General features: G+C 43.3%; 1 long non-coding RNA gene across 1 annotated transcript; it reads left to right on the top strand.

The window, feature by feature from the left end:
* The first annotated feature begins 26690 nt into the window (after positions 1-26690).
* LOC126461434 (uncharacterized) lies at positions 26691-60830 on the top strand. Its single transcript, XR_007585947.1, has 2 exons — positions 26691-26929; positions 60507-60830. It is a non-coding gene; the product is annotated as an uncharacterized LOC126461434 (long non-coding RNA).
* The last annotated feature ends 11259 nt before the right edge of the window (positions 60831-72089 follow it).

The raw sequence follows: 72089 nt of genomic DNA, 5'->3' as shown, positions 1-72089 counted from the left end.
TAAACCTTCGGTAAGTGAAGCTAGTGTTCAGCTATTTATACCTTCTTCTACGTGACAATATATCTATTTTTGATGGTCCAGTAGAATCATCTAAAACGTAAGTATAGAATAACCTTTGTTTCAAAGCAAAATAACGCATTTTAACTCAACTCCTAGTGTGAGAATCGTATTAGATAAATTTTAGCAACTGCAACTGAGATGGTTAGTCTACTGAAAAGACGTCGAAATTTTTGTTTACTCCGTCTTATTTACAAAAAATTAATAAAATAAGCAATATTAAGAAAGCAATATTTAAATAATGTATCAGAAAAAAATTATTTCTCTTATTCGAAATCCACGAATGAAGTACGTGTATTTTACCCTAGATAACGATTTGTAGCTATTTAGCTGTAGGCCGTTGGGAGTCAGTTACTTGCACGACTCAACGGTACGTCCTAGGACGGACGAAGGGAACGTTTCAAGGCGTCCTCGCGAGAATTTTGTGCTCGAATCTTTTTTCTGTCTGGTAATTTTTACATGATATTGTGTTATTCCTCCTTGTTTCAGATCTTCTGTTACTGAATCAACCCATTTTCTTGTTTCAGTAGGGGCTCTAATACGACTTTGGTATGGTTCTGCAATTTGTCTTGTTGTTGTGTAGAATTCTAGATGGAATTTCTTTGATATTCGTGTAGTTGTTTGTATGCTTTCCAATTTTTAATTTGTTTGCAGTCTGTTCGTTCTCTCTTCAGCGGAAATTGTATCTAAAATGTTACTGATTACTTTTCGTGCTCTGTTTTCGAGCTCTTCCAGGCCACTTTTCCTAGTTGCAATAAGTGCCTGAGCTTCACACTGATGTGATGACTGCATTGTAGTGATTCAGTTTTATGTACTTTCAGACGCTATTTTTGTTGCCTATATCATTTGCAAGTGTGACAAAAATGGTTCAAATGGCTCTGAGCACTATAGCACTTAACTTCTGAGGTCATCAGTCCCCTAGAACTTAGAACTACTTAAACCTAACTAACCTAAGGACATCACACACATCCATGACCGAGGCAGGATTCGAACCTGCGACCGTAGTGGTCGCGCGGTTCCAGACCGTAACGCCTAGAACCGCTCGGCCAGCAAGCGTGACAGCCGTTCCTATTTTGCGGCAACGAATTACGTAAGTAGTGTCCTGAACTGTTTCGTGTAGCTACATAAACTGAGAAACTCCTTCGATTTTTCTATAATTAGATTTTAGAATATTGAGTAAGAAATTTTTGCTAGAGTTTCTCCCGAACGATTTTAGGAGCCTTAATCTTTCTGTTGTTTCTTTAAGAATTATTAGTTTTCTGTGTCCTTGCATGGGTGTCATTCTCATTATTATTGCTTATTTTTGTCCTTATTGCACAGAATCGGCTGAAATATCTCCGAGCGTAAGTCAACAGAGGAAAGTGCTGGCTACTGGCGTTGTTGATTGACACAGTCGTGAACACACGAAAAGGAATGTCAGTCGAGTATGAGACCTGGTGAACGGTAGGTGAGGAGGTAGACAGCTTTGGAGAAGCACGACTGCTCAGGACTGGGGATGCTGTGATTGGGGCTGGGAGTGGTGGGCGGGGGTGGAAATACTGGGGGGGGGGGGGGGGGGCACGTGGCCTACCGGAGGCAGCGCAGAGACGGCCTACGGCTGTCCGCAGAGCACACTACAGACAGACGATACGCTATACGCCGAGGCACTTCCAGGTATAGGCTGTCGCTCAACTGATGTGTCCCCGTGGTGGGGGAAGAGGCCTCTCCGGGGTGACCGCTGTACTGCTTTACAGAGCGACTGATGATTAATTTCCCGTCCAACATTGCAGTGCAGCTTGCGAGGAATCGTTAGAGCTAGGATTTCACCCGGAACAAGTCCCGCCCACTCACCCCCGGTTTCCCCGGTCTTCTTTAGGCGCCCTGGCATCGTTTCAGTTGACCCACGTGGTTTGCCGCTTTCGGCTGCACTTGGAGTGAATGTTAAATTAATATCTTGCTAGGTCTTAAATTTTGCCAGATAGTTAAAAGACACTTTACAAAAAACGTGCAGAATTAGCCTCAGCTGTGCCAGGTACTTCCACAGCAAACATAAGAGAAAACAATTTAGCACTGAATTCTTTAAATACGAGAACTCATCTACATCTACATACATACTCCACAATCCACCATACGATACATGGCGGAGGGTACCTCGTACCACAACTAGCATCTTCTCTCCCTGTTCCACTCCAAAACAGAACGAGGGAAAAATGACTGCCTATATGCCTCTGAACGAGCCCTAATCTCTCTTACCTTGTGGTCTTTCCGCGAAATGTAAGTTGGCGGCAATAAAATTGTACTGCAGTCAGCCTCAAATGCTAGTTCTCTAAATTTCCTCAGTAGCGATTCACGAAAAGAACGCCTCCTTTCCCCCAGAGACTCCCATCCGACTTCCTGAAGCATTTCCGTAACAGTCGCGTGATGATCAAACCTACCAGTAACAAATCTAGCAGCCCGCATCTGAATTGCTTCTATGTCCTCCCTCAATCCGACCTGATAGGGATCCCAAACGCTCGAGCAGTACTCAAAAATAGGTAGTATCAGTGTTTTATAAGCGGTCTTCTTTACCACATCTTCCCAAAATTCTACCAATGAACCGAAGACGACTATCCGCATTCCCCACAACTGCCATTACATGCCTGTCCCACTTCATATCGCTCTACAGTGTTACTCCCAAATATTTAATCGACGTGACTGTGTCAAGCGCTAGACTACTAATGGAGTATTCAAACATTACGGGATTCTTTTTCCTATTCATCTGCATTAATTTACATTTATCTGTATTTAGAGTTAGCTGCCATTCTTTGCACCAATCATTCAGTATTCAGATGAATAGCCTATGAAGAAACATACTTCTATCTGAGAAGAAGCACCGAAAGCTACAACGGGAAAACCTGACCTCAAAGAATAATTTGTTTGGAGAAGAGGAACCACAGTATACTTGACACTTCAGTTTCAGAACTCAGACAGTATATGTGAAACAAGCACCAATGTTCACTATACTTTCAGATGGCATCAAAATTACCTTGTCCTTGCTAGATCGATCGAAGCTGTTCTTGCGTGTTATTCACTGAATAGTTTTGCTGAAAAGTTTTAGGGGTGGAAGAAGAACTAGCACAGCATGAAGGACGTTTTACAGCCGTGAAACACTGCAGCATTTATTTCCTCTATAACTGCTCTGTGACAAACATACACATCACATTATTATTTTTTAAAAATGGTTTGAACGACATTTACGAAATTAATAAATCTTTTGGTTAAAAACAGACAGGACAAAGAATAACGACAGATAATTTTCCTGAGACGTTTGCAACAGCATGTAGGACACTAATCACACAGAAACAGCCACAATTCTTTATTACCTCGTTTATAATTAACAGGTATGGCATTCGAAGAATTTACAAGTTAAAATTCACCCATTACCCAAGAAATACTAACGAAATATGGCATATAAGCAAATATCTTACTGCTTTCATTAGCCATTTCTACTTTATGGCATTCTTATATTCTTTAATTTTCGTGAGCTACTATGAGGGCCTACATGAACAAAACGATTTTCACTTATTTCTACATAACATCGATTTTAGATAACAGATTTAGTCGACTGCATCCGTGGCTTTACTACCGACATGACAGATCCAAGACCATTGTTCACGCACTGTATGTTTGCTCTGCTGTTTCCCTCAAATAAACGTATTATAATAAGTGAATTAGGTAATGAAAATTTGTCCTTATTGTCCTTAAATAACATCACGTTATTTTTTGCTTTCTATTGCTGGCGATGCCTTCAATTCTCTAAAAATATTTTTTTTTAATAATGCACATTCATATTATATTACTATCCAGGAAAACTGAAATTTCTTGTCACTACTTAATCTCGTCACAGTGTAACATGAGTTGGACTGTGACGATAACAACTCTGATGTAGCTTCCAGTTTGTGTAACTGGCGGCTGTTTAGGGAGGACCTTACACTATGGATAGGCGTGGACGGTGGTGAATGGGCGGGACTTGTTCCGGCTGAAATCCTAACGCTAAGGGCACGTCAGCTTGCGTAGATCTACACCGATTCTGTACCTGGTCGTTCCTTTCCTAATTACGTGAATGAGCAATTTCTTTCTTCCGGAAATACGTATTCCCAAAATTTCCTTACTCTGCGGTAATTATGTTTCGATGTTGCGGTTTCTCTTCGTCATTGTACAATGTGTCAAGTTACACTGCAGTGTGTGCAGGCATGTTATATTTTATATTTTTGACGCTGGATTTTCTTGACTGTTTTTTCTTACGTAACAATTGTTCCCAAGTATGTCCGTGACTAAATGACAGTGCACTACATGGAGTCACACAGTGGCCTATGTATGTAGATGGCATGTAATACATGTATTAGACGTTCTTCTTTATAACAAATAACGATTGTTGAACTGTAAAAAAATTCCAGAATTAGATTTTCACTCCGCAGCGGAGTGTGCGCTGATATGAAACTTCCTGGCTGATTAAAGCTGTGCGCTGGACCGAGACTCGAACTCGGGATCTTTGCCTTTCACGGGCAAGTGCTCTACCAACTGAGCTACCCAAGCACGACTCACGCCCCGTCTTCATAGGAGAGCTTCTGTAGAGTTTGGAGGGTAGGAGACGAGATACTGGTAGCAATAAAGCTGTGAGGGCGGGGCGTGAGTTGTGCTTGGGTAGCTCAGTTGGTGGAGCACTCGCCCGCGAAAGGCAAAGGCGAAAGGCAAAGGTCCCGAGTTCGAGTCTCGGTATGGCACACAGTTTTAATCTACCAGGAAGTTTTGTAAAAAAATTGTCTGCAATATGTTTTTAGATCTGAAGATGAAAGTTTAACTTGTCGAGATATATACAGGTATTTATTTTGCGATCTGGCCAAATAAACGTCTTTAGTAAGGAGTCTACAGTACTCAGATTCAGAGATCGCTCTCCCGCTGACAATTTCAGGTAATCTTAAGAAAAATTGCTGCAGAGTACATAGAATAGCTGTGCCAACTACATACGCGTGTTAAAGCAGAAGAAATAACCAAATTAATTAATAACTGAAGCTAGAAGCGCATGCTTTTAGCGAAGGCAACTGATAATAGTGCAGAAAATTATAATACCGGCTTTCAGGAGATGCACTATCGGGAAAACAGCGAAACACAGTAGTTACATTGAAACATACTTTTATTACGTGTACTTTTTTGACTATAAAACAACGTAATGACAGTTACTGCAAGTGAATCACACCGTAGTTAAAAGTTCCTCACGGGCGTCCGTTGGGTCACTGTCTATACACACGATTCACTTTTGTTCCGTGTTGACTGTGATCTCCTCCCTGAGGAGCCAGTCGATGAACTCCTCGAAGCCCTCGTACCTCTGGCACCAGAGCTGCAGCAGGTGGTCGATGTCTGGGCGGTCGATGACGTCCCTGAGCCAGCGCTGGTGCCTGTTGGTGGTGGCCTTCTTCAGCAGCCACAGCCTCCTATGTTGGCACTTGAAGCTCTGGGCCTCGGGCGTGGGGGACCGTCTCGGCATCGTCTCTGGAACACAGGAAAGGTTTCCTCCGGTTAAAGAAAGCAAGAGAAGTAAGTAATTCACCGGAAACATGGTACAGGTTTAAAAGTGGGTCAATAGCACAGCTAATATAGAAAACAGCTCTGAAAAGAGACCTTCATTATAGCCAAACCTGAATGGAGCCGCAGTTAGCGTTAGTAGAGACGTGCGTGAAGCGTTTAGCCAAATGTAGAGTACATTTACATCTACCGACCTGACGGAAAATCCTAAGAGGATTTGTTCTTATGTTAAATGAGTAAGCTGATCAAAGCATTCTATACAGACAGTGATCATCACAGCATCGAAACGGAAGATAACAGAGACAAGGTCGAATTACTAAACTTCTTCCCCGAAAACGGTTAAACAGAGGGAGGACTGGACAGTAATCCATCCATTAAATTGTAGCACAAACGTCAGGATGAGAAATACTGATGCAAGCGTCCGGAAAATGGATACTCAACAAAAATCCGTCAACATAGGAACAGCGATTGTGCCTGTATATAGACAGGGTGGTCCATTGATCGTGACCGGACCAAATATCTCACAAAATAAGCGTCAAACCAAAAAAATACATAGAACGAAACTTGTCTAGCTTGAATAGGGAAACCAGATGGCGCTATGATTGCCCGTCGAGATGGCGCTGCCATAGATCAAACGGATATCAACTGCGTTTTTTTTTAAATAGGAAACCCCCATTTTTATTATATATTCGTGTAGTACGTAAAGAAATATGAATGTTTTAGTTGGACCACTTTTTTCGCTTTGTGATAGATGGCGCTGTAATAGTCACAAACATATGGCTAACAATTTTAGACGTACAGTTGGTAACAGGTAAGTTTTTTAAGTTAAAATACAGAGCGAAGGTACGTTTGAACAATTTATTTCGGTTGTTCCAATGTGATACATGTACCTTATGTGAACCCATCATTTCTGAGAACGCATGCTGTTACAGCGTGATTATCTGTAAATACCACATTAGTGCAATAAATGCTCAAAATGATATTCGTCAACCTCAATGCATTTGGCAATACGTGTAACGACATTCCCCTCAACAGCGAGTAATTCGCTTTCCGTAATGTTCGCACATGCATTGACAATGCGCTGACGCATGTTGTGATGCGTTGTCGGTGGATCACGATAGCAAATATCCTTCAACTTTCACCACAGAAAGAAATCAGGGGCGTCAGATCCGGGGGAAATGCGGGCCATGGTATGGAGCTTCGACGACCAATCCATCTGTCATGAAATATGATATTCAATACCGCTTCAACCGCACGCAAGCTATGTGCCGGACATCCATCATGTTGGAAGTACATCGCCATTCTGTCACGCAGTGAAACATCTTTTAGTAACATCGGTAGAACATTACGTAGAAAATCAGCATACATTGCACCATTTCGAGTGCCATCGATAAAATGGGGACCAATTATCCTTCCTCCCACAATGCCGCACCATCCATTAACCCGCAAAGGTCGCTGATGTTCCACTTGTCGCAGCCATCGTGGATTTTCCGTTGCCCAATAGTGCATATTATGCCGGTTTACGTTACCGCTGTTGGTGAACGACCCTTCGTCGCTAAATAGAACGCGTCCAAAAAATCATCATCTTCCCGTAATTTCTCTTGTGCCCAGTAGCAGAACTGTACACGACGTTCAAAGTCGTCGCCATGCAATTCCTGGTGCATAGAAATATGGTACGCGTGTAGTCGATATTGATGTAGCATTCTCAACACCGACGTTTTTGAGATTCTCGATTCTCTCGCAATTTGTCTGCTATTGATGTGCGGATTAGCCGCGACAGCAGCTAAAACACGTACTTGGGCATCATCACTTGTTGCAGGTCGTGGTTGACGTTTCACACGTGGCTGAAGACTTACTGTTTCCTTTAATAACGTAACTGTCCGGCGAATGGTCCGGACTCTTGCATGATGTCGTCCAGGATACCGAGCAGCATACATAGCACACGCCTGTTGGGCATTCTGTTCACAATAGCCATACATCAACACGATATCGACCTTTTCCGCAATTGCAAACGGTCCATTTTAACATGGGTAATGTATCACGAAGCAAATACCGTCCATACTGGTGGAATGTTACGTGATACCACGTACATATACGTTTGTGACTATTACAGCGCCATCTATCACAACGCGAAAAAAGTGGTTCAACTAAAACATTTATTTTTCTCTACGTGCTACACGAATATGTAATGAAAATGGGGGTTCCTATTAAAAAAAAAACGCAGTTGATATCCGTTTGACCTATGGCAGCGCCATCTGGCGGGCTAACCATAGCGCCATCTGGTTTCCCCCTTCAAGCTAGACAAGTTTCGTTCTTTGTAGTTTTTTCGTTTGACGCTTATTTCGTGAGATATTTGGCCCGGTTACTATCAGTGGACCACGCTGTATATAATTTCCGTACACAGACTATCAGAAAGAACTAGCTCCTCGTCTAGTCGTCTAGCAGCCGTCTATCGCAGCTCACTAAAGGATGGAAGCGGTTCTCATAACTGGATAAATGCCCAGGTCACTGTACTTTTCTAGAAGAGTCCTCAAACAGGACCCATTCCGCTGACGGTAGTTTGTGGTAGAATTTTTGAACACATTTATGGTCCTGTATTACATTTGTGGCGAGGGCGGCGGAGTGGTCGGGTATTGTCCTCGCATTAGTGAGAACGGCCACCCAGGCTTAAATTTCTAATGGAACCCGCAAATCGTGTAAGGTTTTTGCCGCGGTATTCCCTTCGAAAAAGTTACCACCAACATCCTCCCATCTCAAGACTGTCTCAACCTCTTATCATCCACGAAAATGGTTTTACGTTTCCTCTTTTCCGTAATGGCAGGATTGCCGAAATTAATGATTTGAGATAATATTAGTTGAAAACAGTCTTGGTTGCAATTTTAGTTTTTTTATTTACCAACTACGCGTTTCACCTAATTTAAGTATCTTCAGACTGATAAATAAAAAAACTAAAATTGAAAATTAGACTGTTTTCATCTAATACTATCAAACACTGATTTGCTGATTCATTCACCAGATGGATTGGAAGGATTTGAGATAAGACAGCACGAAACAGGAATTCAAAAAATATTGCAAGGTGACTGGATCAGATGGGAAACCTGGACGATTATATAGTCTGTCCACTACATAATGACGGAGTTGAAGTGAGTGTGCGGTGAGCGGACGAAGCAGGGTCCGCCTGTCGGGACCAACATATTGTAGGTCGGTGAAGACAGACAGTGCGCTGCTTCCCTCATACATGTGCTCACTGGTTTGGCACGGCACGACACGACAATAACTTCGCAACGCCGACCGTACACACACTAACTATATTGTTAGATCTCCACTTTGACAGTAACCGGATACAAAAAACTCGAAGCCCGAAGTGGACTGACTTACACGAGCTTCAGCCGATCCAGCACCAGAGAGTACCTGAAAGACTTTATTACTCATCTAGCAACAGTTTATCGTAGATCGAGGCAGCAAAGAAGAGTTCCAGGCGATTGGAAAAGAGTGTAGATCATTCCCATTTTCAAGCTCATTGAACAGATGCGTCCAAGGACATTTGCATAACAGTAGACTACATCAATGACGTCAGTTTCAAGGCCGTTTACGTGATTTTGTTTTACGCTCTCCTATTTTGACTTTACTGGTGAAGGAAAAGAGCGTCTGAAACGCTGACTATTTATTGGACAAAAATTTAAGTTGTGCAATAATACTGACCGTCTCAAATCGATGCTGACGATTTGCTATTTATAACGAAGTAGGCTACAGAGCTTTAAAAATAAACACGCATGTTCACTCTGTTGTTTAACTTATTGTACTGTGAGCGTGACATTGCACAACACTTGTTAGTTCCTGTCGAGATTGAGAGAAATTCAATAAATTCCATACGAATTTCCGCGAAGAGCTAGAGAAAGTAAATGCCATATTATGATCAAGAAGTGGGCAAGAAGACGAAAACTTACTGGGACAAAAAAAATGGGTATCCCCGAAGAAATCATTATAAATATCCTTTAATACCGCGCAGTTCCGCCACTGTACTCGGCAGCCGCATTCTATCGGTCAGAGAGAGATTGCACAAGGTTGTGCACGTACGTCGCATCAAGGTTTAGCCACTTGCTGAGTATTTGATCAAGCAATTCCACCAAATTTCGGGAATGCTGATGAAATTTTACCCGTTGTTCCAACGTATACCACAGAGCTTCTGTGAGTTTAAAGTGTGGTGATTTTTCAGGCTAACAGAGACGTAATAAGGTGGGGAAGTGTTCAGAAAAATATTCGCATATTCTCCCAGTCACGTGAACTTTGCTGTTCTCGTCTTTATGTGCCTGTATGAGTAGTGGCCTTTTCTGAGGTGACCGACTACAAATGTTGATTGCATGCATTCCCCTCGCAATGTTCTCTGGCTAACAGGTTGGGATGGATCTTCATTTACTGCCTGCAGTAATTCCTGACGAGTTTGGAAGCGATTTTAATTCACAAGCAGTGTTGTCGACGACGATTCTGAAGTCGTGTATCGCGGCCACTTATGTTGGATCATGGGAGACACGTTGAACAGTTCGCAGCGATACACCATCAATCCCAGAAACATCATACATGATGTGGGCACTGACGTGGACAAACACGAGTGCTTGATGCTCTGTCACCTCCTTACATATATCCATGTTTACGTACAGTGTTCGATTGAAACGTAAATGTCTCACTGACAGCTACCGCCTTATGCTCACGTAAAGGCCGTGTGCTTGCTGTTTAATACGTGACGTTAACTTGTAGCAGTTACCAGATTTGACAAGAAAGAGCAGGTCAGACCTCTAGAGAGCATATATGTTTATTTTTCTTCCATCAGCTGTCGCAGTACACATATAAGATAACGTAAGCTTTGCATCAACATACTGTTTTAGTTCGTTTTCAACAGCAATTGCAGTAGACAAGTACAACAGAACATTACAAGATGAGGTATACAGTTCACTTGTTTAATTTGTATTCAGTTTGTGCGGTATACGAATTTGTGCTGCCATTAAAGAGACCCTGGTGTATTGAAATATTCACAAAAAACATAACGGCCATCTTTCACACGTTCAGAATAATTTCTGCTTTCGTTTCGGAAGGCAAGCAACAGTAAATACGAGTTTCTGGACGTCCTGTTACCTATGAAGACAGAGTGGGCATAAATATTACACTACTGTCAATAATACTGAGCGTATGAGCGCTACCTAACTTGCCTATGGCAAACAGTTAGAACCGCTAATGACCTACGAGTACGTGTCTGGTGCGATGAATAGTGGAACTGTCGCATTAAAATATTTGCTCGAAAAACGTATGTCAGAAACAGATCTTCGAAGGAATTCTCAGAAAACGTGAATCATCTACGAAGGAGGTGACTTACAAAGTTCGTCTGAGTCCTACAGAGCGAAGCGGTGACGTGATGACACATTGCACACGTATTCGTGAGGATGATGTTTCAGTCTCGCGGTTAAGGCGCACAGTCCGGAACCGCGCGACTGCTACGGTCGCATGTTCGAATCCTGCCTCGGGCATGGATGTGTGTGATGTCCTTAGGTTAGTTAGGTTTATGTAGTTCTAAGTCCTAGGGGACTGATGATCACAGATGTTAAGTCCCATAGTGCTCAGAGCCATTTGAACCATTTTTGATGATGTTTCAGATCCCCATCCTGTTATCCAGACTTCCGTGGTTTTCCCTTTTTTTCCAAAAGGTGAGAGTATCTCGTTGATGGAGAATCAATTCTACTGGCAGACGTTACAGAGCAGATGCTGAGGATCACAAGTAAATTTACTCTTAAATATAAGGGTGGCCTATGTACGTTATAGGAAGCAGCAAGAAACCCACTACTCCCCCCCCCCCCCCCAAAATATAGATCGCGGAATGACAATGACGGTAAAATCAGAGAAATTATAATCCATAGGGATGCATGCTACACCATCTATACATGGAACAAGACAGGAGATGAGAAGAGGTGAGTGGGGATGGAATTTAGGGGGGGGGGGGGAGGGGGAAGATTGTTCTATACGAATTAGCATCCACCATTCATAATAAAATGGCTACTAGGCCTATATATACGTGTAGTAGTTTCGCAAATTTGAATCCATTCCTTATTTAACTATTTTCTGCCTACTTTACTCAAAATAGTGTTTCACGAGACGTAGTTCAGCGAGCACCGTTTGATCTTGCATGACAGATTTGTACAAGTTTCTCACATTGTTGACCGTTTTGTCGTGTGCGGCACCAATATTCGCGTAGGCAGTTCCTACGTTGACATAAATGAAGTTGTCACCCAACCGCTGTGAGAAACTAAATATTCCTAATTTTTAAGCCTTTTAGCTTATATTCTAAGGCTTGACAAATAATAATTATGTTGGTATATTCAGAACCAACGAATCCTTCCTGAAGCTCCTCTGAAACGTTATCTCATAATAAAGGCTATTCTGCATTACAAATGACGACGTAGAGAATAAAACGGGACAATGAATAAATTTAAGGTGGTGCAGAGATAATGTAAACTGGAAAGGAAGCAGTAAAATTACATTACCTTACTGAGAAATAAGCGGAAACTCAGACGATGCAGATAAGAAGTAATAGGAAACGTTGTGGAAACTAGAGAAATTATATAACCACTTATACAACAACGTTAAGTGTGAGAAAGTAGATGAGTAATTCACGCAACACTTGACATCTCATGACACGGTTGTCACACGTCCGGGTTTCCCAGATTTGACTTACTTTTGAGGCTTCCCCGAGGCGTCCTGGTGTGATCGGGAAGTTTGAGGGAGAGGGGTGGGTGAAATGTTTATACAAGTGTCCAGAGTAATCCTTCACCTTTATTGTGCCTGGAGAAATTCGGTTGTCTGTAAATACGCTCTGTACACATTCGACAGTTCATGCGTGTTTGACGTAGGTTGTTGTGGGACCGAATAGTGTGACATTCCGAATTGTTAGGCCACATATCTGAAAAATATCATTTGCTTACCAGTAGTGAAATGGAGCGGGTTTAGAAACGGTAGACCATGTTCTGATTATCTTTTCTCTTTGGCACAAGTAAGGGAATTTAGATTGCCAGCTTACTATGTTTTAGTATGTTAGGCGTTTGACAAGGTAAAGCTGAAAATGTGATGGGAATCACTTTAGGAACTGGGAGTTCCAGCACATCTGATTACGGCTATTCAGTCATTATGCAAATATAATAAAATAAGGATACGTAATGACAGGGGCAGAATGTGGCGATATCAATCAAGGAGTCAGACGAAGTTGCCCTCTACCCCTCACCCTTCTTAATAGCCACACTGGTCATCTCATTCACAAAGGTTCAAACTTCAGCAGACAAATTGAGACAAATAGCGACTAAATAAGGCATGAGGATATCAACAGAAAAATCAAAAGAAATGATTTTTCAAAGTCTGGAACTCATAACTGCCAAAATTATTATAAATGGACAAATAATTGAACAAGTAAAAGAGGTTAAATATTGAAGGTGCGAATTTAAATTTCCTAAGTCAGATAATGTAGAGCTAAAATTGTCCAGACTAAGATATTCCTGTGAAAATATACAACGTACAGTAAAACAAAACGTACGGAAAGAAACATTAATTAAACTCTACAGACTAACAGCTTTACCTTTGCTGCTGTATGGTAGCGAATGTTGCACCCTAACATCTGATCAATTACGAAGAATCGAATCGTCAGAGATGAAGTCCCTTTGCTTTGTAGCGGGATATTCATTGTTGAAACATAAAAGAACTGCTGATATTAGACAAGAACTAAGTTCAAATGGCTCAAATGGCTCTAAGCACTATGGGACTTAACATCTGTGGTCATCTGTCCCCTAGACTTAGAACTATGCAAACCTAACTAACCTAAGGACATCACACACATCCATGCCCGAGGCAGGATTCGAACCTGCGACTGTAGCAGCCGCGTGGTTCCAAACTGAAGCGCCTAGAACCGCTCGTTCACAGCGGCCGGCAAGAACTAAGTGTTGAGCCTATAACAAACATAACTGAAAAATACCGACTGATATGGAAAGATCCTGGCCAATGTACTGTATCTCTAATGATAGTGTAACTAAAGTGGCAATGCAGCATAAACCAACTGGAAGGAGGTACACTGGACGTCCGCTAAGGAGATGCCGTGAATAATTCTGAGACGTAACAGACCAAAAGGCGCTATACTTGAAGACGATGTTGAAGATGATGACGACGACGACGACTATGATGATCATGGGCGAGCAGTGAGATGACTCGTAACCAGTCAAAGTGTCACTACTATGATTACAGTCGTGGGTATGCCCCAAAAGTGTCATCTCGCATTTTAAAAAGGCCGCTGAACGTGGAAATGCTGTGCGTAAGCATGCCGGAGTTCGTAGACGGACTTCCACACTGCAAGAGGATCGGTACGCAGCTCTAGTAGTAAAAAGGAACAGATATCTCACTCCTAGACAGATAGCTGCAGACCGTGGAACCGATACCGACACACGTATCCCTAACAGAACCATTTCGCGGCGATTAAATCAGGCTGGTGCGTATGCTCGGAATCCTGTTCAAAGCACCCACTTCCATCACGCCATCGTCAAGAAAGAATTCGTTGATGTAGGAAGCATGTTGGTTTGAGGTAGCACCAGTGGTTCAGAAAGATTCAGGCCATCAGTTACACAACGTTACACACCGCAGAATTTTCGTAGACGTCATCGGTAAGGCCTACGCGTTCAACAGCAACAATCGCTGAGGAGGAGGACACACAGGAAGTGAAGATATTGAATGTATGGAATGGCCTGCGTACTTCCCGAACCTAAACCCCTCAACACATGCCTGGGATGCTCTTGCTAGGTGTTTTCCCAAGGAAGAACCCTCGCCTTCAACTGAACAAGAACTGAAAACTGCCTTGAGAGAGGAATTGGATAATATCTCCCTTGGACTGCCCAACAGTTTGGTAGTCAGTATGTGTAACAGGTGCCAAACGTGCATTAGTGTGCATGAAGCTCGTATTCCTCACTGAGATTCCGATATCGACCTTTATGTTGGGAGCCCGATCTGTGTCAAACATGAACATTATTTATGTCTGTTACCTTGCTTTCTCGTGTGGTGAAATCTGTACTCTTTTTCGTTACAAATATATCACTCCACCTCTCTGTATTGTACTGTATTTCATGTTGTCCACCATTGTCTATGATTATTCCTGTCCAACAATGTGTCTGTTCCGTAACAATAGTCGAGTAGTGTAGTTAGTTGAAATTCACTAAATGAGAACAGGCGCGTAAGTAGTTTCGTACGTATCGTACTAAAAAAACTATCAGCAAATGCTCTCCTGTACATACACAGCTGCTGACAGATCCGGGGCTATCGCACGCTGGCGTTGTTGGCCAGCTTACCGCCAAGAGACCGCACATATGCTTCCAGCAAAATAATCCGATCTAATCCAGATGTTCTTGATTTTAAAAGTGATTCTTCGGGGTCGGCAGTTTAAGTGATGGTAGGTAGACCCAAACTCTCCGCTACTACGCGCCACGCAGGAGTTGCGATATGCGAACAGCCAACGATCGCAGTTAAGTACTAGCAAAGCACGAAGGACAGTATCGAAATCCCAATAACTGTAACCCACTTCTATAGTCATTTTACACTCTTCAGATCCTGAGAGTTCACAAATTTAGCTAAAGTGTTTCTTCACACCCAGAAAATATTTATTAGAATAGCCTTTCTTTTCTGACACATGAAGGAAAACAATATTCTCATCGTATTTACAATAGAATGTAGACTGGACGTCATAATATTAAGCTCCTGACCGAGCGAGGTGGCGCAGTGGTAGGCACTGGACTCGCATTCGGGAGGACGAAGGTTGAATCCCGCGTCCGGCCATCCTGGCTGTCGAACACAAAGAACATAGACTAGCGCCAAGAAATACGATTGCGTGGTCACAGTAAGGTCCCGAAGTTCGTGCTTATCTAGTTCATCATTAATATCAGCGTGTTACATTTTCTGTTATCGGAGACGAGGGAAGCTCCTCAATGTGCAGATACTGTATGCATTTACGCGGAGATCATTCAAGGATACCAGTGAGTAGCACACGGTTCGCGTTCAAAAATGGCTTATACGAAAAGTGTTTGTACATATACACAGCTATATCGTTTCTACGAACATAGAGGCTCCTCAGGTGCATAACCCAGTCATACTTGGTGCAGTTTCTTAGTTAGTATTGTTACTATTATAGGAACGGATTATCATACTTTGAAACAACGAGCACTAGCTAGCAATAATAAGTTATAGACCATGAATTACTAATTGTTAACTCGAGTAGCGTTGCACTTCGTAGAATCCCGGACACGATTCCCTACTCTCTAGTTAATATACGCAGCGAATGTTATTTGTCAATCTTTATGACTATACTTACAATATCCGTAACGTTCTTAGAGTTGCACGTGTCAAACGCGGTTTAATATGCCACTGGTATTCAATAAACGTAGTATTTTTACTTTTTGTAACACCATTGTTAGTAAATTTTATCTGTGAACTGATTCTAATCCCACGCCATGGTCAGAGCTACTGAAAGTAGCCCATCCAGCGATGATTCCGCAAAGAGCAGTTATTTTGCCTAGGCCTTGAATGGCGCGCCGGCCGTAGTGGCCGTGCGGTTCTAGGCGCTACAGTCTGGAGCCGAGCGACCGCTACGGTACCAGGTTCGAAACCTGCCTCGGGCATGGATGTGTGTGATGTCCTTAGGTTAGTTAGGTTTAATTAGTTCTAAGTTCTAGGCGACTGATGACCTCAGAAGTTAAGTCGCATAGTGCTCAGAGCCTTGAATGGCGTTGTCTAATCGTGCTAGATCCAGATTACTCCCCTGTGAGAACGGCAGCAAAATATCTAACAATCTCCATTACCTTAAAAGCAACCTGTTGTTCCAAAGAGAACATGTTGCTTCAGAAGTATAAAGCGGATGTGAACATACTCTGATCTAATACAGGAATTTGACGGCCCTTAATCGTCTACGCAGCTATACGGTTTCACAGTCATTGCTCACGGAAATGGCTACAGCTGATACACCCATCAAAAATTAACTAATATCAATATAAAGCGTGCCAACCCAAGTTAACACACTGGCTGGACCACATAACACTCCAGCTCATCTGCAACATCACCACTACACCATTTTCTGTTGAATGAGCTCGAATCGAATTAATCATTTTCGATTATTTTACATTTATCCGTTCATTGTGTAAATCATCAGCTCTATATAACCAGAACTCTCCCTTTTTATGTAGTCTATATACTACAAGCGTACTTCGAAATTCGAGGAGTTTGCAGAAGTAAACTTAGACTAAGCAGTTTTGAAGTACCATGATTATTGACATTATTCTTTGTGAATGTAATAGATTTCATTGCTTTTGAATATGATGCTAGCGTGAACGAAGTGTTGGTGCAGTTTCCAAGACAACGAACGAGTCTACTTTCATGTACAGTGATAGCTCCGAAACCATTGAAACTGTCAGAGCTGCAAGATGAATTTAATATTTCATGGAAGCCAGTTCATTGTAACTGCCGTTAGAAGCAAGCTGCGTGAGCGAAGGATGCACGGCCTTCCGGGAAGCACCGTTCTACAGCTTGCGACTGACAACCTCTCTTGACTCTACAATCAGTGTTGCTCTATTCTTAGATCCTTGATAAACTAAAACACCAACCTAATGGAGAATATTAACGGAAGCATACATTTTGAAATGCTGGATCTGATCCAAGAAGAATGAAACTGTTCTTTCCGCTTAGGTCAAATAACGTATCGGGATTGCTTTTTAATAAAGTTGTTGACTGTCAGCCAAAGACGCTGATGCGGCAGAGATGGACGTAATGTCAAGTTTGTAACAGCGTCCGACATTCAACAGTGATGCGAGGTATATTTAAAATCCCCACAAAAAGTAATGTAAGCTATAGGTAAAGATGGGAAATAATGTATTCGTTCGAAACCCATACAATTCAGAATCAGTATGCCAACCAGGCAAAATCGCCTTAGGCATTGAAGCAAGCATTCCACCGACGAACCAGGTTGATGACACCTGTTTGGTAAAGCACCGCGTCCTGCTGCCTGAAGTCCGTAACTGCCTGCTACACATCTTCATCCGACAGGAATCGTTAACCGTTGAAGGCCTTTCTAAGACCGATTGAGTGACAATCATATGGGGAGAGGTCAGACGCACAATAGGGCGGGTGCTGGAGTGTCTCCAACGTGAGTTGGTTTCACTTACGCGATGTGACGTTTGAAATGTGGGAGCGTGCGTTATCATGCTGCAGCAGCAGAAATTTTTCCCGGACTTTTTCGACAGACATGCTTCTCCATGCAGATTCTTTACTCCCCGATGGATGTCTGCAAGTGTATGTCCTTTGGCAGCCAAGCAAAAAATAACTGCACGGTGGTTTTGTTGGGACGCATTCCATAATAACTCCGCTACATTTCACGTTTCCGCATTTACCGCACACATCCCTTGCCTACATGTCGATGCTTATATACCTGAATCACAGTCGTTCTATGTTTCATATACATTACAGGAACGTCCTCAAACGGAGAAGTAATGTGTTTAAAAAGGTGTACGGCAGCGTAATCTTCCTCCTCTGAAGTTGAGCCTATATGTCGAATGAGAAATCAAGTAAATAACACTGAATTTCAGAAATGAAATTATGTGCCAGGGTGAAAGGATATCAATGATAAGACTAATGCAATGTTAACGCTTATGAAGATGAGGAGGATGAAGATCAGGATCTGTTGAACGGAATGAACAGTCTGCTGAGCCCAGCATATCGATTAAAAATAAACAAATGTGTTGAGAAGTAGCAGACATGTTGTAAGCGACAACTTATAGTGAAAATTTTGTGCCACGCAGTAGATAAAAGTGGAGTCCTCATGAAAAAAAAAAAAAATGGAATGAAGTCCCATGCTTCTCTACAGAGCGTAGGGGAACGATGCGGGAGACCCGCACCTCCTTACTAGGCAAGGTCCTAATGGAGGTGATTTACCATTGCCTTCCTCCGGCCGTAATGGGGATGAATGATGATGATGAAAACGACACAACAACACCCAGTCATCTCGAGGCAGGAAAAATCCATGACCCCGCCAGGAATCGAACCCGGGACCCCATGCTCGGGAAGCGAGAGCGCTACCGCGAGACCACGAGGGGCGGACAAATTTCCAAAACAAAATAACTCAGATAAAAAAGAAAGAACATAAAAAGGAGACTAGCCCAGGAAAAAACAGCTTTCCTTGTCAAAACATCTCTGCTAGTAACAGCCATACATCTTATTTTGAGAAAAAAATTTCTCTCACTGTACACTTGGATTACAATGTTGTAACTAAGTAAGATATTGAAGGACTGTGAGGAAAATGATAAAAGAAGAAAATGGGAGCGATTGAGTTATGGTGTCACAGAACAATTCTAATGTTACCACCCCATTTTCAAAACCAAAAACTTTCTTTGTAGAACAGGAACACAAACTGTAGAAACACCAATTGGAAGAAAAGGCAAGATCATAAGAAATGTCCTCAAACAACAGGGAATAACGTCCAGTGTACTAGATTGAGCAGCACCAGTAATAAATTACAAGTAAACGAAGGAAGTACAAATTACTGAGGGCGTCGAGTATAAGTGCTTCAGAAATGGCTCTGAGCACTGTGGGACTTAACATCTGTGGTCATCAGTCCCCTATAACTTAGAACTACTTAAACCTAACTAACCTAAGGACATCACACACATCCATGCCCGAGGCAGGATTCGAACCTGCGACCGTAGCGGTCACGCGGTTCCAGACTGAAGCGCCTAGAACCGCACGGCCACTCCGGCCGGCGAGTGCAAGTGCTACTGCAAGATCAAGAACATGTGGTACTTTATGAAACTGGGAAGAATATTGATTTTAAAAAATTGAAAAATGGGCGCCATGCATCTGCAACAAATCCATGTAGCTCATGTGCCATCCCTAAGACAAAAAAATTGGTTATCTAGCTCATGTAAAGGCCAATGCACGCAAACAAAAATAAAGATAATTTGTGGATAGACTGGCATGTGGTACAGGCGACGTTGGAGTCTTTACTAATTACTTGAAAGCAGCAAAAGAAAGAAACGAACAAATGCAAAGATGAGCAAACATTAGAAACTTGTAAACCCTCTCCGTCAAGATAGGTGATATGACCAACTCCAAAGATTCCTCACTTGTTTTTGAGTCGAGTGAGGGGCAAGTCTACAGCATGAACAGTTTCTAGTAAGAACACAAAATAATACGAGACAAAATCGAGGAAGTTTCCCAGAAAGGAGGGTGTGAAGATACCGAACAAGCCTTTATCATATAAGCGCACCCACGAAGACAAAACATTGTCATAAAGTCTTAAGTTAAAACACGTCATGGCTTGAGCAGAGCGGAAACATTGGATATCATCGAGAGAAGGGATCTAATGGATATTTTAAAAAGAGACAGAAAAATTCCCCGAAAAATCTTCAACCCCTACGCTAATTAAGATCAAATTGCTATAGAATCTTACCATTAGTTCTATGAGATAAAAATTAAACAATGCCATGGAACAGTTTCTACTGACAACTCGCTATGGGATGCTACAGAAGTCCTCTTCGGCACGTACACTCAGCCGCTTCTGCGAATGCCAATTTCTTAAGATTCCGTAAGTTGATGAATTTTCTGATTAGGTGATAGACACGATACTAACAGGAATTTTTTTATCGTGCTTAGTCATCTGCACAAAGAGCTTTTCTGGAAAGATACTGCTTACACAAAAAGAATAAGTAGCTCCTATAACCTTCTGATATAACTAGACTGTAGTTCATAGTTTCTTTCCAAACATTTTATGTTGCGATGTAGTCGGCTACATTTAAATCGGCGTTAAGTGCTCGATGTGCGATGCGTCCACTGCGAGGTGGTCTTCCCACTCATTTCGTTGATTGCCACACTGCCAAGAGATAGAGTTCACTGAAATTTCACGCGGCCAAAGGTCATCCACCTTCTTCCTTGCGCTTATAAGATGAACGCACTGCCCCCTCGAATTACCGGGTTTTAGGGAGCTGATGGTACTCTTAACGGGTCAAACGTGATGAAGCGATCGCTAAGTCTCAACTGTTTGACGAGCTGCAGACGTTCCTTGCATGCTGGTCGCTGCGTCGGACGTGAACAATGCGGTGGTCTGAGGAGGACAACAATGAACTTCCTGCTGGGATGTGGACAAAAAACAATCTAGCGTGCCATGCTTCAGTATTTATTGTTGACCCGTCAGTGAATAGAAAGTGTTTCAGAAAGATTCACTCTACTTCACAAGGCTGTATATGCTGCATGAATGACGATAGGAAACAGCCGACAGTTTGAAATGACGAATCGATGCTTAGTGCGTACGTTGCCACCCGTATGTAAAACCATTCCGTAAAAAAAAAAAAAAAAAAAAAAAAAAAAAAAAAAAAAAAAAAAAAAAAAGAGAGAGAGAGAGATGCCTCAAAGATGGATCGACATTAAAGACGCATGTATATCGCAATTCGCCTCTGACCTCCAATATCAAATGATCTCCAGCTCACAGCATGACAATTACTTTTCCATATTTGTGAGGCTTTTATGTGACTTGCGACACCACATACAAACAGCAGTGAATGCAGCAACCACATGCCTGCACGTAAAAGTATGGATCACGTTTGATTATTATCTGGAGGTCTTCATGCGTCTAGTGGAGGACATATTGAATATATGTGAAATGCAAATGAAAACACGGATCATAAAGGTAATACTAAAAAGACACAAGGTTCTACGTGCATCTAAGTAAACAATAATCACAAACTCAATGGATTCTTTTGGAAACAAATAGTCTATAATTCTATAAGTAAGTTAAGATGTACCCAAGTTTCTCTTTTCATTCATGTAGTCTTGTCAAATCAGAGTTGAAGCGCCTTATATTTTAATGACAGGAAACAACCAAAAAATTAAGTTCGCAAGTGTCATGTCGGAAACGAAATGTATATTATTAGTGACTTGGATTCACGCACAGTACAGCAGTGATAGTTAAACTCAGCCACAACAATGTGACTCCGGTAGTGTATAACTTGAGGCTGCGATTTGCTATGTTGTCCCATCTCTAAAGTGCTATTCCTACTCTGCCGCCCCTCCTCCCCCCCCGCCACCCCCCCCCCCCCCACCGCGCCTTTAGCGTTCCAATGTGCCAAACAGCACAATGAGTCGTAGGGCCCGGATACTCTGGTATGCGATCAACAACACTGATAAGCAAGTCTCTCGATTAGCGTCAAACTACGACAGGGTCTCAGCAGAGAACTACAAACAAATACATTTTAACAGAGGAAACATTCCAGCATTTTCATGAAGACATTTGACAAAGCAGCGGTGAAGAATCTACTTTGGATCCGAGTTCTTCGCGAATATGACTTCAGTACCATAACGACTATACGAAATATCTCATTGCATCGATTTCCTGACATTCACACGATTACGCTACATACATATATCCCAAGCCACCGTCCGGTGCATGGCGGAGGTACCTTGCACCAGTACTAGTCATTCTGCTTCCACTCGCAAATGGAGCAACTATCTATACGCCTCTGTACGAACGTTAATTTCTCTTATCTTTGTGGCCTTTACCCTAAATCGACGTTGGTGACAGTAGAACCTTCGGCAGTCAGTTTCAAATAGTAGCTCTCTAAATTTACTCAATAGTGTTTCGAGGAAAGAAGGTCGTCTTCCCTCTAGGGATTCACAGTTGAGTTCACGAAGCCTCTAGTAATACGTGTTGATCGAACCTGCCAGTTACAAATTTAACAGTACCTTTCTGAACTGCTTCAGTGTCTTCCTTTAATACCACCTGGAGAGATCTCGAACCCTCGAGGACTACTCAAGAATGGGTCGCACTAATGCTGTATAAGCGACCTACTTTCGGAAGAGCGTAACTTCCTATAGTTCTCCAAATAAACCGAAGTCGACCAAACGTTTTCCCTGCTACAGACCTCACGTGTCTCTTTCATTTCATACTGCTTTGCAACAATAGTCCTAGATATCTGGTAGACCTGACTGTCAAGCATCACACTACGAACATTAGAGAAATTTTTTCTGTTCCCCCGCAGTAACTTAGATTTTTCTACTTTGATATCAAGCTGCCACGCAGCACTGCTGATAGAAATGCTAAGTCATTATTTACCCTTCTACAGTCACGCGACGATGAAAATATCCCGTACACTACACCGTCATCAATAAATAGTCACAGATTGCTGTTTATCCTGTCCGTCAATAAATTCATTGAAGAGCCCCGCTCCGAAGACATACTGGTAATGTGGTGTCACCGCCAGACACCACACTTGCCAGGTGGTAGCTTAAATCGGCCGCGGTCCATTTAGTACATGTCGGACCCACGTGTCGCCACTGTGTGATCGCAGACCGAGCGCCACCACAAGGCAGGTCTCGAGATACGGAATAGCACTCGCCCCAGTCGTACGACGACTTTGCTAGCGACTACACTGACGAAGCCTTTCTCTCATTTGCCAAGAGACAGTTAGAATAGCCTTCAGCTAAGTCCATGGCTACGACCTAGCAAGGCGCCATTAGCCTTACATAGTTTGATAGTTATCGTATGAAATGTCTCATCAAGAACGTTGTAAACCAACAAGGAATAAAAGTTAAGTATTCGAGGAGCTGCATACTTTTCTTATTAGAATTCACTACTTATCCTGTTCCAGAATTCACGCCCGTCTGCGTTAGATAGCGTGCATTTCGGCCTCCTCTATCTACAAGGTGTTGGCACATTTGCCAACACATCATTGGCGACGAGGATGGGATTTGCAAGTACGCATCTGCTAGGGATTGTGCGTTTGAATGTGACTGTGGCCTTCCTTATTCAGATACTATGATGCGTGATGCAATTGCACAGAACGTTTCTGATGTTCGCATATGGGAACAGATATTGAAACTAGTCAATCCCTCCCTTCAACAAGTGATAGATATATTGGATAGACTGGACACACTTGACTTTGCACAGGCCTCATTTGCAACTTCGCCAGCCGTGTGTAACATTACCCGGCCTGCCGGGCGCGCTGCGCGGCCCAGTCAACTGCCCTCGCGCACGTCCGCACAGCTGCCGCCACGCTCTAAACCAGGTGTGCCGCGCCAGCACACAAATGCAGTGAAATCATGCCCGCGGTGTGCTACTAGACATTCGTGTGCAAATTGCCCGTCGCGCCAAGCTATTTGCTTTTTCTGTAATAAGAAAGGACATGTTCAAAGTGTTTGCCAGAAAAAGCTCAGATCAGACAATCACAATCATTCCCGGCCTTTTGCTTCGCGCCGGAATCGAACCAAGGACACTCAGGCATGTGACCCTTCACCCATGGACATTCATGTAGTTAATTCCACTTCGTCCAGTGCCACTGTCTCTAACAGTGACTGTGTTCGTCCCACTCAAAGTGTGCGTCAACGTCGCCGGAAATCACGTCAATTAGCAAGTGATGCTGTACCTGTATCAGTTCTAATTGCACGAGACAGTCGCTCTTGTTGCCAGCAGGACAATAAACTTTTTGTAGATTTGGACTTTAATGGCAAGGTCATACCATTCCAGCTTGATACCGGAGCTGCAGTTTCACTGCTCAATCACGACACGTACAAACAACTGGGCAAACCTCCGTTGCATGCCGCAAATGTTCAGTTAAAAAGTTATTCAGGACAGCAGATCCCTGTGTTAGGACAGTGCACTCTTCTTGCAACATACAAGGGACAAACAAAACTTGTGTCATTTTACGTTCTTCGTTCTTCTACTGCTGTGAACTTGTTTGGTTTAGATTTATTTCAGTTGTTTAACATGTCTATTGTAAATCAGGTCCTATCAGTGAATCAGACTGTGCCTTCAGACAGTGTTTCTCGTCTGTGTGCAGAATTTGCAGACATATTTGCACCGGGCCTAGGTTGCGCTCAGAATTATGCAGCACATTTGGAACTGAAAGTAAACGCGCAACCAAAATTTTTCAGAGCGCGCAATGTTCCCCACGCATTGCGTGATTAGATCGCAAGAACATTAAACGATTTCGAATCACAAGGTGTGAGTGAATGTGCGCAAAGCCTCTTCTCTTTCAGCTCCGCTTCATCGCTTACGCTGTACAAGTGTTCCGTTCGTCTGGACGACGGAATGCGGACGCGCCTTTCGCCAGTTGAAATCGGCGTTGCTTTCAAATACTTGCCTTACGCCATTCGATCCCCAGAAACCACTTTTGTTGATGGTAGATGCATCGGATTTCGGGATCGGTGCGGTGCTTGCGCACAAAGTTGGCTCGCATGATCGCCCTATTGCCATTGCGTCCAAATTGCTCTCATCTGCGCATAGAAATTTTTCACAGATAGAGAAAGAAGCTTTGGCTCTCGTGTTTGGTGTTACTAAGTTCCATGATTTCTTGTATGGTCGTCAGTTTACCATCATCACAGACCACAAACCTTTGACATCGCTTTTTCATCCGAACAAGCCTGTACCTCTGCGTACAGCGCAGAAATTCATTTGCTGGTCTATTTTCCTCTCGCAGTACCGCTACGATATCTTGTATCGGTCCACTGCTAAGCACGGAAACGCCGATGCGTTGTCCCGTTTGCCTGTTGCTGAGGATAATGCATTCGATTCTTCCGAACTTGCTTGCATGTTCATTGATGCGGAAACCGATGAAGTGGTCGAATCGTTTCCGATTGATTTTCGTCGTGTAGCTACAGCCACAGCTGCTGACCCTGTCCTTGCTAACGTTTTGCGTTTTGTTGCTACGCAATGGCCTTTGTCAAAGTCTCGGATCGAGGATCCGTTGGTTCGCCGATTTTTTGCTCACAGGGAGAGACTTTTTGTACGACGTGGTGTTTTGTTGTTGCGTTCTGATAATGATCAGTCCAGAGTCGTGGTACCACGTTCGTTACAGTCCTCTGTTTTACGGCTTCTTCACCAAGGACATTGGGGTATAGTGCGAACGAAACAACTTGCTCGTCAGCACTGTACTTGGTTCGGAATCGATGCTGCGATTATGAAAATGTGTTCTTCTTGCATGGCGTGTGCCGAACAACAATCCGCACCGCCGCGGAAAGTCTTTGCATGGCCAAAAGCCACTTCCCCTTGGCAACGCTTGCACATCGATTTTGCTGGTCCATTCTGGAATGCTCGATGGTTGGTTCTGGTAGATGCCTTCAGTAATTTTCCTTTTGTTGTCCGGATGTCTTCCACGACGTCCTCTGCCACCATCCAAGCGTTGTCTGCTATCTTTTGCATTGAAAGTCTTCCGCAGACTATTGTTTCCGACAATGGCCCACAATTCATGTCCGCAGAATTTCAGTCATTCTGCCAGGCCAATGGTATTCAACATCTGACATCCGCGCCGTTTTCGCCTCAGTCGAACGGTGCCGCTGAACGATTGGTCTGGACTTTCAAGTCACAGATGTTGAAGTTGAAAGAGTCGCATTCTCGGGAGGACGCGTTGTTGCTCTTTTTGTCATCGTATCGCTCTCAACCCCGAGATGGTCGCTCGCCGGCTGAGTGGCTCCACGGTCGTCCTCATCGAACCTTGATGTCTTTGCTGCATCCGCCGCATCAGGTTCCTGTGCAGTGGCAGACTCCTGCTTTTGCTCCAGGCGACGTCGTATTTTATCGCAACTATCGAGGTTCACGGCGTTGGCTCGCAGGGCGCATTCTTCGCTGCCTCGGCCGCGCGATGTATTTGGTTTTGGGGGCCTCTGGTGAGGTGCGTCGGCATCTCAATCAGCTGCGCCTCTGTCGTCGCACGGGTTCTGCTGCTCCCTGTCTGCTTTCAGCGACGGTGCCGTCCGGTCAGCGCCCTGGGGACCCATCTACTGGCTCGCCTCATCCCCAGGTGTTACCGACGATGCCTTGCCCCATGGCGACGCGCCGCCGCAGCCGCCGCCTGTTCTCCCGCCGGCGCCGCCCGCATTCGACGCTTCGCTGCAGCCGCCAAGCGCCTCCCTGGGTAACGCGCTGCCGATCGCTTCCCGTGACCAGCTGTCCTCCGCCATGGAACTCTTGCCCGCTCCGGACCGCATGACGTCATCGCGCTTCGGATACCCCGATGCGATGGAGGTCGACCCTTCGGCCCCTCCTGTCTCTTTACGGGCGCATACACCGCATGTTGACGTGCACCCTGGACTAGGTTTTCAGGCGTTTCCTAGCTCCCCTCGGACCGAATGGCCGGGTGCGGGTGGCACAGCCTCGCCTGTTGTTAGGCTCCCCACCTCATCGCATACGTCAACATGGGGTCCTCCCCACGGCGGGCGGAAGCCTTATCACACGACCGTTCGCCGATTTGCGGGGGAGGAATGTGGTGTCACCGCCAGACACCACACTTGCTAGGTGGTAGCTTAAATCGGCCGCGGTCCATTTAGTACATGTCGGACCCGCGTGTCGCCACTGTGTGATCGCAGACCGAGCGCCACCACAAGGCAGGTCTCGAGATACGGAATAGCACTCGCCCCAGTTGTACGACGACTTTGCTAGCGACTACACTAACGAAGCCTTTCTCTCATTTGCCGAGAGACAGTTAGAATAGCCTTCAGCTAAGTCCATGGCTACGACCTAGCAAGGCGCCATTAGCCTTACATAGTTTGATAGTTATCGTATGAAATGTCTCATCAAGAACGTTGTAAACCAACAAGGAATAAAAGTTAAGTATTCGAGGAGCTGCATACTTTTCTTATTAGAATTCACTACTTATCCTGTTCCAGAATTCACGCCCGTCTGCGTTAGATAGCGTTCATTTCGGCCTCCTCTATCTACAAGGTGTTGGCACATTTGCCAACACATCAGGTAAATTTGAGCTTCCATTATTTTCTTACTTAAAAATGAAGACTTTTCAATTATCGTTAACTACAGCTGTCTGCTTGTTACGGTGAATATGCCCGACCGCAACCAGAAATAAAAATTAAAATGTGGGTTAGTGTAACAATTTGCAAGCAATTCTGGACCTCTCACAGCATTCTGAAAAGACATTCGTTGAAGATTACCGGAACAGCAAACTATCATTATGATTGTTTGGATGATCAACATCCGTATTAACTGTTACATATCATTATTTTCTCTCTTTTTTTTAGCATACTGAACTTTACCAGGACTTTCACGCCAGATTACAAAATATTTATTACTCTTGTGTTCCCGTAGGTTTTCCCGGCGTAATAAGTCTTGAAAGTCTCTTCAGGTTGCTGCCAGATTCTAAAATCAACTCGATTCAATATTTCGGCGATCCAAATGTTCGCCATCTTCAGGAGAATGCTGCTTCTGCTGATCAGTCCAACTGATATGTGCTCAGCGGGACTCATCGGCAGAAGCAACATTCTCCTGAAGATGGCGAACAGCTGGGTCGTCGAAATATTTTGTACTCGTATTTGCATGTTCATAAGTCGACAGTGCTGACTTCAAAATAGGTAAAAGCAAAGCAAAATCTCTACAAAAAACTGTGTGACTTTTACTAAGATGTAGTGGCAGCAGAGAACACAAATACAGCAAAAGAAAAAGTTCTTAAACGACGAAAAATGCGTACGGTCAAACCTCACCAATGTTTATTCGTTTTCAATCTCTGCTTACAACGAGCGAAAAACCTGTCGCTTTCATAATATGTAAAAAGCAGTAATAAATACCTGTCACAATGATAATCCTTTGTAAATGAAAACGAGTGTCTACCTCCTCAAATCAATCAAGAGCGAAATGTGTCTGGTGTAACACTGACGTAAATTGTAGTTCGCTTAAGATGGCAAAAAAATATCATTGAGAATATCCTTACTTTTCATTTCCAAAAAATAGTAACTTTCCAAACGAAAATTTAGTTCGAATATCATTTTATAAAATAAAACTTGGCATTATACTGCAGTGTAATAGCACTACACTTATTACTGTAATCGAAATAAAGCAACGTAGCATGAGGTTTTCATTTAATTTGGTTCGCGCGTTAGCACATTAAAGCAATATTATGACACAGTCATCCAAAAGCGCTAGTCATGCGTGTTACAAAATGCACATAATATTTATAAGATATTGCGTATTCTGCATCAGGGACGAAACAGTAACACTCCTACATATGGAACAGTACGTATCGTAAGCGGTAAATGGTTGACGCGTGTAGCTGAAGCAAAAACTCCAGAGCTGAACGCAAGAGGAGAAAAAAAAGAGAAAAAGGGAATGTGTGGTTATTAACCTATTACCGCTGGATGAGAACCTTCAGACGTAAGATGAACCCCAAAGTTCTGACATGACTAAAAGCGTTACCGGATTCAGAAACCTAAGTTCACAAGATAATATTCACACATAAGCTCAATGGATACTTATCGCTTTAAAGCGCACGGAAGTATTACACTATGCGATATTTTCTTCAGCAACATTAAATATTTAATGGAGGACTGTCATTACTGCAATGGCCTTGTTATATTTAGATACAGGAAATGAATCACTGCCAATGCAGGACATGGTTCAGTATACAAGAAGAAAAACAGACTGTTTTGTCCCTGCAAAAAAGACTATTTCGTTCGTCATTAGATGCTGTAGAGTAATCAGCTACACGTAGTAGTAATTATTCTGTTGTATTATAATGGACGAAATTCCTTAGTAGCATCAGTTATTAGGAAGGCAGTACATGAGAAAAAGAGATCCCTAGTCTTTCAGGGTATTTAGGCTGAGAAGTATGTTGCCATTCCGCTGCTGCAAACACTTCTGGGTGCAATAAATACCCCGTGGGATGCGTTTAAAATAATGCGACTAGAATGGCAAATCACAAACAGCTGATGCGGTAAATGAATATGCAGCTCACTAAGGGGAAATAAAATAAATCACGATTTCGAGACTGAGTTGGCACTCTGGTGAAACGAGATGCTACACGTAGAAGATAGGGTAATATTTTGTGGCGAGACGCCTAGAGCGATGATGAAACCGAGTTAAGTGAAAACCTCACGAGATCAGCTCTGTTCAGAAAATTAGATAGAACGAGACGAGCAGAGAGGCAAGCAGCGCGTCCTTACGTATAGCTGGCTCCTTGCTGGTCTCTTCTTCGACGCCCGCAGTCAGCAGTGGTGATGGCACTGGTGTCCTGGAGCCGAGTGTCCAGACACGGGGGCTGGCGGTGATATGTCGTCACCCCACCTTCACCCCCCTCCCCGCCTCTTTACGAAACCCGTATCTACCTGAGATATCATTTGCGCAGTCCCGTTAGGTTCGCACATTTTCTCGAATCTGTTAACTCTATGGAATGCAGATGTACTTGGGGATAAAACTATAACAGCTCCTTGTGGGGTACTCGCTTCTGTAAGTTACTGAAAAAAAAGTTTAGAATGACTCACTTAATACAAATTCAGCAGCTACTTCAGAGACTATAGTGGAATTTACATGAAAGGAAAAAGAACCACCAGTCGTTTAACATGCGTTGTTGCTGTTGCAGTCTTCAGTCCGATATCTGCTTTGATACAGCTTTCCGCACTAATCTCTGCAGAGGAAATCCCTTCATCTCCGAATAACTGTTGCAACTTACTTCCACTTCAACCTGCCTGTGGTCTCGTTCTAACTTTTACCTTCGCCACTCCCTCACAATAACAAATTAACTACATCTTCATATGCTAACACGGACCACTTCTTTTAGTCAAGTTGCGCCATAAATCAGTTTCTTCATAAATCGATTCAATGCATCTTCCCTAGTTACAAGATCGAACCCTCAAACCTTCTGCATTGTTCTCTACCTCAGCGTTTCTAAACTTTATATGCCACTGTAGTCTGTACAAGCTATCGTCGACATCTCACTTACGCGAAAGGCTGCACTCCAGACAAATACCTGCATAAAACGTTAACACATTTCCCGAAATACTTTTTTTGTTGTTGCCGGTCAGCAGTTTACATCCCCTTACTTCGGCAGTCGTCAGTTATTTCACTGCGAATAAAGCAAAACATGCCCATTACTTTTAGTACCTTATTCTATACGCTATTTTCGTCAGTTCATCTTGATTTAATTGTAATGTACTGCTTGGCCCTTGTTTTTTTTTATACCGTCTTATAATCTTATTTCAAGACACTATCCATCCATTCTACAGATCTTCCAAGTCTTCTGCAGTCTCTGGCAGAATTACAGCGACATCACCAACCCCGATTAATTTTATTTGTTGTGCATGCACTTAAACTAACTTTCTAAATTTCGTCTTAATATCTTGTACTGCTTGCTCAATGAACAGTTTCAATAAAACAGAACATAACCCACAACTCAGTCTCTTCCAATGATCAGCTTCTAGGCACTTCTTTTGTCTCCTTTCCTTTCATTTCCTTTGCTTTCCCTTCCTTTGCTCTCCTTTCCTTTCCTTTGCTTTGCTTTCCTTTCCTTTCCTTTACTTTGATTTCCTTTGCTTTCTTTTCATTTCATTTCGTTCCACTTTTATATGACTGTACTCTGATTTCTGTACAAGTTGCGCGTAACATTTCATCCACTAAATTTTATTCCTCTTGCTTGCAGAATTTCAGAGAATGTATGTCAGTCACACGCTATAAACGTAGATTTGGCTTTCGTCAGTCTGTTGTCTAAGACAAATCGTAGGGTAAATACTGCCTCTTGTGTTCCTGCATTTCTTTTAAGTCCAAACTATACTTTCCTAAGGTCGATTTATACAGATCTTTCCATTCCCTTGCAATTAATTACTGTCAGTATTTTGTAACCACGGCTTATCAAACTGACAGTTCGGTAGTAGCCAAGCCTGTCAGCACCTTCCTTATATGGAAGTGCCATTAACTAAATTCTTCGTGGGGGTTATTTTGCCTGATTCTTATACCTAGCATTCCAAATGGAGCAGTTTTGTCGCGGTTGATCATTCCAAAGATCTCAATAATTCCGAGGAGTGCGGTCTACCCCAGGTGCCTTGTGTCGACTTAGGTCTCTCGAGGCTCCCTCACATTCGGCTCACACGAAAACAGCAGCTTCTACCTGGAAGTTCAGCAGTTTTTAGTAACTCTAATTTTTGTTGTATGAAAGCGTGCCTCTTTTTGATATCTGCATGCGTTGTACTGATGTGGACATTTTTGGCAGAATTAACTCTAATGTACGTCTCAGTTTGTGCACGTTGCAAATTTTTGACATTGGGTGAGGGGACTCACACTAAGCATTAAATCGAGAACGAAAACTCACAAGCATCAGTATTACGCCACAAGGACGAAGAATTAGTTGCCCAAATGTACGGAGGAAACAATGCATGCCCTTCCTCATCGATGTAATTTTCTATAATGTAATCTGCAAACTTTGTTTTTCGTCTTGTGGCTATGTGTTGACCAGGTCGCCAAAAACATCAGGAACGTCTTGGGGGCTAAAGTCGAAATGTGTTGGGCAACCACAGTCATTTTTCAATCTTGTGTTTTGGCGACAAACCAAGTGTTTGTTTTTTCCACACCTGAAACGTACAGAATAAAATATTGCTTTGCAAATTTAAAAGACAAAAGAGTTTAAAGTAAGGTCTCTGACGTAAGCTATGTTCTCATTACTGGTAGCACTGAGCAGAAAGCGCACGAATTCGAGTTGTTTAGAATATAAAGAGAGATCTTTCAAAATTTAAAAAGGGAAACCAACACAAACTACATGAAGTAAATGGAGACATCAGCTAGATGTGCGATTCTGTGTAGCGGAAGAACATTTGCGATGAGAATGCCGACTCGAGTATACAAACAGTTGCAGACTCGAGTATACAAACAGTCGTCGTGCTCTAGAATCATTTGTTCGTTTTACATATTTCGGTTTTTTTACTTCATAGACTTAAGCTCTTGCCCAGTATTGCTATACATATTTTCTAGATTTCGCAAAATTAGGAATATGCGTGGTGGTAACAGCGACTCACGTCAGGAACTTTGTCGTGAAGTGCTCTCTTTTGAAATTGCTTCTTAAACTATGAATCTAAGGTCAGGTTATATAGGCACCAGATGGTGGAGCTCACAAAGACCCACATAAAAATTAGCGAGATTGGCACTGACCGACAATGACCATTTTCGGCTCTTCGAGTTGCCTGGTGCGCGACAGCAAAACAGGAAAATGATGAATGTGACTCAACCGTTATTTAGATAGTTTTCAGATATATAATTCGACACTACTCAGTCTGCGTTTTTGGTTTAAAAGACAGGTTCACCTAAGGGATTTATCATGAATACACTTCGTAATCTTTGGATAGGTTTCTTTCTTCATATCTTTCATAAGGCTGAATACTAGTCGTATGTAAGAACCTCCAGAGTACAGTCTAATGCAAATAAAACCAAAAAACTCCGTTCGAACATACCTCAGAAGGCCCAACGGGACCGACCGACCGCCCTGTCATCCTCAGTTGATAAGTGTCACTGGATGTGGATACGGAGAGGCATCTACATCTACATGGATACTCTGCAAATCACATTTAAGTGCCTGGCAGAGGGTTCATCGAACCACCTTCACAATTCTCTCTTATTCCAATCTCGTATAACACGCGGAAAGAATGAACACCTATATCTTTCCGTACGATCTCTGATTTCCCTTATTTTATCGTGGTGATAGTTTCTCCCTATGTAGGTCGGTGCCAACAAAATATTTTCTCATTCGGAGGAGAGTGTTGGTGATTGGAATTTCGTGAGAAGATTCCGTCGCAACGAAAACCGCCTTTCTTTTGATGATTTCCAGCCCAAATCCTGCATCATTTCTGTGACACTCTCTCCCATATTTAGCGATAATACAAAACGTGCTGCCTTTCTTTAAACTTTTTTCGATTTACTCCGTCAGTCTTATCTGGTAAGAATACCACACTGCGCAGCAGTATTCTAAAAGAGGACGGACGAGCGTAGTGTAGGCAGTCTCCTTAGTAGGTCTGTTACATTTTCTAAGTGTCCTGACAATAAAACGCAACCTTTGGTTAGCCTTCCCCACAACATTTTCTGTGTGTTCTTTCCAATTTAAGTTGTTCGTAATTGTAATACCTAGGTATTTAATTGAATTTACGGCTTTTAGATTAGTCTGATTTATAGTGTAACTGAAGTTTAACGAGTTACTTTTAGCACTCATGTGGATGACCCCACACTTTTCTTATTTAGGGTCAACTGCCACGTTTCGCACCATTCAGATATTTTTTCTAAATCGTTTTGCAGTTTGTTATGATCTTCTGATGACTTTATTAGTCGATTAACGACAGCGTCATCTGCAAACAACCGAAGATGGCTGCTCAGATGTTGACTTTGTGTCAATAGACCGTTTCCTTCGAGGTAATTCATAATGTTCGAACACGATATATGTTCTAAAAATCCTGCTGCATACCGACGTTAGCGATATGGGCCTGTAATTTAGTGGATTACTGCTACTACCTTTCTTGAATATTGGTGTGACCGGTGCAACTTTCCAGTCTTTGGATACGTATCTTCCGTCCAGCAAACGGTTATAGATGATTGTTAAGTATGGAGCTAAAGCATCAGCATACTCGGAAAGGAACCTAATTGGTATACAGTCTGGACCATAAGACTTGCTTTTATTAAGTGATTTGAGTTGCTTCACTACTCCGATGATATTTACTTCTAAGTTACTCGTGTTGGCAGCTGTTATCGATTTGAATTCTGAATCATTTACTTCGTCTTCTTTTGTGAAGGCATTTCGGAAGGCTGCGTTTAGTAACTCTTCTTTGGCAGCACTGTCTTCGATAGTATCTCCATTGTTATCGCGCAGAGAGGGCATTGATTGTTTCTTGCCGCTAACATACTTCACATACGACCAAAATCTCTTTGGATTTTCTGCCGTGTAATCAGTACATCGCTCTCCCCTCCGTATATGAGGTTACGAAACCGGAGCCGCTACTTCTCAGTGAAGCAGGTCCTCAGTTTGCCTCAAAAGGGCTGAGTGTGTCCCGCTTGCCAACAGAGCTCGGCAGACCGGATGGTCACTCATTCAAGAGTTAGACCAACCCGACAGCGGTTAACTTCGGTGATCTGATCCGGTGTTATCGCTGCGGCAAGACCGTTGCTTAGTGTATTGTAAATAGCCGAAGATAATATTTTGCTGCTTATTAAAAAGTACTATCCATCAAAATAATTTCCTGCTGACATAGAAATTCGATATTTGAGTCTCGTGTTCAGCCCTAAAGCTGCATTTTATCATGCTGCTTTAGTTAAGGATCTACTTTCCTTCACACATAATGTCAACCGGAAATATCACTTTGCAACCGAATCCCAAAACTATTACAACAGCGCAAACCTGACGTTCAACACTGCCTTGAACAGTTGTGACCGCGATCTCGACTTGATTCACAACCTCTCCCCCAAAATCCTTACAAACCTTCCAAGAATTCCTCACATCCAGCAATGCTTAACAACCCTTCCTTAGATAACTAAAACATGACTCATACCTGCCCTCTGATGAACTCTAGGCTCTACGTTCCCTAAAAGCTGATGACTCCATCATTGTAGTACTTGACCAAAAGGAGTATGTTAGTGAAGGTCTATGCCAGCTGCCTGACAGGTCTACATAAAGCTTCTACCATCAAGATCATATCCCCATGATTCAAACGAACCTGCAGTCCCTCCTTACAATCTCTGGCCCCTCACAAGAACCAATCCATAGAACTTCTCACCCCACCCAAAACACGCACCCCCATCTTTTAGCTTCTTCCTAAGATCCACAAATCCAATCATCCTAGCCCTCCTGTAGTTGCTAGCTTCAAAGCATCCACCGAACTATATCTGCCTTAGTTGATCAGCACATGCAACCCATAGTACAAAGACTTCCCTCCTATATCAAAGATACGGACTATTTTCTATATCGTCTGAAATCCATGCCTGCCACACTCCCAGCACACACGTCCCTGTATAGCTACATCACCCACATAAATGGTCTTACTGCTGCTGAACATTTCCTTAGCGCCCATCTGATTCCAAACCTATGATATCCTTCCTACTCACCTTAATCAACTTTATACTTACCGACAAGTACTTCACTTTTGAGGGGTAGACATACAAAAAGATCAGGGGTACAGCAATGAGAACCAAGATGGCTGCTTCCTATGCCAACCTCTTCATAGATCGCTTGGAGGGGCTTTTCTGGGATACATAAGTCTTCAGCCCCTGGTTTGGTTTACATACATTGATGACATCTTTACCACATGGACTCATGGTGAGGATGAGCTGTTAAAATTCCTGGAATCTGCCAATACATTTTCTCAATTACATTTCACATTGTCCTATTCCAAATCCCTCAAATCTCTTCCCTTGGTATTGATCTCGCCCTCGCCGAAGACCATCTACACACTTTTGTCACATTAAACCTACTAACAAACAACAGTACTTACATTTTGACAGTTGCCATATTTTCCATGTCAAACGTTCCCTCCCATACAGCCTTGGCAGTCGAGGCAAACGTACTTTTTCGGATTAACATCCCTTACAGCAATACACCACCATTCTCAACTCAACCTTCACTGTGTGTAATTACTCCACCAGCCTAGTTCAAAACCAGATTTCCTGGACCAACACAACCAAACCTGATATGCTGATACCTCCAAAAAATACCTTTAGAGCACACTACTGGTCACTCAGTACTACCCTTGTCTGGAACGCATCAATCGGCTACTTCCACAAGGCCATGGATTCTTAAAATCAAGCTCTGAAATGAGATTCATTCTGCCCAAGATTTTGCCCACCACATCTAGAATAGCTTTTCGTCGCTCTTCCAATATTGTTGTCAGACTGTATGGTCCTTCTCCATCCATCTCCGTACCCTGTGGCTCCTACCTCTGTGACCACCCCCACTGCAAGACTTTCCCTATGCACCCTCCTACCAGGTCTGTAACTGGCAAAACATAGACGATCAAAGAGAAAGCCACCTATGAAACGATACATGTCATGTACCAGATGTTATTTAAAAACCGTTGGTCTCTTACATCGGCATTGTTGTTGTTGTGGTCTTCAGTCCTGAGACTGGTTTGATGCAGCTCTCCATGCCACTCTATCCTGTGCAAGCTTTTTCATCTCCCAGTACCTACTGCAACCTACATCCTTCTGAATCTGCTTAGTGTGTTCATCTCTTGGTCTCCCTCTACGATTTTTACCCTCCACGCTGCCCTCCAATACTAAATTGGTGATCCCTTGATGCCTCAGAACATGTCCTACCAACCGATCCCTTCTTCTGGTCAAGTTGTGCCACAAACTTCTCTTCTCCCCAATCCTATTCAATACTTCCTCATTAGTTATGTGATCTACCCATCTAATCTTCAGCATTCTTCTGTAGCACCACATTTCGAAAGCTTCTATTCTCTTCTTGTCCAAACTAGTTATCGTCCATGTTTCACTTCCATACATGGCTACACTCCATACGAATACTTTCAGAAATGACTTCCTGACACTTAAATCAATACTGGATGTTAACAAATTTCTCTTCTTCAGAAACGCTTTCCTTGCCATTGCCAGCCTACATTTTATATCCTCTCTACTTCGACCATCATCAGTTATTTTGCTCCCCAAATAGCAAAACTCCTTTACTACTTTAAGAGCCTCATTTCCTAATCTAATTCCCTCAGCATCACCCGAGTTAATTAGACTACATTCCATTATCATTGTTTTGCTTTTGTTGATGTTCATCTTATATCCTCCTTTCAAGACACTGTCCATTCCATTCAACTGCTCTTCCAAGTCCTTTGCTGTCTCTGACAGAATTACAATGTCATCGGTGAACCTCAAAGTTTTTATTTCTTCTCCATGAATTTTAATACCTACTCCGAATTTTTCTTTTGTTTCCTTTACTGCTTGCTCAATAAACAGATTGAACAACATCGGGGAGAGGCTACAACCCTGTCTTACTCCCTTCCCAACCACTGCTTCCCTTTCATGTCCCTCGACTCTTATAACTGCCATCTGGTTTCTGTACAAATTGTAAATAGCCTTTCGCTCCCTGTATTTTACCCCTGCCACCTTCAGAATTTGAAAGAGAGTATTCCAGTCAACATTGTCAAAAGCTTTCTCTAAGTCTACAAATGCTAGAAACGTAGGTTTGCCTTTCCTTAATCTTTCTTCAAAGATAAGTCGTAAGGTCAGTATTGCCTCACGTGTTCCAGTGTTTCTACGGAATCCAAACTGATCTTCCCCGAGGTTGGCTTCTACTAGTTTTTCCATTCGTCTGTAAAGAATTCGTGTTAGTATTTTGCAGCTGTGACTTATTAAGCTGATAGTTCGGTAGTTTTCACATCTGTCAACACCTGCTTTCTTTGGGATTGGAATTATTATATTCTTCTTGAAGTCTGAGGGTATTTCGCCTGTTTCATACATCTTGCTCACCAGATGGTAGAGTTTTGTCAGGACTGGCTCTCCCACGGCCGTCAGTAGTTCCAATGGAATATTGTCTACTCCGGGGGCCTTGTTTCGACTCAGGTCTTTCAGTGCTCTGTCAAACTCTTCACGCAGTATCGTATCTCCTATTTCATCTTCATCTACATCCTCTTCCATTTCCATAATATTGTCCTCAAGTACATCGCCCTTGTATAGACCCTCTATATACTCCTTCCACCTTTCTGCTTTCCCTTCTTTGCTTAGAACTGGGTTTCCATCTGAGCTCTTGATATTCATACCAGTCGTTCTCTTATCTCCAAAGGTCTCTTTAATTTTCCTGTAGGCGGTATCTATCTTACCCCTAGTGAGATAGGCCTCTACATCCTTACATTTGTCCTCTAGCCATCCCTGCTTAGCCATTTTGCACTTCCTGTCGATCTCATTTTTGAGACGTTTGTATTCCTTTTTGCCTGTTTCACTTACTGCAATTTTATATTTTCTCCTTTCATCAATTAAATTCAATATTTCTTCTGTTACCCAAGGATTTCTACTAGCCCTCGTCTTTTTACCTACTTGATCCTCTGCTGCCTTCATTACTTCATCCCTCAAAGCTACCCATTCTTCTTCTACTGTATTTATTTCCCCCATTCCTGTCAATTGCTCCCTTATGCTCTCCCTGAATCTCTGTACAACCTCTGGTTCTTTCAGTTTATCCAGGTCCCATCTCCTTAAATTCCCACCTTTTTGCAGTTTCTTCAGTTTTAATCTACAGGTCATAACCAATAGATTGTGGTCAGAGTCCACATCTGCCCCTGGAAATGTCTTACAATTTAAAACCTGGTTCCTAAATCTCTGTCTTACCATTATATAATCTATCTGATACCTTTTAGTATCTCCAGGGTTCTTCCATGTATACAACCTTCTTTCATGATTCTTAAACCAAGTGTTAGTTATGATTATGTTGTGCTCTGTGCAAAATTCTACCAGGCGGCTTCCTCTTTCATTTCTGTCCCCCAATCCATATTCACCTACTATGTTTCCTTCTCTCCCTTTTCCTACACTCGAATTCCAGTCACCCATGACTATTAAATTTTCGTCTCCCTTTACAATCTGAATAATTTCTTTTATTTCATCATACATTTCTTCAATTTCTTCGTCATCTGCAGAGCTAGTTGGCATATAAACTTGTACTACTGTAGTAGGTGTGGGCTTCGTATCTATCTTGGCCACAATAATGCGTTCACTATGCTGTTTGTAGTAGCTTACCCGCATTCCTATTTTCCTATTCATTATGAAACCTACTCCTGCATTCCCCCTATTTGATTTTGTGTTTATAACCCTGTAGTCACCTGACCAGAAGTCTTGTTCCTCCTGCCACCGAACTTCACTAATTCCCACTATATCTAACTTCAACCTATCCATTTCCCTTTTTAAATTTTCTAACCTACCTGCCCGATTAAGGGATCCGACATTCCACGCTCCGATCCGTAGAACGCCAGTTTTCTTTCTCCTGATAACGACATCCTCTTGAGTAGTCCCCGCCCGGAGATCCGAATGGGGGACTATTTTACCTCCGGAATATTTTACCCAAGAGGACGCCATCATGTAATCATACAGTAAAGCTGCATGCCCTCGGGAAAAATTACGGCTGTAGTTTCCCCTTGCTTTCAGCCGTTCGCAGTACCAGCACAGCAAGGCCGTTTTGGTTATTGTTACAAGGCCAGATCAGTCAATCATCCAGACTGTTGCCCTTGCAACTACTGAAGAGGCTGCTGCCCCTCTTCAGGAACCACACGTTTGTCTGGCCTCTCAACAGATACCCCTCCGTTGTGGTTGCACCTACGGTACGGCTATCTGTATCGCTGAGGCACGCAAGCCTCCCCACCAACGGCAAGGTCCATGGTTCATGGGGGGGGAGGGGGGGGGTACATCGGCATGACTACCACCAAATTATCAGTTAGGATGAATGGGCATAAGCAGATGGTACATACTGGCAACCGACAGTATTCTGTTGCAGAGCATGTTCTACAGCATTCCTGATTCATCACACGTGCCATCTGGATTCTTCAGCCAGACATCAGTTTCTCAGAATTCCAGATGTGGGAACTAATACTACAACATATCCTTGGTCCTCGCCACTCACCTGGTCTTAATTTACATTAATTTCTTCCGTTTCAGCATTTCGTCGTAGTAAGTACTCCTTCCTTCATTCCGTTTTAGTTTTCTACATCCTTCATTTCGCTACCTGTCTATTTTTCGCCATCGCCATCCTACCTCTGCCGCGTAAAGTGCACTTAGCTTTTCACTCTTACTAATTTGTACACGATGTTTTAGCAGTAATCTCGGTCTTGCATGTTACGCTGTCTTCCATTTTTAAGTTCTCAGGTTTTCAAGTCTCGTCTGGTGCAGTCCCCAACAACCAGTCTTTCCTTCTCATCCCGTCCAGTAAGTCTGCTCTGACCTGCAGTTCTGAGTGATTTTTCCTAAGTCTTGACCTCTCCAGTCCTTTTCCATCAACCCTCTTCCTCTCCTTCAACCCTTCTGCCTGAAGAAGAAACCACTGGCTCCGAAAGCTTGCCTAGTTATAACCTTCTTTTATGTGTGTGTTCTGCTTCCGCTTGGTGAGTAGATTTTCTTATATACAGGGTTATTACAAATGATTGAAGCGATTTCACAGCTCTACAATAACTTTATTATTTGAGATATTTTCACAATGCTTTGCACACACATACAAAAACTCAAAAAGTTTTTTAGGCATTCACAAATGTTCGATATGTGCCCCTTTAGTGATTCGGCAGACATCAAGCCGATAATCAAGTTCCTCCCACACTCAGCGCAGCATGTCCCCATCAATGAGTTCGAAAGCATCGTTGATGCGAGCTCGCAGTTCTGGCACGTTTCTTGGTAGAGGAGGTTTAACCACTGAATCTTTCACATAACCCCACAGAAAGAAATCTCATGGGGTTAAGTCCCTGCTTGCTTTATTCGTCGACTTCCGCGGGCTACGCGTGAAACTTGCCCGCACGCGTTCAACCGTTTCTTCGCTCACTGCAGGCCGACCCGTTGATTTCCCCTTACAGAGGCATCCAGAAGCTTTAAACTGCGCATACCATCGCCGAATGGAGTTAGCAGTTGGTGGATCTTTGTTGAACTTCGTCCTGAAGTGTCGTTGCACTGTTATGACTGACTGATGTGAGTGCATTTCAAGCACGACATACGCTTTCTCGGCTCCTGTCGCCATTTTGTCTCACTGCGCTCTCGAGCGCTCTAGCAGCAGAAACCTGAAGTGCGGCTTCAGCCGAACAAAACTTTATGAGTTTTTCTACGTATCTGTAGTGTGTCGTGACCATATGTCAATGAATGAAGCTACAGTGAATTTATGAAATCGCTTCAATCATTTGTAATAGCCCTGTACAAATAAATATGTAATATATAAGGGAATTTGGTTACCAAAATACTCGAAAAGTTCTTGATCGATTTGGCTCATATTTTAAAAGACACATTACTAAAACATTTAGAACAACACTAAATAAATGTATATATAAATAGGAATACACAGGCTTTCTGTTAAAACCGACGGCGAGAAAGAAAATTCTGTGCTTTTCTCTGCTGTAAAAATGTGTAGGTAGTTTTGTTTTTGCTTTGTCGCAGCTGGTATTGACTATGATAGTATGCCATTCAAACCATTAGACAAATTGTTTCTCCCATGTACAGAATGTAAATGGTATAAACTCCCAAAAAATCCCGTTAGCAGAAGACAAGTGCCGGCCGTTGTGGTCAAGCGGGTCTAGGCGCTTAAGTCCGGAAGCGCGCGGCTGCTACGGTCGCAGGTTCGAATCCTGCCTCGGGCATGGATCTGTGTGATGTTCTTAGGTTAGTTAGGTTTAAGTAGTTGTAATTCTAGGGGACTGATAACCTCAGATGTTAATTCCCGTAGTGCTCAGAGCCATCTGAACCATTTTTAGTAGACTGAGGGAATTCAGTAAACAGGATCACAACAATATGGTGTGTCTGCCTCGCCCCCTCCGTCGACACAATTACGTAAGCAGTCGATCCGTGTGTGTGTGTGTGTGTGTTTTTTTCCGCTGAGCGTATTGATATCGTGAGCGAGAGTCGCAGGCAACTATGGCCTGCGTGTTGAATCACTGTAATAGGCGGAACATGTTTACCTGTGCAGACGTTATTGCAACTCTGTTAGACGTTGGGATGGAAGGGAGATTTACTACCGCTGAACTATGTGATATTCATTTAATTTATGGCGAGGCAAAAGGTGTTGCAGCTGTACTAGTTAATCAAGAACGCTTTCCGCAACGAAGACTTCCTGTACGACCGACACTTGTTGCTGTTCACTAAAAGTGTACTCCGTTAATCCTATCTGCTAAGGATCCCACACCGAGCACCAGTATTCCATAAGATGACGTACAAGCGTAGTGTAGGCAGTCTCTTTAGGAGATCTATTGCATCTTCTGAGTGTTCTGCCAATAAAACGCAGTCTTTTTTTCTTATTTCCAACAATATTTCCGAAGTGTTCTTCCTGATTTATGTTATCCATAATTGTAATTTATTTAGTTGAATTTACGGCCGTTAGACTTGATTGATTTACCGTGTAACCGAAGTTTAACGGATTCCTTCTAGCACTCATGTGGATGACCTCACACTTTTCATTATTTAGGGTCAATTGCCAATTTCCGCACCGTACAGCTATCTTTTCAAAATCGTTTTGCAGTTTGTTTTTATCTTGTGGCGAGTTTATTAGATGATAAACTACAGCATCATGTGCACACAACTTAGGATGGCTGCTCAGATTGCCTCCTAAATCGTTTATATAAATAAAATTTTGCATTTAACTCTGTATGCGAAAAGTATTGTCTGTTCTGATATGCTTTAATTTTATCATTAAATAAATGATGACAGAAAACAATTTATGAGTACGTATTTAACCTGCATAGACTCACAGATACTGCCTCCGTAGTCTGTTGCCAGCTGCGCATTCGGCACACCCGGATGACGCACAGCCATTTATTGCGCCGTGAGGACCCACCTCTACGTCGCTGCGGATCCGCTTTGACGGTGGTCCACATTTTGTTGGCCTGTCCCCTTTTAGCTGTGCTTAGGCAGACGTTTGCGCTGCTTGATACGCTCCCTGCCCATTTAACAGATGACACTGCCATGGTAGGCTCAGTTTTCGTTTTATTCGGGCAGGGGGATTTTATCACTTAATCTGTTTGTAACTTTTTTGTTTTGAGTCTGGCCTTTGGCCTACGATTTTCGACTGGGTTATTTTTTTAGTGTGTTTATAGGTGGTTGGCTTTTCCTTTTTTGTCTCTATGGTCGGCCAACCATTGTCACACTCTGTGTGATTATAATTCCTTTTGTCTGGTCTCTGTCTGAGTCTTTCTTGTCCGGTGTCGTCTGTTGTCATTTCCATTGTTCGTTTTTATTCTTATTGGGTGTTTGAAGTTTTGGAAACAGGGACCGATGACCGTATCAGTCTGGTCCCTTCACTCCCACAAACCAACCAACCAACTGCCTCCGTACTGCCCCGCGCAGAAGGCAGAGGCCCAGAACGCGAAGAACGTACATTGGACACTGAGGAACAAATTTTGGACCGAGTCCACGAAGCATAGCCAGCCAAGTTGGTGTGTCGCGCATTGTCGTTCATCGCACTTTGAAAAAGGAGCGACTGCGGCCTTACCACATTTAACGTGTACAAGCTTCGGAAGAGCAAGAGTTCCCTCCGCGACGAGAATTCTCTGAGTGGTTTCTGTTACAAAGTGAGCACCAGGATTTTGTAGACAGAATACTCGTCACAGATTAAGCGTGTTTCACTTGTGACAGAATAACTTATTTCCATAACATGCACACGAGTAGGGTACGCAATACGCGCCAAGTGGTACCAACATATTTTCAACACCGCTTTTCCGTTAATGTGTCGACGGGTATAATCGACTATCTCATTACAGGGCCTTATTTTTTAACCACCACTATTGATTGGTAACAATTACGGAATCTTTCTAGAGGAAACATTGCTGCCAGCTACATCAGAAGGTTTTCCGTTAGCGATACGCCATAACGTGTGGTTCAACCACAATAGCGCCCCATCCCACCTAATCACAGAGTACGGAGATTTTTTAATCAGGTGTCCTCAGGACGATGGATAAAACGTTTTGGGCCATTTCGATGCCCAGCACGCAGTCTTGAGCCGACCTCTGTGACAGAGCGGCTCTAAGCGCTTCAGTCCTTAACCTCGCGGCTGCTACAGTCGCAGGTTCGTCCTGCCTCGGACATGGCTGTGTGTGATGTCCTTAAGTTAGTCAAGTTTAAGTAGTTCTAAGTCTAGGGGACTGATGTCCTCAGATGTTAAGTCCCATAGTGCTTAGAGCCATTGGAACCATTTGAGGACGCCGGCCTGATTTAAATCCACTGGATTTTCATTTTTGAGGCCGTATAAACGAACTTACTTATACTCGGCAAAAATAATAATAATAATAAGAAGTAGAAGAAGAAGAAGAAGAAGAAGAACGAACTTACGCAGAGTATTTTAGATCCTGCCAGTACCACAAAGAGAAATGTGTATGTGTGTGAACAAGTGCGACGAAACTGGGTTCGCCGTAATGAAATGTGTGCCGAATCGAACGGTAAGCCTTTTGAACACTTACTGTAGTGTGGGTGTAAGAGGAAACAAAGTAATGGGCATTTCATTTTCGTTGCGGTACTTTTGCAAAAAAGGAAGATAATCTGAATTTAATTTTCATTATGGTATTGCTGTAAAAAGAGCAAACCGTGGACAGCAATTAATGCACAACAAATTACATGGTATAAAGTGGATTTTGTATTAAGGGAAGCACTTTTTACTCGATGTTAGCTTCTCATTACTACCACAAGCTTCGTTATGGCAATGTTGTAAAAGATAAAACATGTGGTTGTACATAATTCATTATTTTACGTAAAACGAACTACCGGCTCTTGACAAACTAACGACTGTTTACATTACTTGTTTCGGTAGCAACTGGCCTTCCCGCCGGCCGTTGTATACGTACAATGTTTACATAGCTATGACTCGTCCGTTACCCTTCTCTGACCGCCGCGTCGACTTGGGCAAAGCACGAGCAATGTCAATGTCTGTCAATTGACTGCCGGCCGATGTGGCCATGCGGTTCTAGGCGCTTCAGTCTGGAACAGCGCGACCGCTACGGTCGCAGGTGCGAATCCTGCATCGGGCATGGATGTGTGTGATGTCCTTAGGTTAGTTAGGTTAAAGTAGTTCTAAGTTCGAGGGGACTGATGACCACAGATTTTAAGTCCCATAGTGCTCAGAGCCATTTTTCTATTCTGATGGCATTGGCTGTGTCACAGATTCCGCAGCGCATGTTGCAGTTAAAGACAATGTCATGCCTGTTTTCCGGCGCGCACGCCCGATACCGCTCGAACTGCGCGACGCCGTAGCTGCTGAACTTAAGCATTTGCAAGACAGTGGTATAATTGAACCTCTTTCTGCTACGCCATGGGCTTCGCCTACAGTGTGTGTGAAGAAACCAAACGGTCGTCTCGGTATTTGTGCTGACTTCAAGTCTACAGTAAATCTCCAGACAGTGGTAGCTACATTTCCCTTACCGCGACCTGCAGACGTTTTTGATAAGCTTGGTGCGGGAAAATTCTTATCCAAGATTGACTTGGGGGACGCATACTTTCAGATTCCACTCGACGAACAGTCGGAGCGCTATTTTGTGATAAACACGCACCTTGGATTGTTCAAGTTTCGCCACCTTCCGCTCGGTTGTGCTTCGGCTCCTGCTACTTTTCGGTCTTACTTGCAGCAGTTGTGTGCCACTGTCCCTGGTTGTTCCAATTACCGGGACGATATAGTCGTATCAGGCCGCACCCCTGACGAACATATGCAGAATTTGCGTGCCTTATTTACTGTACTTTTGCAGGCAGGACTAAAGTGTAACAGAGACAAATGCAATTTTTTTCACACTGAGATTCAGTATTTAGGACATATGATTAACGGACAGGGTATCCACCCCTCGCCGTCACATCTCAGTGTGATTAGAGACTTGCCAGCACCCAGGAACTTGAAAGAACTTCAGTCTGTGTTGAGCAAAATGACATATTCGGTTTATACCAAATGCAGCGCAGATTTCAGCGACTTTGCATCGCCTTCGGCGTAAGAACGTTCCTTTTGTTTGGTCTTCGGAATGTGAGACTGCTTTCGACAAGTTCAAATCTCCTTTGTTGAGTGATCGCTGTTTTATTCCTTTCGATAACTCCAAACCAGTTGTTTTGGCTGTCGATGCATTCTCTCACGGCATCGGAGCGGTTCTCTCGCACCGCATTAATTCTGTCGATCGCTCAATCGCTTTTGCGTCTAAGTTGCTCAATTCTGCCCAGAAAAACTATTCTCATATCGAGAAAGAAGCCTTAGTTATTGCATATGGAGTAACTCAGTTTCATGATTATCTGTACGGTCGCAAGTTCTATTTGGTCACCGACCATAAGCCTTTGACGTCGTTATTCCACCCGTCAAAGCCAGTTCCGGCCCATACTGCACAAAAATTGCAACGTTAGTCTTTGTTTTTGTTTTACTACAGTTACGAAATCTTGTTTCGGCCTACGGCCCAGTATGGCAATGCTGATGCTTTGTCTCGTCTACCTATCGGTCCTGATGAAGTGTTTGATTCTTCTGAACTGTCCTGCATGTTTATTGATTCGCAAGATAAGGAATTAGCTGATGCTTTTTCCGGTGGATTTTCGTTGCATTGCTTCCGCGACAGCCGCCGATGCTTCTTTGCAGATTCTTTTGCAGTATATTCGTACTCAATGGCCTGCATCTACTACGCAGATTCGAGATCCAGTTGTTCGACGTTACTTTGCGCAACGTCACAACTTGTCTGTATACCACGGCGTTATCTTGTTACGAACTGACAATGCTCAGTCTCGAGTGGTTGTACCTCTTTCATTGCATTCGGAAATTCTCCGATTGCTGCACGCTGGTCTTTGGGGTATCATGCGGACGAAGCAATTAGCTCTTCGTCACTGCACTTGGGTCGGCATTGATAAACAAATCGAGAATTTGCTTGCTAACTGTCGCTCTTGCGCGGAGCATCAGTCTGCTCCCCGCCAGCGCTTCTTTGCGTGGCTGACACCTACTGCGCCTTGGCAGCGCGTTCATATTGATTTTGCGGGTCCTTTCTGGAACACCCACTGGTTGATAGTTATTGATGCGTACAGCAACTTTCCTTTTGTTGTACCCATGTCTTCTACTACATCTGCCAGTACTATTTGGGCTTTGACGTCTATTTATTGCATTGAGGGCCTTCCTGAAGTTATTGTCTCCGACAATGGCCCCCAATTCGTGTCCTCAAAGTTTGAAGCGTTCTGTGCTGCTAATGGCATTCGCCATCTGACCTCAGTCCCGTTCCACCCCCAGTTGAACGGTGAGGCTGAACGCTTTGTGCGCACGTTTAAGTCGCAGATGAGGAAGTTGCGTGCCACGCACACCCGCGAGCGCGCACTCTGGACTTGACTTGCTTCCTATCGCTCTCAGCCGCGCGGCACCCGTTCCCCAGCGCAATTGCTACACGGCTGCGCCCATCGGTCGCTCCTGCAGCTATTGCACCCGCCGCCGCTTGCTCCCGCTGCTTCACCTCGTTCTGGCTTGGCGCCACATGCTTTGGTGTTCTATCGCGTTTTCTCTGTCAGGCAGCGCTGGGAGCAGGGCCGCATTCTCTGCCAGCTTGGCCGCGCCTTATTTGTCATTTTAGTCCCTCCGCCACTGTCAAGCGACACCGGAACAAGATTCGTTTGTGCCGTCCTCGGTTTTCTGGCGCTGGTTGTTTTCTGGCAGAAGTGGAGGCTTCGCCGCTTCCGCCGCCTCAGCCCACGGCTCCACCGACGGCTCCTCCTCCGCTTGCGCCTCCGCCGCGGACGCGAATGCTGTCGTCGCCGCTTCTGGTCCGGTCACCTGCACCGGACGGGCGCCTCTCGCCGCCACCACGGCCCTCCTCTGGCCGCCGCTGCCGCCGCCGTGTTCCTCCGCAAGTGCCGGAACCGATGGACGCTGAGGTTGCTGTCATACCACCGCCGATGCCGCCGCCGCCGCCGCCGCCGTCGCCCATGGAGATCGTAACTCCGCCTCCTCCTCCGAACATACCCAGTAGCGGTGCGCGGCCTGGGCAGGTTTTCCACGGGGCGTTTTCCTCACCCGCTCCCAAGCAATTCGGAGTCGCGGGTGGACAGCACACCCTGGCAATTCCGCTGTCCGCCCCCACAGCTGCGCCGCCCCTGGGTCCCACCACCCGCCGTCGGAAACCATACTCAACGACGGTGCATCGTTTCAGGGGGGAGGGATGTGGTATCGATAGCAACAATGCCACAGCATATTAAAGTTTATAGGCTGGCACTACAACAGACACCGATGACAGCGCCCTCTAGTCGGTGCTGTCCAGATCTATGAGCTCCGCTCCAAATTCTGCCCATTTCATTGAGAACAGACGGCTTGGAACATCGCTTAAACTACAATGTGTGTTGACTTGCCATTGAGACTTTGAACTATTCACGATGGGATGTACGCAAAGTTATGTAACCATTTATTAACTTGTTTTTGCCCCTAGTAAACATCTATAATTTTAAACGCAGTACCAACGTGTTTTACCTCACCTGCTCCTACTTCATTCGGCCAACGTTTCAGTTTCCAGGAGCAGACCCACGCGCCGCCTTCCAGGCCGGATACAAAATTCCCGTTTTTGGGCAGTTCGTGCAGGAACTGCAATAGCTTGTGATCCGTTACTAAGTAGATTTTTCTGCCGTACAAATAGTGGTGGAATTAGGTGACACCATACGCAATAGCCAATGCCTCTTTCTGTATTTGGCTCTGAGCACTATGGGACTTAACTGCTGCGGTCATCAGTCACCTAGAACTTAGAACTAGTTAAACCTAACTAACCTAAGGAGATCACACACATCCATTTCCAAGGCAGGATTGGAACCTGCGACCGTAGTGGTCGCGCGGTTCCAGACTGTAGCGCCCAGAACCGATCGGCCACTCCCGCCGGCTCTTTCTGTATTTGTTAATTGTTATACTGATCTTTGGACAACACTTATGATGCGATAGCAATAGGCCTGTCTTTATCTCCAAATCTGCGCGAAAACACTGCACTGATTCCGTAAGAGAATGCGTCAGCTTGCAATACAACTGGTTCGTCAAGATCAAAGTGAACCAAGCATCTGTCACTGAGCAATGAATGTTCAAGTTTATAAAAACTTCTTGCTACTCATCTGTACAAACAAAGAGGATGTTCTTTGGACGCAAGCGATACAATGGAGCTGTGAATTCTGTAGGATTCGGTATGAACCGAAAATAGTAGTTATTTTTTGTCCAGTCTACACTTTAGTCCTGCATCAAATAACACACGAAACAAAATACGTAAATTTGCAATGTGTTCTTCAGGTGTGCGACCTGCTACGACAATATCGTTTGAACAGTTTGGTACTTGAGCAGCCAGCTGTTCCAAATACCGTTGGAAAATGGCGGGTGTGGAAACACTGCCAAAAGGCAACGGCAAATATTTAAACAAGCTCCAATGAGTGTTCACAACACACACGAATTGAGATTCTTCATCTACTGGTATCTGAAGATACGCGTCAACACAGAGGCGAGTGCGACCTGAAGGTTTGGGGATTAAAACCAGTGGACTTGCCCACTGACTAAATTGTATGGGCGCAATAGCTGTCTTGCAATTCTTTAAGTTCAGCAGCAACTCTGTTCTGTAATGCAATGGGAATGGAATACCAAGCAGTGAAGATTTACAACAATATTACATTTGAGAGCGTAGACGTGAAGTGAGGGGCTTCCATGATTTGTCGAGCCAGAAAATCTCGTCTCATTTGTATTTCTACAGCTTCCTAGATCTCTGCATCCTAGAAGGATGAGGCTGTGGCCAGTATCTCAACTTTCCCGTAATGAATGAAATGACCAGTGGAAATGAAATGTCCAGCCACTGCAAATTTGTTGGGCAGTAGTAGGAGAGTGTATCACCTATGTTCAACGCAACGCATGTTTTTCACTACGTATTGTTTATCATACGTATCTTTTACCACACTCGCGAGGAATTTCGAATACACCCATCTTTCGCAAAAGCAGGTCACGTTCACAAGTCCCTGAAAACCTGCCGTCTTAGCCAGTGGAAGGGAGATGGTATCCACTTTATACTTCTTAATTACTCTTGCAATTTTTGAAGAAATATTTCCCATTTATGGTAGAAGGCCGCTGACCTTATATCTCTCTCCTTGCAGCTTTCTTCTTCATTGGTTTTGTGTTTTGCCTTCCAGAGTTCGCTTAACCCTTTACCGTACCATTTAGCTCCACGAAATCCGTGCTCAAGCGTTTGGATGATGATGACGATGATGATGGTATTTGATTTGTGGGGCGCTCAACTGCATGGGTATCAGCGCCCGTAAAAATTCCCAATCTTTACTCTGTCCAGTCTCGCCACTTTCCCGAATGATGATGAAATGATAAGGACTACACAAACACCCAGTCCCCGTGCAGCGAAAATCCGGACCCTGCCGTGAATCTAAACGGGACCCCGTGATGCAGGGGCAGCAATATTAGCCGCTAGACCACGAGCTGCTGACAAGCGGTTGGTTGGAGACGACGTTTATTAACCGGGACAGCGTGATGAGCGAGACAGTCACAATACAAGTCAACATGTGGATTCGTTTTACGTAGCTGTACGCTTATTTGTCGCACACGAGACAGCTCTTCTCAAAGCCAACATTAATTTAATTCCTCTTTATTTCTATGTATATATATAAATGAAGAGGAATTAAATTATATATATATAATACGTACGTGCCTACAAATAAAAATCTTCTTAGACATATTCAGGTGTGTCTTTTACAGAAGCAATTACATGACTCCTAAAAGTAGACAGTGTCAGCAAAAAAATTTAAACGCAAGAATAAATGCTCCCCTTGAAAGAATTTCTAATAGGAAAAGCCCACAACTCTGACTGAGACTTAATAGTCCTGCTTCGTATGGTAGTTGTCGTTTCACTGCTTGCTTCGTGTTTAATACAAACTTTGCACAGTCTTGTTAGGTGTCTTTATTTAGGCGTCGGATCGATATGTTTTGGGAACTGAAACAAATATTCCACCTGGAGTCTAAGAGGTATTTACCAAATGAAAATTTTTCACGCTTTTCGTAGCCCGGTAGCCGGACATTTTAAAAATTACGTCTGCTATATTTATTCGGTAACCAACATACATCTTTTGGTATATATGAAGCGGAACTATGGGCCTCATGGAAAAAGGGGCGACCGGGCTGAGTCACTCAGTTTGACTGATCACGAGGTGTGGCCATTAATTGCACGCGTTGATCACGTAGGCTGACGTGAAGATCAATGAACTATACTTGACGGAATGTATCTGGAACATCTTAGGTGATTAGAAAGTTAGTAGACAGGAATACAATTAAATACTTAGCTTTAATTCAGCATCAGCGGTGACCGTCGATCTTTACTTTGTACAATAATATTTACAAGTGCAGTTATAGACCGAACTGCGAATACTTCTTTACAATTCTGATTGCTTCACACATTTAGATCAGTTGTCAATGCATAAACTGTATGTGGCGCCTGACTTAGCTGAAGGCTATGCTAACTGGCGTCTCTGCAAATGAGATCTCTGAAGTTATAACAAGTGAACCATTCCTATTAAAGTCGGCTGTTGAACTAGCCAGTGCGCTAGCTTGTCTCATAAGATCAGCCGAGTGGCGACTCGCGGGTCCGATGTGTACTGATGGACTGCGGCCGATTTGAAGCCTACGACCTATCCAGTGGAGTCCCTTGCGGTGACACCACATTTTTGTCTTCTCTGACTGAGTATTGTTTTATGGACACTGTACGTATTCAACAGAGACAAGTCGGACATATAAAAGAAAAGTTTGGCTCCACTTCCCTTCTCGCAAGACAGACTCGTGATGTTCACTCTTTGTTCGAATTTAGTGCCACGATTGTGACTCAAGAAACTGATGTTTGGTCCCAAAATGTTACGAGTCTGTGTTTTCAGAGTACTGCAAGGGAGTAATTTGAGGTTTTGTACGTCGATTCTTACGGAATATTTGTTCTAAGAGCACCAGTTAACTCTGTAGGCGGTAACTATCGGGCAATACATAAGCCCTGTGTAGTGAATTTTTAAATAAACTCACAGTTTGCGGAAGATGGCGGTAGCTAGACGCCTGCAGGTGTAAATCGGTACTGGTAGGGCTACACGGTGTCCAAAAAACTCGTCTTCCTTTCGTTGACGATTGAGTTTTAAGACATTGGTGTTTGAGCGACAAATTGCTCTTCTCTTGAAATCCCGCCGGATGTAGCGATAGATCAATCTACAGAACTACCTACCTATACGGTGGCGAGGTCACTGGGCAAGCTGCGATGCGATACGTACACCAGCACCAGATGGCGTGGGTGAACAATAGCGGCAAATCCAAGGATTTCCGTGTAGACCGCACTTCTCTCAGCTCGCTGACGTGCACTACCTGATCTATGGTGGACTTATTTAAGACACTTCGGGATTCTACGTCATTTTCTGGACACTGTTATGGTTTCTGTTGTTCCCTGCCGTCGACGTTTTGCTTACATACGGAGACGTCTACTTCCCTAATGCGGTGCCGACTATATTCGACAACACACTGTGCTTTCCGTGAGTGCACCGCCGCCGTGCCAAATGGCTCTGAGCACTATGGGACTTAACATCTATGGTCATCAGTCCCCTAGAACTTAGAACTACTTAAACCTAACTAACCTAAGGACAGCACACAACACCCAGCCATCACGAGGCTGAGAAAATCCCTGACCCCGCCGGGAATCGAACCCGGGAACCCGGGCGTGGGAAGCGAGAACGCTACCGCACGACCACGAGATGCGGGCCCGCCGTGCCAACGCAAGCGAGAAAGTGGTTCGCATTGCAGTGCTGCCCTGTTTTCCAGCACTAACGTTTGAATTAGTCAATGAATTTCCAGAATACATTATTAGCAAGTGGGTATCCACCGCCAGACGTATTTGTGTTTCTTCTGTTGAAGAGGGGTCGCGATTTTTATTTTCTGTGATTTTTTTGTACTTGACTGGTGTTAAAGAAAACCCGAGTTCTTGAAGAAGCAGACATAACAGCACAACACATGTGGACTCTCTCCGTCTCCAAATTGAATTCTCTATCGAGACATTCGGCGATGTTACCACACGGTATTGGATTGATCTCTCCTGGAATAAAAAAGCAACCGGAATCACTCAACAGAGGAAAGTCCACTGGACTTGACGGGATACCAATTCGATTCTACACAGAGTACGCGAAAGTACTTGCCCCCCTTCTAACAGCCGTGTACCGCAAGTCTCTAGAGGAACGGAAGGTTCCAAATGATTGGAAAAGAGCACAGGTAGTCCCAGTCTTCAAGAAGGGTCGTCGCGCGGATGCGCAAAACTATAGACCTATATCTCTGACGTCGATCTGTTGTAGAATTTTGGAACATGTTATTTGCTCGAGTATCATGTCGTTTTTGGAAACTCAGAATCTACTCTGTAGGAATCAACATGGATTCCGGAAACAGCGATCGTGTGAGACCCAACTCGCTTTAGTTGTTCATGAGACCCAGAAAATATTAGATATCGGCTCCCAGGTAGATGCTATTTTTCTTGACTTCCGGAAGGCGTTCGATACAGTTCCGCACTGTCGCCTGATAAACAAAGTAAGAGCCTACGGAATATCAGACCAGCTGTGTGGCTGAATTGAAGAGTTTTTAGCACACAGAACACAGCATGTTGTTATCAATGGAGAGACGTCTATAGACGTTAAAGTAACCTCTGGCGTGCCAAAGGGGAGTGTTATGGGACCATTGCTTTTCACAATATATATAAATGACCTAGTAGATAGTGTCGGAAGTTCCATGCTGCTTTTCGCGGATGATGCTGTAGTATACAGAGAAGTTGCAGCAATAGAAAATTGTAGCGAAATGCAGGAAGATCTGCAGCGGATAGGCACTTGGTGCAGGGAGTGGCAACTGACCCTTAACATAGACAAATGTAATGTATTGCGAATACACAGAAAGAAGGATCCTTTATTGTATGATTATATGATAGCGGAACAAACACTGGTAGCAGTTACTTCTGTAAAATATCTGGGAGTATGCGTGCGGAACGATTTGAAGTGGAATGATCATATAAAATTAATTGTTGGTAAGGCGGGTACCAGGTTGAGATTCATTGGGAGAGTCCTTAGAAAATGTAGTCCATCAACAAAGGAGGTGGCTTACAAAACACTCGATCGACCTATACTTGAGTATTGCTCATCAGTGTGAGATCCGTACCAGATCGGGTTGACGGAGGAGGTAGAGAAGATACAAAGAAGGGGCGTTTCGTCACAGGGTTATTTGGTAAGCGTGATAGCGTTACGGAGATGTTTAACAAACTCAAGTGGCAGACTCTGCAAGAGAGGCGCTCTGCATCACGGTGTAGATTGCTCGCCAGGTTTCGAGAGGGTGCGTTTCTGGATGAGGTATCGAATATATTGCTTCCCCCTACTTATATCTCCCGAGGAGATCACGAATGTAAAATTAGAGAGATTAGAGCGGGCACGGAGGCTTTCAGACAGTCGTTCTTGCCGCGAACCATACGCGGCTGGAAAAGGAATGGGAGGTAATGACAGTGGCACGTAAAGTGCCCTCCGCCACACAGCGTTGGGTGGCTTGTGGAGTACAAATGTAGATGTAGACTCTCTTCCTCTCCAAATTGAATCCTCTATCGAGACATTCGGCGATGTTACCACACGGTATTGGATTGATCTCTCCTGGTAACGGCAAATTTTTCTGGCGATATTTTTATTACTCGCATATGATGCACAATAAACGCACCGATCGGACTGTCCCTCACCGATACTAAGCCTGTTGAGCTTGTAGGGCTATTCGGAATCTGTCATGTAAGAGGGCCTGCTGAAAAGTTATTTTTTATTGTGTTCTCGGTCGACTTTCCCGCATCGTTGACGCAAGTTGCACCCTTTGCCGAGCGCTCCGTATTGAATCGTGTAACATGGAGGTGTGTACGGTAAGTATGGCGGTGCGTGAGAAACGGCGTGCTGTAATGGAGTTGGTAACCGCAGAGTTCGTCCACACACGGATGACCATCTCCTTCAGCAAGACAGCGGCAGACCACACATCAGAGCTGCGACATGTGCGTCAGTTAGACGGTTTGGTTCATTGTCATCGATCGTGCATGCATGCAAACATGCTTGCATGTCTGAGGGACATTGTATTCTTAAGATACAGACATTGTATAAATACAGCATCGTAACACTTACTGATGTAGGACTGCCTTCGACCATTTCACTTTGATAGTGATGAAGTGATGCAAGCAGAGGTGAGGTTAGGGCTCCATCAACAAAGTCAAACATTCTACAGTGACGATGTCAACTAACTGTGGTGTCGTTGAAAGAAATGTGTTCGTCGTCATGGTGATCATGCTGGGAAATAAATATGCAGATGTGAAGAAAAACAATATAGAAAGTTAATAAAGTTTGTTTCATTTAAGAAGCTTTTAAGAGATTTCAAAAAAAAATCTGAGACACGCCCTCGTATTCGGCTGTCATTTGATAAAGAACATTTATAGATTAAACAGTCACATTCGTAGATAGAGATAGGCCTTCCACGAGCCATTTCTTCCTAAGTCCACGTCGTACTTACTAGTCAGTTTGTTTTTCCAGATTTCATAGTCAATAATTATGTTCTCTTGCTGTGGTATCGAAAGTGACAGTTTACTACTTTGTGTTAGTATTTTTAGGTTAGGATATCTCGCTGTGCTATGGAACATGGCAGTTAGTTTACAATTGTAACACACTATGTTGGTGTATGACAAATTGCTCATCATTTACATTATTGTTGTTCCGTTATGCTGACTCTGAATATTATCAGCACTCTATCACTCACCGCCTCTCAGAGACCCACAGACGAACACACATTAGACATTTATGCTTTCAGTAATTGTTCTATATAATAGGAATAGTTATCAACCAAATATGATACCAGGTTGTGTTAGAAGTTAATTCCATTAGCTGTTACATTCTGCACCTTAGTTTGTATGTGGTCAAACGTTTGTATCGGTGGACAGTTGATTCCTTTCTGTGCCCGCACTAGGGAATCAGGGACGAATAATGTATGTAATTCGTCTTTCGAGTGGTACAGGGTGGTTATAATTAAACTTCCGCTACTTGAAGCGGTGTAGACGGGAAACTAATTACCACATGGCTACCGAACACCATGTGAATAATGTTCAGATTGCGTGCGGCAGGTTTGCCTTATTAATAGTGTTAGTGCCATTGCTTGCCGTTAGGCTCAGATGACGTTCGGCTGATAATACATACAAGCATCAGCGAGCATTACAGTTGCAATCAGCCAGCATGGATCTGGACAAGCTGAGCGGGGCTTTCCACACTAAAGCTGTTTAATCAAAACAACAGCAACAGTTCTGCTGCTCTTCTCGACTATCGACGCATTAAACTAACACAGAGAGGTCCTCTTTCCGCACCTGGACTGAAAAACATGATTCAGAATTTAGAAATAACTTGCGATTTGGTAATATCCCCCGGAAAGGCTGGCGGTCATTTGCGCCACAAACTGTTAAAGAAGTTTCTGTTACTATGGCTGAGAACGCTGGAGACAACGCGCGATGTTCAAAAAGTGTACGAGCTTTGTCAGACAGCGAAACATTCATGGTCCACATCGCACTTGAGATGTTTCAGGCAGGAGTTGAGTAATCTTTAGTCCGATTCCAAGGCTGTCATGAACGCAGATGGTCATCATATTGGGCAACGTTTGTAACTTATTTCTCTTCCGCATGGTCTTTCAAATGTTTCCACAAAGTTTCTTTGTCCTACTATAACACTAACGTGCCGTGAAACACGCTAATTGTACCCTCTGAAAGGCTTTAAAAATTCGACCGTGCGTTTGTCTAATGGAAAACGGTATCGGACCAATAACACACCCACCAGTATTTTATGGGGAGAAAAAATTGCACAGACCTCATAATAATGACGGCCACAATCATTAGCATTACTTAATCAAAATACTGAAACATCACTGCATGAAGTGCAGAACTAATTTTGGACATGAGGGTCTTCTATCTTGGCTGACATGAATAACACAAATAAAGATAAATAATATCTTAAGTGCACTGTTTAAGCTTCTCCGCATATCGCAATATTCTTTCCTAATAGGAGAAGAATATGATGGGGACCCATAAACTGGTATAGTTTCACTAGCCAAGGTTCTCTGATGATTGCAAAGCGAAAACTATCTCTAAAAGCTAATCGTTCAATTAAATTACTCTGTGAAGTAATAAAATGCAACACTGGGCTTAATTAACTTCAAAAGGAATCATTGATGATGGGTACTAAATCTACACTATCTTCGGAAATGTGCATAACTTCAAGTCTGATAGTACTACCGTAAATCGGTTCATTAAAGCTTTATACGTATTTGTACTTTAATCACCTGTGAAGCAGGTATTCTTGGCAATAATATTTACACGATCTTGCACTGTAATCCTGAAAAACCATATTTTATAATATACTAAGGATACTTTAGCAAAACCGTATCCAACTTCACTTTTATGGTTTAAGCTTTTAAATAATTGTTTTCACTTTCCTATTGGTTGATATTTAAATTTTTACAATTAAACTTTCTACCTTAACAATTTCTCTTGGAGTAGTCCATAAACAAAACATCCTCATTTTACTCTTACTTTAACTTTTGCTACTCACTTTACTTTAGACAAAAAATCACTTCTAAACACATGAATGTCAGAATTATTCTTTTGAATCAGGATACTCGGTTTTAGTACCACTTTGGTGAGGACCCTGCGTAGGTTCGTGATCAGGATTGAAGTTATGGTTTCGAACACTAATTGACATTTTACGTGATTATTATTGAAACAACGCACTAATTAACTGGTCCATGCTAATACACATTACATAACTGAACGTATGAAGTCTGTGAAGCAGTGGCGAAGATTAGTGGCAGGCGCAGTGGTGGCTAACTGTACTCACGACTCTTGATGAGCGAATGCTCTATAAAATCTCTTCTTGGCGTCGGATTTTCAACATGTTAGAGCCATTCCATTATTCCCTGACTACCAAATAATAACCAGATCCACATCCGAGGCAAATTCATTCTAATGCAGCTTCCAATTGCCTCTCTTAGCACCGTCGAGGTGTACCGTGCGAAGACTAGCCACATACTGCATGCTGTTCACACAAAGGAGCCGCTTAGTTCGACCGCCAAACCCACCTTTTACGTCTCGCCATGCCACTTTCGTTGCGGAGGGACTTCCCTACAGCGCTTAGATGTTACAAATACCAGTGCCCTAAGGATAAACCAGCTTTTAACGAACACACTTCTTTCATAAACATATTCATATTACAATAATTTAAAATTTCAACATATTCTTTTGCTTTTATCGTATATACATAACAAAACTCTTAATTTTCTTACCGTCCATCAAGGAGTTCAAACAACACAGAACGTACACTTCATAAAGTGCAGATACACAATTACTCAAAATAAACCTACTTCTAATCGATATAAATGTTACACTACAATCACTCGTCTGTCATGGGGGTCCCTCTCAATTAGCGGAAGTTTAGTTATAACCGCCCTGTATACTCAACACTATTTGTTTTTGAATTGCGATTGATTGACGACATCAAACTTGCTTAGGCCTATTCCATGACAATACAGCGCGATGTAGTCGTCCTTCTCAATTTGAAAATGTTCACAAACTCCCAAAATCTAGGATAGTGCAGGATAGCTTCTTTTTTCCAAACTCTCATATTATGGGCGTCACAGGATGTTTGCTCACTTTCTCCTGGTCGACTCACGGTCTAGAATAGACTTCTGCTCTTTGTTACAGAGTTTGAGCCACTCACCGCTATAATCGCAATATCTCAGTTATAAAATCAACATATGGTAACGATGTTATAGCCTTCTGTAAGTTGCTTCTTTGTTAAGTCTACTCCTTCGTTGCTAACGATTTCGTAGTGTCTTACTATCCATAGTAAATAAAGTTCTCACTTAATTTTCTTTGATTTTGGTGTGTCTTGCACTATTTCCGAAATGTAGGCGTATTTGTTAGTTTACTTTCCCAACCACTAACTTTGTAGGCCTATTTGTTCCAAAACGCATTCTGAAACCATGATTGTCAGTGCACTCTCGATTCCTTGATTTGCGTTGTAAGTTGCTTCTCTCATCGGATAATAATGACGTTGCCGTAGTCGGTAGCGGACAATTCAGTTCTGACACGTCTTTCTGAGGAGCGTTTGTGAAATCACTCTAATCTATGCATCCCAAAATATGTAGTTAGTGTCTTTCATTTCAAGGCACACTCAGAGCGTTGATAACTAAGAAAAAATGTACGCGTCATTCTCAACAATGAACATCCCGTGGTAGGCGTTACTAGGGAAATAAACGCACAAGCTCTGCCGCAATGCGAATCATTACCGGAACTTGGTACTCCGTATATTTTTCCTCGGGGAATTGAGTCTTCAGGACGTAAGTAGCACGGCATCGTTTCTGTAGCGTTAAGTCGAGAATCTGTACCAACACAGAATCACCTAATCGAGTCGCATATCATTAGCGACGCTGTCAGCTTACAATAATCCAGTCAGCATCAACTCTGGAACAGGTCCGTGTGGCTCTGTTCTAAATTTAGACTGTGGAAGTTACCCATAATAGAGCACAGAAAACGAACATTTTATCCTCTGTTAACGTATTGTGTGGCAGTCAGTCGCCGCTCTATGGCAGACATTATTTATCACGGGGCCCAATTTGATTCTACCGTGGGAGGAATTGGTACAGATTACTTTTGTCATAGGGCTCTGCACTCTACTATCGTTGTACCACTTGTCTGTATAAAGAGTGAGCTTTTTCCTGTCTCTTAAACGGATTCATTACAAAATAATTTAGAATTAAACATTCTTTTCGCATCAATTTATTCAGTTTATTATTAAATATAAAATTATTTTCTTAAGATAATTTAGCGGCAGTACTTTCATACTGTACTGTAACGAAGTAGTGGCAAATTTGGTAAAATGTTGGTATGATTATGAACGAAAATTTGAATTTTGACGCATCTTAAACTATCTTCGTTTCAATTTAAAGAAAAACAGCCCTCGGTCACTATTTGTTAAAAATCATGGTGTCTACAGCTTGGAGATGAGTATAAGGGTGTATTTATTAATACGGTAACTTCGTAGGACTACTTTGTATCTACTGTTGCTTGTTGTTCGCGTCTGTCAGTATGTTCGAAAGATCAGTTCGTGTAGTGTGCCAATAGAGATCCCAGAATAGCGTATGCTATAGAAGAACTGAAGATTACAATGTGTTTCATTTTAATTGATTCTTCTATCGTTTGTTGCTAGACCAACTTAATAATTACTATAAATGAAAAACACAGTATCTTGGATGTTCTGCAGGATTAATTTATTTCGTTAACCGGAGTTTGGCTTACTCTTTTTTCGAGATTTGTTGTTAATACTGTTTTTTTTTCATTTATGGGGCATTTTCAGTTACCACTGAACTATCAAATATGACGTTTGTGGTGTCACCGCCAGACACCACACTTGCTAGGTGGTAGTTTAAATCGGCCGCGGTCCATTTAGTACATGTCGGACCCGCGTGTCGCCACTGTGTAATCGCAGACCTAGCGCCACCACAAGGCAGGTCTCGTGATACGAACAAGCACTCGCCCAGTTGGACGGACGACCTAGCTAGCGACTAGATGTACGAAGCCTTTCTCTCTCATTAGCCGAGAGACAGAATAGCCTTCAGCTAAGTTAATGGCTACGAACTAGCAAGGCGCCATTAGCCTTACAGTGATTGTAATTAAAGTCTCCTGTGTATAGTCAAGAGCGATGTACCACAATCATTGATTAAAGATAAGTATTAATCCAGCTACGTACTTTTCTTCATAGCATTAATTACGTAGCCTGTTCCAGTACTTCACGCCCACCTGCGTTAGTCTAGCGTGCATTTTCAGCCATCTCGACCTACAAGGTGTTGGCCCAGCTGCCGACACATCACATGGCGACGAGTCTACAAAGGATCTTGTGTTTTACTTTGCCCTAATTTATTTGTGTCATGGCTTCGCCAAATTCTCCAGATGTACTGTCCGAATTTTATCGCTTGCAGAATCAGCAGACGCAGGCGTTATTGGATGCTCTTGGACAGCTCGTCCAGGGTCAACGTGCGCTGCACACCGATGCGGCCGCCGCCGCTTCATCGCTACCGCAGCCACAGCATGCTGTTGCACCTCAATTCCGACCCGTTGATGCAACCCACGAGTCCTGGCAAGAGTGGTCCCGTCAATTCGCCTTCCACCTCGCCGCCTACAGGATTCGAGGTAATGAGCGGCAGCCGTTTTTGTTTCTTGTGTCGGTGTGTCCACCTACCGTGTGATAGTGAAGTTGTTTCCCCGGCGCGACGTAGCAACTCTGTCCTACGAGGAAATTTTGTCTGCATTAGATGTCTATTTCAAAGAAACAGTTAATGTGGTTGCCAAACGGTATACGTTTTTTCGTACAAAACGTACGGCCGGTCAAACTAATAGGGAGTGGGTAGCAACATTGCAAGGACTTACTAGGGACTGTGCCTTTGACTGTGACTGTGGTCTTTCTTATTCAGATACAATGGTACGTGATGCAATTGCACAAAACGTTTCTGATGTTCGCATACGGGAGCAAATTTTGAAACTAGTTAATCCCTCCCTTCAACAAGTGATAGACATATTGGATAGACAAGACACACTTGACTGTGCTCAGGACTCTTTTGAAACTTCGCCAGCAGTGTGTCACATTAACCGGCACGCCGGGCGAGCTGCGCTGCCCGGTCAACTGCCCTCGCGCAAACAAGCGCAGCTGCCGCCGCGCTTTAAGCCTCGTGTGCCGCGCCAGCCCACAAATGCAGTGAATTCATGCCCGCGGTGTGCTACTAAACATTCGCGTGAACATTGCCCGTCACGCCAAGCTATTTGCTTTTTCTGCAATAAGAAAGGACATGTTCAAAGTGTTTGCCAGGCCAATGGTATTCAACATCTGACATCCGCGCCGTTTCCGCCTCAGTCAAACGGTGCCGCTGAACGATTGGTCCGGACTTTCAAGTCACAGATGTTGAAATTGAAAGAGTCGCATTCTCGGGAGGACGCATTGTTGCTCTTTTTGTCTTCGTATCGCTCTCAACCCCGAGATGGTCGCTCGCTGGCTGAGTTGCTCCACGGTCGTCCACATCGCACCTTGATGTCTTTGCTGCATCCGCCGCATCAGGTTCCTTTGCAGCGGCAGACTCCTGCTTTTGCTCCAGGCGACGTTGTATTTTATCGCAACTATCGAGGTTCACGGCGTTGGCTCGCAGGGCGTATTCTTCGCTGCCTCGGCCGCGCGATGTATTTGGTTTTGGGGGCCTCTGGTGAGGTGCGTCGGCATCTCAATCAGCTGCGCCTCTGTCGTCGCACGGGTTCTGCCGCTCCCCGTCTGCTTTCAGCGACGGTGCCGTCCGGTCAGCGCCCTGGGGACCCATCTACTGGCTCGCCTCATCCCCAGGTGTTACCGACGATGTCTTCCATTTTGCCCCATGGCGACGCGCCGCCGCAGCAGCCGCCGCCGCCGCCGCCGCCGCCGCAGCCGCCGGTACTCCGGTCGGCGCCGCCCGCATTCGACGCTTCGCTGCAGCCGCCACGCGCCTCCCAGGGTCACGCGCCGCCGATCGCTTCCCGTGACCAGCTGTCCTCCGCCATGGAACTCCCACCCACTCCGGACCACATGACGTCATCGCGCGTCGGCTACCCCGAAGCAATGGAGGTCGACCCTTTGGCCCCTCCTGTTTCTTTACGGGCGCATACACCGCATGTTGACGTGCACCTTGGACTAGGTTTTCAGGCGTTTCCTAGCTCCCCTCAGACCGAATGGCCGGGTGCGGGTGGCACAGCCTCGCCTGTTGTTAGGCTCCCCACCTCATCGCATATGTCAACATGGGGTCCTCCCCACAGCGGACGGAAGCCTTATCTCACGACCGTTCGCCGATTTGCGGGGGAGGAATGTGGTGTCACCGCCAGACACCACACTTGCTAGGTGGTAGTTTAAATCGGCCGCGGTCCATTTAGTACATGTCGGACCCGCGTGTCGCCACTGTGTAATCGCAGACCTAGCGCCACCACAAGGCAGGTCTCGTGATACGAACAAGCACTCGCCCAGTTGGACGGACGACCTAGCTAGCGACTAGATGTACGAAGCCTTTCTCTCTCATTAGCCGAGAGACAGAATAGCCTTCAGCTAAGTTAATGGCTACGAACTAGCAAGGTGCCATTAGCCTTACAGTGATTGTAATTAAAGTCTCCTGTGTATAGTCAAGAGCGATGTACCACAATCATTGATTAAAGATAAGTATTAATCCAGCTACGTACTTTTCTTCATAGCATTAATTACGTAGCCTGTTCCAGTACTTCACGCCCATCTGCGTTAGTCTAGCGTGCATTTTCAGCCATCTCGACCTACAAGGTGTTGGCCCAGCTGCCGACACATCAACGTTTATCCAATGTTCAGATTATTGTATGTTCATTGTGTTTGTACTCGCTCTCTTTGTGTGGCGTACCCTATTTTTCCATTTTGTTCACCAGTGCTATACTCTGTCAGACACTGAACGACAGTTGCAGTGTGGAGACGGCCTTGAAAGCCGAAAACTGGTTACTGAAAAGTTTAAACGTTCAAATGTGTGTCAATTCCTAAGGGACCAAACTGATTAGGTCATCGGCCCCTAGACTTAACACTACATAAACTAACTTAAACCAACTTAATGCTAAGAACAACGCACACACACACACCCATGCCCGAGGGAAGACTCGAACCTCTGGCGGGGCCGGCCGCGGTGGTCTCGCGGTTCTAGGCGCGCAGTCCGGAGCCGCGTGACTGCTATGGTCGCAGGTTCGAATCCTGCCTCGGGCATGGATGTGTGTGATGTCCTTAGGTTAGTTAGGTTTAAGTAGTTCTAAGTTCTAGGGGACTGATGACCACAGCGGTTGAGTCCCATAGTGCTCAGAGCCTCCGCGGCGGGAGAGACCGTTATTGAAGTAAATTAGTTCTCCCAAATAACAACTATATTGAGCTTTTCATTTATTTTCTTTCTTGTTTTTTTTTTTTTTTTTTTTTTTTTTTCGCTTCGGCCAGCTGGGTTCACACCAGTTCAACTGTCTCTCTTTCAGAGCTTTAACAGGGACCCAGTGTTCCTGCCACAGGTTCTGGAATTGTTGTTGTCTCACTTGGGTTAACAACTTCCCTATCTTCGGCTTCTGCTTTTCATGGATATCTTCGTGCGCTCGTAATTTTTTCTTAGTCAAGTCATATCGTAGATATCTTTAGGAGAAATTTCCAGTTCTCGTAGATCTTCTTCGACTTCTGAGAACCATGCCTTTTTCGTTATCTTATCCTGAAACTACCGGTAAGATTATACTCATTTCGGTATCTTTCGTTATCTTGCTCATGTCACGTGGCCATAAAAGGCAATCCTACTTTTTCGCATCGCATCACTATCTTCTCCACGTGTGTATAAACTTCATTTCATGCGTAACCCTTCTGTATTCATTATTTTCTTTGACGGGACGCGGGATTCTCCTCAAAATCTCTTACTTCGGCCTAAAGTTTCTCCTCCGATAGTCTTTTCTTGTCCATCGTAAGAGTCGCTGATCTAGATAGAGCTTCCAATTGTGTATCATCACATTGCAGTAGTGTCTGTTTACCCTGTATGGCTTTTAAGGATATCGATCACTTCTAGCAGATTCCTTAAGATATGAAACTTCCTGGCAGATTAAAACTGCGTGCCCGACCGAGACTCGAACTCGGGACCTTTGCCTTTCGCAGGCAAGTGCTCTACCATATGAGCTACTGAAGCACGACTCACGTCCGGTACTCATAGCTTTACTTCTGCCTTTATCTAGATGAGCAGTTCGAAATAAGGTCAACATGTCCCGTGCTGATTAAGAATTCTGTGTTTACAAAATTAAGTTCTTCCTGCAATTTTGATAAATTCAGCGCCAGTTTATGTTTCCGTATTAACACATTCTCTATTTTATTTGGTGGTACAATAATTAATAAAGTAAAATGTTAATGTCATATGACATTGTTGGGTGAGAAAGCCCATGGTATTTCGTCAGGCTACTGTCAGAGAGGGTGTAGTTTCTCTGTAAGCTCTACCCCTTTCCCTTCATATACGTGACTGTCATATGTGAAGCTGTGGAGTATATCTGAAATTACTAAATGGGTGTTTAGCGCAGTGTTACATTTGTGTTGTGTGGTGGTGGTGGTGGTGGTGGTGGTTGTGGTGGTTGTAGTGGTGGTTGTGGTTCTGAGAGGGGAGGATTTTATGACGAAAGGAGGGATAGGGGACAGGAGAACGAGAGGGTGAATCTCAGTGCAGGCACTTGGCTACTCTTGTGGATTAGCACCAGTGGGCTGCTGAGCCCCATCAGACACAGATTACCATGAAGTGTCATATTCCCACTCTTAGAAAGAAACTGCAGAGAGGCTTGGGATATAATCCTGGACATAGGCATGAAGACTGATGATCAACAACTTTCCCCTTGCTGGACAAATACAAACACTGAAAATTTCATCCACTACCAGCATTATTACCAACTTACCTCTGAGGCAGAAGCCTACAGACAAGGACATGTTATTGACATTAGCTACGAAGCAGGTTTTCTAATAAAGTGGAACTACTTAGGAAAATATGTTTTTCTGTATTATATTTTGGGTGATTTATTTTGGAGAAAAGTTTTTTGAAAGACATTAAGGTTACTATATTTTTTCATCTTGTTTGCTTTGCTCCATATCTTCAAAGTCCTCCAAAAGTTTAGGGACAGATTTGAGTAGTTTGAGATAGTTAACTGTTCACTGTTCGTGTAGTGTGCCAATAGAGATCCCAGAATAGCATATGCTATAGAAGAACTGAAGATTACAATGAGTTTCATTTTAATTGATTCTTCTATTGTTTGTTGCTAGACCAACTTAATAATTACTATAAATGACTGGTGATCAGCAACTTTATGTCATCAGCTCCTTGCCCCTCGCCCGTTGGCAACCAAATTCTAGCAGTGGAAACTTCGTACATCACCAACATTGTAGCTAATTTACCTCGAAGTCGAGTACCACCGTACAAACATGCATTAACGATGTTGTAGCTTATTGGTGAAATGGAACTACTTAATGAAACATGCTTTCTGTACTATACATGGTGTAACGAGCATAAGAGATACTTTTATATATGATACCTTAACAGATATGTAGATCAGTGTGTTGTTTGTTTTTCCTTTCATGAAATGCTCTTCCTGCAAACACATCAAATAATTTACTGCTTGATGCTTTCTGCATGGTCATATCTGCACTGCTATGTGAACTACCCTGCAGTATAAACTAACCATTTTGCATCCACATTCCACATTTCAACACCTGAGGCAGGGCCCAGGTGAAAATAAGCATTAATAGCTTGTTTGTGCCATATGTATCTTGAGGTACTAACCAAACCAAAAAAGAGGCTACTCCTAATAATTATAATTATTAGTCTACAAATGTAGTAAATACTGATGTAATGTTGTTCAGTTCTCTGTCCTCAATCACCAATAAAAATATCTGCACTTATACCTTTACACCCTGTATATATGACCACTTTTCTTTTTTTGGAGAATGATATCTCAGATGGCATTTACTTTACTGCTTATTTATTTTGATCTTATTTGCTTTTCAGCACATCTACAGGGTGTTCAAAACTTCTAGGAACAAGACTTGTGTACTCTTGAGATAGTAAACTTCTGAGGCTGGTGATCAGCAACATTATGCCACCACCTCCCCTCTACTCGGCAGCTAGCTACTGGCAGTGAAAATCTTATTCTCCACCAACATTGTAAACAGCTTACCTCTGGGTCATGAGCCACCAAATACTAATGCTTTCACCTTTCATGGAAGCAATTTGTTATGAAGAATACGATGGTGAGAGGTGGTGTGGTGGGCCCAGTGGATATGCTGTTAGCAGTTAAGAATGACTTTTATTGACTTCAATACATGACATAGTGAGGCAGCCCAACTTCCCTCTGTTGTCCTTGCCTGGTGTTGGGATATGGCAGCGGGATTCAGCCCGGCTGCTGAGACACTGCACTATGTTGCTGACAGTAGGTCCTTGGAAGCCAACAATCTCTAGATGCCACAGTCATTAACAGCAGCAGCCCTCTACTTTCCTTGGTGTTGTGCCCTTGCTCCATTCATGTCACAGTGGCAGCATGCAAAGACAGCTACATGCACGGTACAACTGGCTGCCCTCTGGCAGGAGTTGGACAGTGGCTGCTACTGTGGTATCAAGTCCCACTAGGAACTCAGCACTGAAAGCAGCAGGGACAGAATGCAGGTCAAAAGTACTATGGCACCAAGTTCCGTGAAGAATTTAGTGCTTGTGGCAGGCACAGCCTGGTCTCAATCCTGTGGCTGGTGGTGGTGGTGGTGGTGGCCACATGTCTTGTTGCCCAATGTAGTTCTGGTGGTGCAGCTTCCGATGACGAGAAATGCTCCCCTGCCTCAAAATCAGAGTTACTAATATGCCTTTGGTGCATATTTGTTTCACTAAAATGTGGCACCTAGTCATGACACACATAAGAGACTTGCCGTGTTGTGGTGACATCACCCTGCAAGTTACACAGTTACAGCTGTGTGGTGCATTTTACTGTTGTGCTCAGCTCTCTCCTGCCGTGCAATGCTCTGTGTATCTATTATTGTTACCTATATGTCACCACATGGGTGGATAATAGCTCACAGATGCTAATGCAGTGATTCATGGCAGCTTCCATACTACTTCTCATTACTTTTGCTGAATACATAATTTTTTCTTGAAGACTGGGTAGTGGCACTTAACTGCCCTTCCCCATGGGAAGAACCAGTTCTTTGTGTCTTGATCTGACCCAGTTCACTATTGTAATTGCTTTACCCTTTATCTGTAAAACAAGTACATAATCAGCTACTATCTGTTATTGTGCAATTAATATATATATTTCTGATTCTGTACATCTTTCATCCCTTGCTCATACTGCATAACCTCTCTACATTTATAAAGGGACCCACGACCTGTTCAGTAACTCAGTTAACATTAAACATATTTCTCTGCTAGGCCTTTTGCTATGCTTACACCAAAAACAACTTCTTACACTCATTTCTAAGCCTACAAACTAAAATGGCTCTTTTTCTTTCTCAATAAATTATCCTTAACATATCATTTTCACAAATATGGTCTGGTTTCATTAAACTTGTACAATTGGTATTTCTGGATGAGGTATCGAATATATTGCTTCCCCCTACTTATACCTCCCGAGGAGGTCACGAATGTAAAATTAGAGAGATTCGAGCATGCACGGAGGTGTTCAGACAGTCGTTCTTACCACAAACCATACCCGACTGGAACAGAAAAGGGAGGTAATGACAGTGGCATGTAAGGTGCCCTCCGCCACACACCGTTGGGTGGCTTGCGGAGTATAATTGTAGATGTAGATGTTATCTATCTATCAGGTGGCTTCTGAACCCTTAGTTTTGGAACAGTTTCTGAACTTCGTCCTTGCAAAAACAGTTCACCTTATTCTTCTCAAGACAACATATTCCATAAACTATCCTTACAAGAAAACCACATACAGCATTACCATTCACGAAACTTTGACAAGTAGTTCCACTTATTCATTTTTGTGTAGTGCTCACTGTAGACTGAATTCTCATCTCCACTACTCCAGCTCTCTCAGAACAACTTCCTGGTACCTGCTGCCTTTTGACACTGTACCGTGTGGATTACTGTATTTTGATACAGTTAAACAGGTTGATGTTATACACTAGATGCACATCATGATAGCTCTGCACTGGCAACAGCTTTCTGTTGCTGAAGGTTAACTATGGCATCACTTTTGGTCAGTACATTTATTTTCAGGCTTTTGCTGCATCCTAAACCCACTCCATACTTGTTGTGCACACCAGACAGCATCTTTGCTGTAAACAGCTCGCTGTGCATGTCAGCTACTTGCCTTATAAGGCTGTGACCCAATATTTGTGCTCATGCCAAATTCTGAACCTCTAGCATACTCTCTGCAACAGCTTCAGCCCTGTTGACTTAATCATCCACTCTATGAACTCATCTTCTCTTCCTTTTACTCTGTCCATCTGGCCTGTGAAAGAATGTGTTTTCCTGTACCATTTTGGTCACAAAACCCACAACATAACTACCAAAACATTCTTGTATATTCCCTGTAGTATCTAAAACAACAACATTGTTTGCAGTTCTCTCTGCATGACACAAAAGTCAGAAGCACATGCACTTCCCTGCACATTTAGCCCAGGCACTCTGACCTCAAGAAAACACTAATCACCTGATGGGGCAGATACATATGCACCATACCAGAAACAACTGCATGCTGGACATACCATATTCAAAGGATGTCACTGATGCATAATAGCCACAAACACCCGCATCTGAAGATGTATAATAAACTCCTATAATCGGTAAAAATTGTTGCTCCAAGTATATCTAAGGTAGTGTTAGAGATAAGCTTTAAAAATAAGACATATTATTCAGTGGAAGAATTCCTTCAAAGTAACCTCAAGGATATGTAGAATGAGGGAGAAAAACCTAATTACTAGTAAATAAGAGTGTAACAGCTGCATAATCATATTATAATTTTTCATTCATATAAAATGTAGATATACCATAAACATAATGTGAAACTGGAAGAACATGGGTGTATTTCTGTAATAAATATGCAGGTACGTAATGAAAAATATAAGGCATTTATTTATGATGTAGATATGTAATGAGATATAGTAGAATGTAAATTATGTAATGATAATTATCAATTTGTAATATGTTAAAAACTTTTTAGATAAAGTACATGTACAACTTAAATTGATGAAGATAACTGAATGGTAAATAAGCTGAAAGGCTAGTATTGGGTTGATGCTGAAGTTTTTAGTGTTTCGGTTTTGCACATTGCTATTCCAGTTGCTAAGGGTTTATTCATCAATTGTTATTTTCTATTTGCAGTTCACTACTGATATTTGAGTGTGCATATGGTCATTTTGTCATTTGGAGATAGTGAGTGGAGCTGTGGGCACTAGAAAATGGAGTGGTAAATGGAGAAATCGAAACATTTCTGACATATTCTTCTGTTTGAGTTCAATAGAGGGGTGACAGCAGCATAAGCAGCCAGAAACACCAGCACCATGTATGGGGATATTGCCATTGGATTGCGCATGGCAAAAAATGGCTTTCTCATTTTGAGGAGGATTGTTTTGACCCTCATCAATCTGGAGGACCCTCAGATTTAGATGAGTATTTAAACTCATTAATCCACAGTGATCCACATTAGTGTACTTGAAAGCTATTGTGTGACATTTGCATAATTGGGAAGGTTCAAAATTTGGGTGCATGGGTACTGCATACTCGAAGCCAAAATCTGTGGGTGGCCATAAGTGCACCTCTGCTTGCTCATCATCAGTTAGCTTATGAACAACACTGATCATTCCTGTTCAATAACATTACTGGTGATGAGAAATTGTGTCTTCATTTGAACACAAGGAAAAGAAAGGCCACGAAAGATAATGTTTTGAGTGATAGTCTAGTGAACTATGAACAGCTTCCCTGAGGTGCAACCATCACTGCTGACATTTATTGTCAACAACTGAGGCATCTTGCAGATGAAACCCAAGAACAATGATGAGGCAGACTGCATGAAGTGATGCTACTCCATTACAATGCTTGCCTGCAGTCTGCTAAAGTGATGAACAACCACAGTACAGGAGTTGGGTCAGGACATCATTCCCCACCCACCTTATTCACCTGATCTTTTGCCCCTCAGATTTTCACAATTTCTGCTCTCTGTCAAACAATCTTCAAGGCACTTCCTTTCTGGATGACAATGCTCTCCAAATGTGGCTTAATGAATTATTCTCCTCAAAACCGTGTGATTTCCAAAATACAGGATCAGAAAGTTACCCCAGCTGTGGCAGCTTGTTGCAAATTGTGAAGGATGATATATTATTGAAAATTAAAGTAACTGTTATGTATATCCATTGTGTTTATTAAACATAAGGAAAAATACTACCAACTTATGCACTAATCCAATAAATAATCATCTGAAAACCTAATATCATCCATGTTCCTGTCTCCACACTTAGTCGCTTCAGTACAGCTCGTGCTCATTCTGTCTGGCCCAGTGTCTACAATTCCACTGGATATCAGAGCTGGTACATCTACATTTCTCTCCCTAAGTTCAACAGTATCACTATTCTGTGCCTCATATTTCTTCCCATGAACATGTATCTTGACACCTTCTACCACTAATTTAGTGTTCCGACTAAAAAATTCATCTAACCAATTGGGACAAATAGGTTCAACTATGGCAGTGGTTGTCAGATGTTCTGCGGGAACATGGAACCTATCCACAATCCTGTTTTCCTCCCTTTCAGCTTCCTTCATTTCTTGTCTCTCTGCTTTCCCCTTTTTTTTTTTTTTCTTTCTTCCCATCCTCCCAATAATTAATGTCTTCCTTACTTCCTTATGTCCTGAGGTGTTCTTCCCATTATCTGTTCCTCATGTTCTCTCTACAACTCCTCCCTATACTCTTGAGGTTCCTGATAAGTCATTTCCATCATCACAGCAACAAATGCTTTTAATTCCTTATGCCACTCCATCTTTTCCACTTGCAACTTATCTTCACCTATTAAGATTCCCAGTACTACCTACCTGATAGCTCCTTGCTGTACTAACAACACTGCTACCTGTGGTACTGACCACAACATTATAACCTCCTACCAAGTTTTTGAGTCAACAATCTTCTGACTCTTCATATCAGGTAGCACTTACAACCTATGTTCTCAATCATTTACTGAATGTATTCTAATCTCTGCCTTCCTCTACAGTTCTTACTCTCTGCTGCTCCCTCTAGTACCAAGGAAGTTATTCCCTGATATCTTAATGGACATCCTACTATCCTGTTCTTTATTCTTGACAGTGTTTTCCATTCATTCCTTTCCTCACTGATTCTGCAGTGAGCCTCCTCACTCCTTACCTCATCAATCCACCTAATTTTCAACATTCATATGTAGCAACACATCTCACATGCTTCATTTATCCGCTGTTCCACACCATATT

This window comes from Schistocerca serialis, chromosome 1 (genome assembly GCF_023864345.2).
Source record: "Schistocerca serialis cubense isolate TAMUIC-IGC-003099 chromosome 1, iqSchSeri2.2, whole genome shotgun sequence".
NCBI lineage: Eukaryota > Metazoa > Arthropoda > Insecta > Orthoptera > Acrididae > Schistocerca > Schistocerca serialis.
The sequence above is the reverse complement of the archived record's forward strand: the minus strand, read 5'-3'. Positions and strand labels throughout refer to the sequence as shown.